Source organism: Rhinatrema bivittatum, chromosome 3, assembly GCF_901001135.1.
Source record: "Rhinatrema bivittatum chromosome 3, aRhiBiv1.1, whole genome shotgun sequence".
NCBI classification, from domain to species: Eukaryota; Metazoa; Chordata; class Amphibia; order Gymnophiona; family Rhinatrematidae; genus Rhinatrema; species Rhinatrema bivittatum.
In genome coordinates, this window is record NC_042617.1 from 199,434,127 (window position 1) to 199,506,215 (window position 72,089).

Sequence of the window (72,089 nt, forward strand, 5' to 3'; positions counted from 1 at the left end):
AGCACTAATCTAACTCATCCGAGCACCTAACAACCACTTGTTCCTCTGACATAGTGGTTTAATGTGTATTGACTGATTCATGCTTAAAGGAGTAAGTACTATGCCCCTGAAGGGAAGCAAAAAAGACAAAGAAAAATCAGGAGAGTGGGAACGAAAATGGCAGACACCCCGGGGCGGCCCTCGCCTCCAGCTACCCCGATGGCGACAACTATGAATCACAAGCTTACCACAAATGTCACTAACGCGGTTTTAGCCACATTAGACAGTAGATTTACCGAACTCTCCTCACAATTTAGGGAGCTGATGGACTCCCTCGCAGAGCTCCATCCACGCATAGAAGCGGTAGAAGGCCGCGTTTCCACCCTAGAAGATGGCCTCCTAACCACGCACCAAAACGTTACGGAGCTTGAGAAAGTAGTTGCGGCACAAACAGAAAATTGATGACCTGGAAAACAGGGCCAGGAGGAACAACATTTGCTTTGCTGGGTTTCCTGAAACAGTCGGTGATAATAATTTGGAGACACTTTTAGAGTCATGGCTTCCCGAGGCCCTTGATCTGCCTGATCTCCAGCAAACCCTGTGAATTGAGCACGTGCATCGATTAGGCCGCAAAAAAGAAGGGGAGCAAAGGCCCTGACTTATAATCGCAAAGATACTGAATTGGTCACAAAAGCAGCGCATTATGCAAGCATAATGGGCAAAGAACAGTTTAAAATATCAGGAAGCTGAGATTCGCCTATTCCAAGACTTCTCGGCACAATTGGCACAGAAACGCAAACAATTCAGCCCACTGTGCACTGACCTCTATAATAAGAACATCAGATTCCAGCTCGCCTACCCAGCCATTTTGCGTTTCCGGCACAGAGGAGAAGAGCATATTTTTATGGAAGTCGCCGCAGCAAAACGCTTCATTGCCAGCATGCAAAGCTAATCTTCTCCTAATATGTTCTTTTTTTTTTTTTTTATACCAGCCAACTCTTATGGTGCCTCTTGATCAACGAAACACTTGCCCATCTCCACGTGCCAGCTCTTGCGTGCTGAAGGATCCCTGGATTTTTACAAGGAACCTCTGACAGCCCACGGGACGCGGCCCAGCCCTCAAAAACTTCAGGAGAGAATCAGGGCTTGCTATTAATCCTATCTCTGTTATTTCTACAACCGAGACCAAGCAACTCTAGTAGTGGAGCTCGAGACCGGATAGTCAAGATACGGGGCAAATACCATTACTTTCAATGACAGGACGCATCTCCTCCGCGCCTGTACCTAGGACTGGGTTGGCATGTATCGGGCTTCGTGGCAGAGATCTTTAAGCACCTCTACCCCGACTCCAAATTTCTAGTGGACCTGATGGAGTGGACACGCCATAGGGTCAGAGGACTCTTAATCAACCCTGGGAATGACCTTTGATTGACTGAGCACGGGAGTTGGCTGGTTGCCTCTGCTGTATTTCTATTCTGGTCGGATTGAGTTTTTCTTTTGAGTTTTACATACATTATTTCTAATGTTGCTGATGGGGGAGGGCGAGGGCACGACCCATCATTGACGTGTTCCTCCGCGTGTTCCCTACTTATAGGGGGACGCACATTGCAATCAATGTCTACTCCAGGGATTATGGGCAAAGGGAAGGGGGAGGGGAGGGAGGGAGAGGGTATGGGGGGGGAATAGCAGTGCATGGGATTCAAAAGTTGATTGGTTATGGCTAGAATTGCTCATCAATACTGCAATAGCGGTAGACCCTAATGTTAGGTTTGACTACATCAAAGCGGTCACACACACCTTGGGCTTAGGCTGGGGAGCCCAGGGTAATCTTATCTCTGATAACTTATTAAATATAACTTCTTTCCTGCAGCGGGTAGTCCTTCTATGAAGATTGCAAGTCTTAATGTTAATGGCTTAGATCACCCAATTAAAACGGACCAAGGTTCTTCTGTCTCTTAAAAGGTCCCAGGTGGAGATAGCATGTCTTCAAGAAACGCATCTTTCCATGGAAGAGAGCAAAAAATTACAAAGAGAATGGGTGGTGAGTCAATGCCACTTCTCCCCGGCAAGGGGGAAAAAAGCAGGCGTGGCAATATTAATCCATAAAAATCTTTCTTTCCAATTGATGAAAGAAATTGCTGACCCAGAGGGCAGATATATAATGATCATTGAGAAACTGAATGGAAAAGACATCACAATTGGCAACTTATATGGTCCCAACTCTCCCTCTACAGATTATTTTGCACATATAATCAATCTTTTTATGATGCATGGAATGGGAGACTTCTTATTGGTGGGTGACTTCAACAGTGTTCACGACCCCTCTATTGATCCTCCTCTCCGAAACTTACGTCCTCCTCACATCCCTCCTGGATGAATATTAGTCATATATGCCACAAATTAAATCTGCTTGATTTTTGGAGGGTGTTACACACAGATGAGAGGGACTATACCCATGTTTCAAAAGCACATGGCACAATGTCATGGATTGATTACATTCTAGGATCCTCCTTCTTGTTCCCCTTTGTTGCTTCAACTGGAATAGAGGAACCAGGGGTTTCAGACCATGCGATAACCTGGGCCAATTTAAATCTGGGAGACAGAGTTGTTCGGTGTAATTGGTGGAAATTCCCCACATTTCTGAAGGATGATGGGAAATTTCAGGCCTTTTTGCAAAGTAAATGGGATCAGTTTCAAGCCTCCAACGTGCAACATATGGATAACCCAGAGTTATTCTGGCAGACAGCAAGGTGGTTTTGGGGGAGGGAAATAATTTCCTATCTGAGGCATAGGAATAAACTTCTCAATTCAATCATTTTAAAACTTAACACCCAGCTGCAGCGCGACAAACAACACATAATTCGGCACCCTTCCCTGCCAGCTGTGGCTACATATCACGCAATGCTTAGTTCCCTACAAGCACACTTGCACCAGAGAGCTCTTAAATCCTTTCAGTTCAAGGAACATTCCTTTTTTCGATTCGGTAACAAATCCGGGAGAACGTTAGCCAACTTAGTTAAACTTAGGATGAGTAAAACCTACATTGAAAAACTCCAGATGGCCAAGGGCAAGTGGGTAACTAAAGGCGTGGAGATTTGTGAAGTGCTTCGACAGTTTTATGCACAGCTTTTTCTCACAGGACAAGCAGGATGGTAGTCCTCACATATGGGTGACATCACAGGATGGAGCCCAATCACGGAACACTTTTGTCAAAGTTTCTAGAACTTTGACTGGCCCCTACTGGGCATGCTCAGCATGGCACCAACCCTGCAGCCAGCAGGGGTCCCCCTTCAGTCTTCTTTGTTCCATGCAGCAGTAGCCATGCGGTTAAGGAGCTCCACGGAGATTCCTGACAGGAATTTTCCTCACGGAATTACTACAACTTTTCTTACCCCACAGGGGTCCCTCCTTCAATTTTTTCAAGCCGAGGTAGTCCGGTAAGTTTTCTACCTGTTTTCAGTCGATTCCCGTCGAGTTTGGCCCTCGCGGCCTACTGGCCGTCGACCGTACCGTGGCGTCGGGGTTTTGTCGGTGCTCAGACTGCAATCGCACCATGTCCATAACAGACCCTCATAAGGTCTGTGTAATGTGTCTTGGATGTGAACACGATGTCCTGACCTGCACCAAATGTGCCCTAATGACACCAAAAGGTCGCAAGGCCAGAATGGAGAAGATAGAACTTCTCTTCTGTGCTCAAACCCTGACGCCGTCGATTGCATCGACGTCGTCAGAACCAGCACCATCAACTTCGCGCCAGTATCGACCACGGACCGGTGACCGTCCAGCATCGATGACTTCTCGGCCTTCAACCACCTCTACTCCCCCTCAGGACTCAGGGGATCATAGAGAGAAACATCGCCACCGACATCGGAAGTCTCGGACCATCGAGGGAGCGAAATCATTGACCTCGCCATCGTCCGAGCCGCCGTAAAAGAAACTGTCCAGAAAAGGCACCGAGGCAACCCTCACCCAAAAGGGGATTGGGAGCCGCGACTGCGCCTATAACGGTGGTCCCTCTGGCTATGCCTCTGCCTCCTTCTTCTGTTCCGGAGCCGGGGCTACTTGCTCCAGGTCTCCAAGAAGAACTGGACTGGCTGGTTCAGGAGGCCATCGACAAGGCGATGCATCGACTCCAAGTTCCTCTGGCACCGACACCGATATCGATCGTGGAACTGACCACTGACTCGATTCCGGCAGCGTTGGCACCGCTGCTCTCGAGGATGGAAGCGCTCATTGCTGCTTTTCCACCAATGGATCCCAGGTCACCGATGGCTCCGGTACCCTCTCTGCTTACCTTGTCATCGGGAGGAGAAACACCATTCCGGATCCCTCTATCGGGAGTCCTACCGATGCCGATACGTCCATCAGCACCACCGATCCATCCATCGATGCCAATGCGTCCGTCGGCACCACCGATCCATTCATCGATGTCCTCGATGCCTGCACAGGTGCCTTCGATGCCTTCATCGGTGCCTCCAATTATTCCTTCGATTCCTTTGGAGCCTAGACCAGGACCTTCAGGGATTCCACTGTCCCGTCCCCCTCGGGCTCCTAGATGGGCAGGTGCTGATCTCTACGATACCTGGACTGATGATTCTTCACCAGACACCGATGACCTGCCTTCACCACCTTCTCCTACTGAAAGCAGAAAGCGTTCTCCTCCAGAGGACCTTTCCTTCATAAATTTTGTGAAGGAGACATCTGAAGTGGTTCCCTTCCAATTACAGACCGAACAAGATGACAGACATCAAATGATGGAGCTGTTGCAATTCCTGGATGCTCCCAAGGAAATAACCTTCATCCCTATTCACCAAGTTCTTCTGGATCTCCTCAAAAAGAACTGGGAACACCCTGGCTCTGTTGCTCCAGTCAACAGGAAGGCTGACACCACTTATTTGGTATAGTCCGCCCCAGGTTTTCAAAAACCTGAATTGGATCACCAATCTGTGGTTGTAGATTCTGCCCAAAAGAGGGCAAAGAGATCAAAACCCCACACTTCCTTTCCCCCAGGCAAGGAGCAAAAATTTCTAGATGCCATTGGTTGCCGGGTCTTCCAGGGCTCAATTCTCATCTCCCGAATCGCCTCTTATCAGCTCTATATGACCCAATATAGCAGGGTCTTATTTAAGCAGATACAAGACTTGACAGACTCCCTGCCTCAGCAATTTCAAGATCAGCTCCAAACCCTAGTAAACAAGGGTTTTGAGGCGGGCAAGCATGAGATAAGATCATCTTACGATATCTTTGACACTGCTACCAGGGTATCTGCAGCTGCTATCTCGGCAAGAAGATGGGCCTGGCTCAAGTCTTCGGACCTTCGCCCTGAAGTGCAAGACAGATTAACCGACCTGCCCTGTGTAGGAAACAATCTGTTCGGTGAACAGATTCAACAAACAGTGGCAGAACTCAAGGACCATCATGAGACCCTGAGACAGCTCTCTCTGATGCCTTCTGAGTACTCCTCAAAACAGCCTTTCCGAAAAGACACTAAGAAGTCCTTCTTCCGTCCGAAGAAATCCTACCCGCCACCAGCTAGAACTCACTCTACGAGACCATTTCAAAAAACCCAGTCTCGTCAGATACGAAAACAAAAGCTGCAAGCAGCTCCTCAGCTGGGCCCTGCTTCCGGTTTTTGACTCCTGCGTAGAGAGCAGCAACCAGCTTCCACTGCCTCACATACCAGTGGGAGGTCGATTGTGCCATTTCAACAACAGGTGGCACTCAATCACCTCAGACCAGTGGGTTCTAGCGATAATCGCTCAAGGTTATCATCTCAACTTTCTCTCCATCCCACCGAAGTGGAGAACATCCGATCACTCCATCCTTCTGGAACAGGAGGTCTACCTCCTTCTCCAGTCCAAGGCAATAGAACCAGTACCCTACTCTCAGCATGGCCTAGGGTTCTATTCACGGTACTTTCTAATCCAATATATATATTCTGGATATACGTGCCCTCAACAAGTACCTCCATCAAGTAAAGTTCAAAATTGTAACCTTGGGTTCTCTTCTTCCTCTTCTACAAAGAGGAGACTGGCTCTGTTCTCTAGACCTCCAGGACGCATTCACTCGTATTGCGATAATTCCATCTCATCGCAAATACCTGAGATTTCTGGTAGGCCCCAAGCATATCAGTACCGAGTGCTTCCATTCAGCCTCGCGTCTGCACCATGAGTCTTCACAAAATGTCTCGTAGTAGTTGCAGCCTTCCTCAGGACTCAAGGTGTTCACGTCTACCCCTATCTAGACGATTGGTTGATCAGGGCTCCCACTCAGCAAACTGCTCTGTTGTCCCTACATCTTACCTTACACACTCTGATTTCTCTAGGATTTCTCGTCAACTACGACAAATCCTACTTAGTCCCATCTCAAACCTTATCATTCATAGGGGCAGACTTGGACACCTTGCAGGCAAAAGCTTTTCTACCTCGACAATGAGCTCTCACTCTCGTCTCTCTCAAACACCAGCTGCAGTCTTAGCGCTACACGACTGCACAATGCTTTCTCATCCTACTGGGACACATGGTGTCCTCAGTTCAGGTCACCCCAATGGCCCGCCTAGCCATAAGAGTCATGCAGTGTACTCTGAGGTCACAATGGACTCATTGTATTCAGCCCCTGTTGACCATTATCCACGTCACCGACTCACTCCGTCAGTCTCTCGCCTGGTGAAAAAATCAGATCAATCTCCTCCAAGACTTGCCCCTCCAGGCTCCAATCCCTCAAATAACTCTCACCACCGATGCTTCCAACCTCGGCTGGGGAGCCCATGTGGCCAATCTGCAGACACAAGGAACTTGGTCTCCAGAGGAAGCCAAACACCAAATCAATTTCCTGGAGCTTCGAGTAATCAGATATGCTCTCAGAGTATTTCAGGATCGCCTCGCCAACCAAGTCATCCTGATTCATTCGGACAACCAGGTGGCCATATGGTACATCAACAAACAGGGAGGCACGGGCTCCTACCTCCTGTGTCAGGAAGCTGCGCAGATATGGGAGGAGGCCCTCTCCCACTCGATGTACCTCAGGGCCACCTACTTGCCGGGAGTGGACAATGTGTTGGCAGACAAGCTAAGTCGCACCTTTCAACCGCATGAGTGGTCTCTAAACCCCTCAATAGCGGACTCGATCTTCCAACAATGGGGTTACCCTCAAATAGACCTCTTTGTGTCACCTCAAAACTGCAAAGTAGAGAACTTCTGCTCTCTCACTCGCAGCCAACACTATCAGCCAAGAGATGCGTTCTCCCTCTCTTGGGCAACTGGTCTCCTATATGCATTCCCTCCACTTCCACTTCTCTCAAAGACTCTCGTGAAGTTACTTCAGGACAAGGGAACCATGATCCTGATAGCACCTCACTAGCCATGCCAAGTGTGGTTTCCAATACTTCAGGATCTCTCCATTCGCAGGCATATTCCCTTGGGAAAGGACCTGCTACTGATTACTCAAAACGACGGGTGCCTGCGCCACCCCAATCTTCAAACCTTGTCCCTGATGGCATGGATGTCGAAAGGTTAATCCTTCAGCCACTTAACCTTTCTGAATCAGTTTCCCGTGTCCTGATTGTTTCACGGAAGCCTTCCACGAGAAAATCCTACCATTACAAATAGAACAGGTTTCAGTTATGGTGCTCTTCTCAATCCCTTGACCCCTTTACCTGTCCAATCATGAAGTTTCTGGACTATCTCTGGCACTTGTCGGAATCAGGTCTAAAAACTTCCTCCATCAGAATGCATGTTAGTGCGGTGGCCGCCTTCCATAAAGGTGTCAGGGATGTTCCCATATCAATACAACCCCTTGTAACATGTTTTCTGAAGGGCTTGCTTCACCTCAAGCCTCCACTGCGTCCTCCGGCCCCTTCTTGGGACTTCAACCTGGTTTTGGGTCGGCTCATGAAACCACCATTCGAGCCTCTTCAATCCAGTGCTATCTCACATGAAAAGTGATTTTCCTTTTGGCAATCACTTCGGCTCACGGAGTTAGTGAGTTACAGGCCCTAGTTACCTATCCACCTTACACTAAACTTCTGCAGGACCGGGCAGTATTCCGCACTCACCCTAAGTTCTTGCCTAAGGTAGTATCAGAGTTTCATCTCAATCAATCCATTATACTACCTATCTTTTTTCCCAGGCCCCATTCCAGTCCAGGAGAACAGGCTCTGCATACTCTTGACTGTAAACGGGCTCTAGTGTTCTACATAGACCGTACAGCTGCCCACAGGAAAAGCACTCAATTGTTTGTCTCTTTCCATTCCATTAAATTGGGGCAGCCTGTGGGTAAGCAGACTCTCTCCTCCTGGTTAGCGGACTGCATATCCTTTTGCTATCAGCAAGCAGGCATTCCACTTCAAGACCGTGTTAAAGCACACTCTGTGAGGGCCATGGCAATTTCAGTAGCACACCTACGCTCGGTGCTGCTTCCTGACATTTGCAGGGCTGCCACCTGGAGTTCTCTCCATACCGTTACAGCCCACTATTGCTTGGACAAGGCCGGAAGACAAGATTCCATCTTCGGTCAATCTGTCCTGAGTAATCTATTCACAACTTGACATACCATCATGCTATCATGGTTCAATACATTCCTCAGCAACAGAGGCTATAAGGTCAAAATCCATAATAAAGAATCCTCCCGCTATACGTCATCTTTAGGAGTTCCACAAGGCTCCTTCCTTTCCCCTACACTCTTTAATATATACCTTCTTCCGCTTTGCCAACTGCTAACCCACTTGAAACTAACACACTTCCTATATGCCGACGATGTGCAAATCTTGATTCCCATTGAAGAAACCATCACTAAAACGCTTGAATTTTGGGAAATCTGCCTTCGAGAGATCAATCTCCTTCTCACTAGTCTAAATCTGATATTAAATACAGCTAAGACGAAACTTCTTATCATCTCTCCAGAAAATAGTAACCCCTCTCCGTGTCTTCCAACCAGCCCACTTACTACCCAAACAAGGGACTTAGGAATCATTATCGACAACCGTCTTAACTTAAAATCCTTCATCAAACAAACAACAAAAGACGGCTTCTATAAACTACAGGTTCTGAAAAGAATCAAACCTCTCCTTCACGTGCGAGACGTCAGAACGGTCCTTCAAGCAGTTATCTTTTCTAAGATAGACTATTGTAATTCTATCTCACTTGGTCTCACTTCCGCATCCATTAAACCCCTTCAGATGCTCCAGAACTCTGCTGCGAGAATTCTAACACCAGGAGAAGAGATCACATCTCTCCCACTCTCAAGAACTTACTCTGGCTGCCAATACACTTTAGAATTATCCACAAATCCATCACCATCATCTATAAAGCTATCCATCACCATGCTATGCTTGATCTTCAAATCCCACCAGACGACACACATCCACTAGACCCATCAGAGAAGCTTACAGAGGATCACTTCTCGTTCCCCAAACCAAAACCACACACCATTTAACTTTCAGTGACCGAGCCTTCTCCACAGCCGGACCATCACTATGGAATTCTATTCCCCTGGATCTGAGACAAGAACCATGCCTACTTACATTTAGAAAAAGACTTAAGACTTGGCTATTTAAGCAAGCCTTCCCAGATCCCAATTGAATGACAGCAACATCTCTTAAGAGACTTTACAATATAATGTAAATTGTTAATCCTTAACTGCTCGGTTATCTTGCTCTTATTCTTTCCCCAGTTATATCAACCTTGTTATAATGTAACTTTATGACCTCTTTGCACTTGTTAAAGTTTCGTTTTTTGCGTTTCACACCCCCTTGTTATATGTAAACCAGTATGATGTGATTTTTAATCTCGAATGCCGGTATAGAAAAACTCTAAATAAATAAATAAATAAATAAATAAATAAATACCAACACCCTTCCACTTGCCCAGTAGGGTTCAGTTTGCCCTCGGCCAAATTTCACCCCAGTCCTAGTGCCTTGCACACCTGGGTACATTTGGTGCATACTCAGACATCTTCAGCTCAGTACTCACCCATATGTGAGGACTACCATCCTACTTGTCCTGTGAGAAAGCAAATGTTGCTTACCTGTAACAGGTGTTCTCACAGGACAGCAGGATGTTAGTCCTTACGAAACTCGCCTGCCGCCCCGCGGTGTTGGATTCGTTACATTTCTTATTTTATTTTTCGGCACTTCCTGGAGCTTTTTAAACAAGACTGAAGGGGGACCCCTGCTGGCTGCAGGGTTGGTGCCATGCTGGGCATGCCCAGTAGGGGCCAGTCAAAGTTCTAGAAACTTTGACAAAAGTGTTCCGTGATTGGGCTCCATCCTGTGATGTCACCCATATGTGAGAACTAACATCCTGCTGTCCTGTGAGAACACCTGTTACAGGTAAGCAACATTTGCTATACAGAGGACAGGAAAGGGGGGTCTACTGAAGAGACCTCTTTCTTCCAGAACATTCCCTTGCCTACACTTACTAATAATCAGGTGAATAAACTGAATGCCCCCATCACAAAAACAGAAATATTATCCACTATTAAAAAGAGTAAATTGGGTAAAATGCCGGGTACGGACAGCTTTGCATATGACTATTACAAGATCCTTGGAGAAAGAGTAGTGGATTCCCTCCACTCCTTCTATCTGACAGCCTTGAAGCAAAGGTCTTTCCCTCATGACTTTAACAAGGCTTACATCACCATTCTTCCTAAGCCCGGAAAAAACCCTAGTCAACCCGCGTCATATCGCCCAATTTCCCTGTTAAATTGTGATCTTAAACTATTAGCTAACATTCTTGCAGCCCGACTGTGTACGATCCTTCCAAATCTTATTTCTTTGAATCAAGTGGGCTTTGTTAAAGGTCGATCATCGAGTTCGCACATTGCTAAATTACTTATGGCAATTGAGTACTGTCAGGCGCACTGGATTCCTTCGATGGCAGTCAGTTTTGACTCCGAAAAAGCCTTTGACAGGGTCTCATGGGCATACTTGTTTTCGGTTCTGGGTCGTTTCAGTTTTCATGGTAATTTACTAACTTATATTTCACTATTATACCATAATCCCACTTCACATATATTGGCTAACGTCAGATATCTCAGGCATTCATTCCCCAGAGGGGGGTAAGACAAGGTTGTCCCCTGTCTCCATTATTATACATATTGGCTATAGATCTCTTGCTATGAATGATCTCTCAGGACGAGACGATCTCTGGATTAGATTGCCATGGACAGGTTTTTAAAACAGCAGCCTTTGCGGATGACATACTGATCTTCTTAACCAAACCACAGCATTCGCTCCCAAAGGTACTACAACTCCAATCTCTATATGGCAGTTTCTTGGAGCTTAAGATCAACACTGACAAGTCGGAGGCTTTTGGAGATTTTTGGTAATCTGAGGCAGACCTGGGGTCCCACAGACCTATAAAATATTTAGGTGTCTTAATATCCAACACTTCTGACACTATATACAGTATCAATGTCCACCCCATGTTGAAAAAGATGAACGATAGACTTCGCCAATGGCAAGCTCTCCCCATATCCTTACTGGGGCGAATACATCTTTTCAAAATTGTGGAACTCCCGAAATGGTTATATCTTTTTCAAATGCTCCTGATATGGCTGAAAGGAAAAGACTTACAGAGTATAACTGTGGAGTTCAGCAACTTTATATGGAGAGGGAGGAGAGCGAGATTAGCCATGGGACATTTGACTAGAGCAGTTGAAGAGGGCGGTTTGGCCTGCCCAGATTTCCAAAACTTCAATCTAGTTTGTATGTTACGTCATATAAGGGATTGGCTCTTGAGCACTGAATATTTCTCGCCCACCTCATATATCAGAGGATGGCTGAACGAGTATTCTCTGATAACCCTCCTTCAAGCTCGTCATCTCCCGCCCCTCTACAAACATTTTCTATTGATTGACACCAGTCGGAAAGCGTGGGCGCATTTATGTAAACACATAGGACTTCAAGGATTTACAACTCCACTAATGCTTTTATATGGTAAACCCCAATTTGTCCCCGGTCAGGGCCCAAATGTATTTCAACTCTGGGCATCACATGGCATCAAACTGATATCACAAGTTTCCAGGAACTCCAAGATAAATTACACCTTCCCAAAATGGTTTTTTATGCTTATCTACAGCTTAGGCATTATATATCTGTCACTGGGCTGCCAAGAAGTTCGGGCAAAACAGAGAGCGCAGCTGGAGGAAATTCTAGGCATGGGGAAAAGTATGCGATTCTCATGCACCATATTCTCTAAGATATTGAAATCTCTTTTGGCAGCTAATGGATTTGGGGTTATAGAGAAGAAATGGGAGGGGATCCCAGGCATGACGCTTTCAGTAGATAAAAAAAAAGCTCTATTTTCACAAAACTTTGAAGCTTACAGAGAACGCCAATCTGCGAGAAATGCAATTTCGATTCATTTGGCAATTATATTACTCTTCCACTGCAAAATTCCGTGCATGGATCTGCGCCTCTCTCAAATGTTTGAAATGTGGAGATTTTTTTCATAGCTTCTGGACCTGCAGAAAGATTGAAGCATTTTGGATCCAGGTGCAATCCTTTTGTGCCAAAGTATGTGAGTGCCTTATTCCCTTGGACTCCCGGGTGTGGCTATTAGGAACTTATATGTTAAACATCAGTGGGCTTACGGGTCCAAGTTCGTTGTTCGTGGACAATCGGGTCTTATAGCTAAATAACTCATTCTCCACAACTGGATCTCTGAGGAGGCCCCGAACTTTAATCATTGGGTAAATAAGATGATCAAATTAGCCACTTTTGAGCAGATGACAGCAAATATGCAGAATGTCCAAAAGAAAAATTTGACGGCAAGTATCTGGTTGCCTTTTTTATATCATACACTCTGTCATTCCCTCCCCCTTTTACTCAATAATGCTCGCCCCGAACAATCAGGAACAACCTATAATTAGGCACGGGCAACCGCATGTCCTCTTCCTCCGGACAGAAACCGCCTATTGCAAGTATTGATTATAGCAAGTACTGATTGTAGCCAGTATTGTCATAACCTGTATTGCTACTGGTCAGTCTTGACCATTGCCAGTATGGACCATGCTTGATAGGTTATAGCCATAAATAGGTGCACTGCTAGGGGGGATGGGAGGGTAGGGAGGGGGGAATTAATGAAGACGGAAGATTCTGCGATCTGGAGAACGTCCGCATGGGCATCACCTTAAACATTGTTGATCTGATCTTCAATTGTGGGGATCTCTGCTTAATTTACCTTTGTAGTTTTAGATGTTAAAGTAAAATGCCATGACCAGTCTTGTTCAAATTCTTTATTACTAGATGTTTTCCTGTTGCAAGGCTACAGTCTAAGTTACAGCTTGTTGCCAAACAAGTTTTTGTAACTGTCTTCTTTCAATGTAAAACGCATGACTGTGTGTCCCTGTATGCCTACGATGGTCTTCAAAAACATTAATAAACATATATACAACCCCCCCCCCCCCCCCCCAAAAAAAAACCAGAGGTCCTGCCTTCCTAGCACTAACAGCCAACCGACTTCAGAGAGGAAATTAATTAGCCTACTGTCAGTCAAAACCAACAAATTTCTTACAATATTTCTTAGAGCTTAAGAAATTCCTTTTAAATCAATATAGGATCCTTAGATTCCTAAATGATTCCTTTTAAATTCAGACAGTAACAACATCTTAACAGTGGTCTGGCTTCCTAGCAGCCAGGATTAAGTTCAACCAGTTCAGAAAGGAAGTTTGTTACAATAACTAGCCACTGTCAGCTTAAAAGTAACAAACTTCAACAAAATTCTTTTCCTTTCCTTTTCTTTTAAGAGTCCCTATCACAATCACACGCTAGAGCCAAACTCCCGCAGGGCTCTCTAAGTTAACTAAGACTCTCATTCATACCCTCACCCCCTTACACTCTCAGACTGTCATAAAAAAACTCACAAAAGTGCCTTTGAGAGAAAGGATCTTCCCATACACAACCTTCCTCTCTCAAGGCTGCCCCCCCACTCACTGTTTAACTATCACACTTGGAATGCTGACAGCAGCCGTCCCAAGCTCAGTGACCCTGTGACTGCCTCATCCATACAGAACCTCCATTCACACACACCTAAACTTGCCCCTTTTATTCCCCCTTACCTCTTTTCAGAACCTTTCTTCTTTAATTTATTTTCCCTCCTTTGCTTTTCCCCCTACACCAATTTGCCAGCCTGAGATCCAGGGAAATTACATTTTTTTTTATTTTAACCCATATGGGTTACATTAGTGACTGCCGAAACTGCCGCATCCACCTTCGGCACCTTGAGAACATCCAAATGGTCCTGCAGAAGCGGATAAAGCTTGCCCTGCCAACTCGCAGACCCGAGTCGGGAGAATCCCACTCTCGGTTGATCAATTTCTGGATTTTCTTCAGAATTGGGAAAGCGCTGGGGGGGTCTCCGAAAGGCCATCCAGAACCGGATTAACCCCTTCAGCATCTGAATCCTCCATGGTGAGCTTAATCCCTAACTCCTCTAACACCTGCGGAATAAGCGGGCACAGCTCCTCTCTCTTGAAAAGACGGATCACCCGCAGATCATTGCCTTCAGCCTCCGGAACCTCCGAGGTCCCCTGTTCCATTTTAGTCTCCTGGGTCCCGAGGGGGACCCCCAATCGGGTCCCCATCCCGATCGGCCTCCGAGGAAACTTCATCCTCCTTCTTAGACTCATCCGAGTCTTCAGAGTCCGATTCCAATCGCGCTAGCCGTCACTTGGGAGGCAGGATTCGCGAGCCCGCAGAGCCTTTAGGGGAAACCTTCCCCCGCTTCGCCGAGCCCGCCGGACCTTCTGTGACATCGCACTTCCCTGCCTGCCTAGCGAGGAAGGCCTCGTGCAGCAAAAGAACAAATTTGGGCGAAACACCCCCCCCCCCCCCGGGCCCCTGAAGGGCGCTTGGGGCTTCTAGGGCCTGAGACATCCGGGCCTTTTTCCCCTCGGTCGAACCATGGAAGACAGGAGTGGTGGGGATCCCCGGGGGGAAATCCCCCCTTATCTGGCTCCGCTTCTGCGACAATAGCCACTCCCTCCGGTGACCTAAGCGCCACCGCTGCAGTCCATGGATGCCTCCGCAGCTTTGATTGCCTATCAGGACCCCCCCCCCCCCCCATCACACTCGGTGCAGAGGAGGAGGTCACTCAGGCAGACCGATGGGCTGCCACAGACCCTGCAGGTCTCCCTGAGTTGCTTGTCCATCATAGCAACTCACCAAGCAAACAATAAAGGTAAAAATAAAAACCAACAGGCAAAACCTATGCCGGCCGCGCTGCCATGCGGCCCGGATCGTGGCAGCTGTCAAGCACTGAAAAGGGCGCACTGCTCCAAGAAATTCACGCCTGCGCGCAGAACAGGCCACTGCCGCGACTGAAAACCTCGCGGCTCGAATGTTATTGCAGCCAGCCTCCTCCAAATAGTCCCCCGATCCGCTCACTTACAAGCCGGCCTGCACCCGATCTCGCTGAGGTGACTGCCTGCTAGGAAGCTGAGACTGCTCGCTAGCGTCTGCTGTTGCAAAGCAGACAGCTGACGCTATTTTTATTTTTTTTTAACCAAATCTTAAAGTCTTAAAGGCCCAGATACACAGGAAAGCAAGCCCCCAAACAAAAAAGGGTACTTCCCTGCTCCTGGGCTGGTGGAAGGGCTTCGGTCTCACCGAGGGAACCAGACCACTGGCTGTCAGTGGTCGTGGGCTGAAGCTGGCCAGGGGCATCACCTGGCTCAACCCGAGGGATGACCCTTCTTCAGGAGCCTGTCATCTCGGGGAGCAATTTTCCTTAAAATATCGTCAGTCAGTACTGCAGGGTTAGCACCTCTACCATATGCTGGAGGGAGAGAAATACTGAGGGACTGCAGGTGGCACTCTCGTATATGTGGCAGTGCCCAGAGTTTTGTTCTCTACTTCCATCTGCTGGTAGGGATGAATTAAACCCGCTTGTCTGGACTGATCTGGGTATGTTCAGGAACTGCTTTTGTTTGGCCTTCCAAATGTTTTTCCATATGCTTTTCTGCGATTGTCTCTGGGCACAGACTAACTCCTGATGACAGGAAGTAGTTTTTCTTGGCTAGCATTTGTTTTGGAAGCATACACTTTGATTTTAGTTCTGGCACATCAGGCCAGTGGAATTTCTCTAGGCTATGAGCAGGGCTTAATTGGTGGGAGAATGGCCGGGATGGCAGTTCCGCCACTTCTTTTCATACCTAAGAGGCAGAGCAGCATGGGGTGTTCTGCTCCAGCCCCCTCCCCTTCAGGCAGCCTTTAGGGAAGAAAACAGGAGGTGAGGCCTGGCGCACAAAAAGCAGAGAACAGCAACCCAGCCCCTTTGCTCCTGTTTTTACTCCTCGGTTCTTCTACAAGGAACAGGAGAAGGAATGAAACTGAAGCAGATGCTGAAGAGCAAAAAACAGATACAGGTTTGAAACTTACGAGCAATAATGCCAGTCATCAAGGCTTCAGCCATGGCCTTGATAAGCACTACAGCTCACCAAGTTTCAAAAAATGCACTAATGCTACACTTTTTTTGTAGTTTGTTACCCAGGGCTTAACTTCTGCTGGCTTAACCAAGAATAGTAATCAGCTACCGCTTTTCTGGTGGTAAATTCATTCTGGCCCTTCTCCAGAAACGGAGCACAGCTGCTGACATAAATCAGTTCCAGCTACCTGCAGAAACAGAGCAGAGACAGAAGTTGCATGGATCAATTGCGGCCCCCCACGCTCCAGGGGAAAGTATAGGAGTGTTGGAGCTGCTTATCCTGAGACAAGAGCAGCCACATTGTCTTTATTTTTGTGCTGTTTCCAGGCACAGTAAAAAGGCCATGAGAGAGGATGAAATGAGGTGAATTCCCATCAGCTCCCCCCCCCCCCCTCTTCTGCTGGTTGCATTTGCATATATATGGGAGAGAGAGAGAGAGTGTGTGAGACAGCTCACATCGGCTCCTCCCCTAAGTCACACCCAGCCCCACACCTTTCCACTCTGCTTCTCCTCTACCACCTCCCTGACACACAAACCTGCTCCACAGTTGTTGTTTACAAATTAAGCCCTGGCTATGAGGACTCTTGGAGCCTGATCTACTTGGGAAAAAAAATCCCTGGGCTGGAAAAGGAGAGGCTGAAAGTAAACTTTTTGGGTGATTAGCTAGAATCAAGGGGTCATTTTCTTGAATACTGACTTGATCACAGCTAGGAAGTGAAGCACCAGGTTCAACTTACCTAGAAAAGAAATAAAAATATAATGAACAGTTGGCATTACAAGTGCCAGCAGAAGCTGTTAATGGTATTACACTCATCAATCAGGATTCTGTAAGTCTTATTTTTCCATTAATAAGCAGGCTGAAATAGCAATTATATGTGGATGACATTATCTGGTGGCACAGAACGGACTTGTTCTTCCAAGCTAGTTAGTGCTTTCAGCTCTACGGAGTATTGGGCCGATACGGTAAAGTGCACTCAGGCAGAGTGCACTGTTAGTCCCTGTTTGGCCGCGCATTTTTGACGCGCTATTTTTACCCCTTATACAAGAGGTAATAGCATGTGGAAAACGCGCGGCCAAACCCCCCCCCCCCCCCCCCCCGAAACTAATAGCGCCCGCAACAAGCAAATGAATGCTGATGAGCCTATTAGTTAGTCCCGCGCGATATAGAAAGTAAAATGTGCAGCCAAGCCGCCCAATTTACTTTCAGAAATTATTTCGGCCGGCACCGGAAAAAACTGCTTTTCTGTACACCCTCTGACTTATCATCATCAATGCGGGGGTGGAAGGAAATTAGAACCAAAAAGTTACTAATGAGGGCCCTGAACTCAGCAGTCAGAGTAACAGATAAGCATGAGAAAAATAAGTGTGAAAGCTTGCTGGGCAGACTGGATGGTCCATTTGGTCTTCTGCCGTCATTTCTATGTTTCTATGTAGCGATATTAAGTCGGAGGCCCCAAAGATTAAAAAAAAAAAAAAAAAAAAATCTAAAAAAAAAACCAAACCTGCCCACGGGTTGGAAGATGGACGCTCAATTTTGCTGGCGTCCGTTTTCCGAACCCGTGGCTGTCAGCGTTTGACAACAGACGCCGGTAAAATTAAGCGACAGCTGTCAAACCCACTGACAGCTGCCACTTCTGTCAAAAAGGAGGCACTAGGGACGCGCTACTGTCCCTAGTGCCTCCTTTTTACCATGGGCCCTAATTTGCATATTGTTGCTTAAGAACATAAGAAATTGCCATGCTGGGTCAGACCAAGGGTCCATCAAGCCCAGCATCCTGTTTCCCAACAGAGGCCAAACCAGGCCACAAGAACCTGGCAATTACCCAAACACTAAGAAGATCCCATGCTACTGATGCAATTAATGGCAGTGGCTATTCCCTAAGTAAACTTGATTAATAGTGTTAATGGACTTCTCATCCAAGAACTTATCCAAACCTTTCTTGAACCCAGCTACACTAACTGCACTAACCACATCCTCTGGCAACAAATTCCAGAGCTTTATTTATTTATTTATTTATTGAGTTTTATATACCGACATTCGGTAAAGCCATCACAACGGTTTACAAAAGCTCAAAAAGCAGGATTTTTAACAATTGAGCAAAAAGGGATAACAGGAAGTATATTAAACAAAGGAGAGATATTCAATTGCAAAGATATTAACTGGCATTTGCACTACAGGTTGCACTAAGGGGTGCACAAAGGGGAGGGCCCCTTTGTCGCGTGACACACAGCGCCTGGTGGCAGGGCGCCTTTCAACGGTCAGAACTGCCCCTGGTGTCGTCGGGGGGGGGGGGGGAGGCTTCTGATCGGGTCTCTCCCTCACATTGCAGTTCTGTTTTTTTTCCTTTTTCAGTTTCAGGTGATATTTCTTTCTTCTCTTCTGTTCCCATGGCATTGAGTGAAAAAGAATTTTCTCAGATTAGTCTTAAATATGCTACTTGCTAACTTCATGGAATTCGAAAGTGTAAATAACCGAGTCACATCTACCCGTTCAAGACATCTCATGATCTTAAAGACCTCTATCATATCCCCCCCTCAGCCGTCTCTTCTCCAAGCTGAACAGCCCTAACCTCTTCAGCCTTTCCTCATAAGGGAACTGTTCCATCCCCTTTATCATTTTGGTTGCCCTTCTCTGTACCTTCTCCATTGCAACTATATCTTTTTTGAGATGTGGCGACCAGAATTGTACACAGTATTCCAGGTGTGGTCTCACCATGGAGCGATACAGAGGCATTATGACATTTTCCGTTCTATTAACCATTCCCTTCTTAATAATTCCTAACATTCTATTTGCTTTTTTGACTGCTGCAGCACACTGAGCTGACGATTTTAAAGTATTATCCACTATGATGCCTACATCTTTTTCCTGGGTGGTAGCTCCTAATGTGGAACTTAACATCGTGTAACTACAGCAAGGGTTATTTTTCCCTATGTGCAACACCTTGCACTTGTCCACATTAAATTTCATCTGCCATTTGGATGCCCAATCTTCCAGTCTTGCAAGGTCCTCCTGTAATGTATCACAGTCTGCTTGTGATTTAACTACTCTGAATAATTTTGTATCATCCGCAAATTTGATAACCTCACTCGTCGTATTTCTTTCCAGATCATTTATATATATATATATATATATATTGAAAAGCACCGGTCCAAGTACAGATCCCTGAGGCACTCCACTGTTTACCCTTTTCCACTGAGAAAATTGACCATTTAATCCTACTCTCTGTTTCCTGTCTTTTAACCAGTTTGCAATCCACGAAAGGACATCTCCTCCTATACCATGACTTTTTAGTTCTTGTAGAAGCCTCTCATGAGGGACTTTGTCAAACGCCTTTTGGAAATCCAAATACACTACATCTACCGGTTCACCTTTATCCACATGTTTATTAACCCCTTCAAAAAAATGAAGCAGATTTGTTAGGCAAGACTTCCCTTGGGTAAATCCATGTTGACTATTTTCCATTAAATCATGTCTTTTTATATGCTCTATGATTTTGATCTTGAGAATAGTTTCCACTATTTTTCCCGGCACTGAAGTCAGGCTCACTGGTCTATAGTTACCCAGATCGCCCCTGGAGCCTTTTTTAAATATTGGGGTTACCTTGGCCACCCTCCAGTCTTCAGGTACAATGGATGATTTTAATGATAGGTAACAAATTTTAACTAATAGATCAGAAATTTCATTTTTGAGTTCCTTCAGTACCCTAGGATGCATACCATCTGGTCCTGGTGATTTGTTACTCTTTAGTTTATCAATCTGGCCTACTACATCTTCCAGGTTCACAGTGATTTCGTTCAGTTCGTCTGACTCATCACCCCTGAAAACCATCTCCGGAACTGGTATCTCCCCAACATCCTCATTAGTAAACAAGGAGGCAAAGAATTCATTTAGTCTTTCTGCAATGGCCTTATCTTCCCTAAGAGCCCCTTTAACCCCTCGGTTATCTAATGGTCCAACCGACTCCCTCACAGGTTTCTTGCTTCAGATAGATTTTAAAAAGTTTTCTCTTCGCCTGTCTTATCAATGTTTTACACTTAACTTGACAATGTTTATGTTTTATCCTATTTTCTTCAGATGGATCCTTCTTCCAATTTTTGAAGGAAGTTTTTTTGGCTAAAATAGCCTCTTTCACCTCACCTTTTAACCATGACGGTAATCGTTTTGCCTTCCTTCCACCTTTCTTAATGCGTGAAATACATATGGACTGCGCCTCTAGGATTGTATTTTTAAACAATGTCCAAGCCTGTTGAACACTTTTAACCTTTGCAGCTGCACCTTTCAGTTTTTTTCTATTTTTCTCATTTTATCAAAGTTTCCCTTTTGAAAATTTAGTGTTAGAGCTGCAGATTTACTTATTGTCCCCCTTCTAGTTATTAGTTTAAATTTGATCATGTTATGATAACTGTTGCCAAGTGGCCCCACCACCGTTACCTCTCTCACCAAATCCTGCATTCCACTAAGAATTAAATCTAAAATAACTACCACTCTTGTTGGTTCCCGAACCATTTTCTCCATGAAGCAATCATTTATTACATCCAGGAACTTTATGTCTCTAGCAAGTCCTGATGTTACATTATTATTGCACTGCCAAATTGGTTTGCTTCCCTGATTTCTCTTAGCATTTCATCATCTGTCTGACCATTTTGTCCAGTAGTATAATCCTATCACTATTCTCTTACCCAACACACATGGGATTTCTACCCATATAGATTCTACTGAGCATTTAGTCTCTTGTATGATCTTTATCCTGTTGGACTCTATACCCTCCTGGACATAAAGTGCCACACCCCCTCCAAGTTGATCCTCCGTATCATTGCGATATAATTTGTACCCTGATATAGCACTGTCCCATTGGTTATCCTCCTTCCAAGTCTCTGTGATGCCAATTATGTCAATCTCATCATTTGCTGCTGTACACTCTAACTCTCCCATCTTACTTCTTAGACTTCTGGCACTGGCATACAGACATTGCTTCCTGAATCACGCGCCCAGCAGAGTGGGCGCTCGCCAGCTCTCCCGCGGGTTTTTCTGTATCAGCCTGATGTGTGGGAGTTCCCACGTAGGTATTGCCTGATGAGTCTCCTCAGTCATTTTTTGTCCGAGCACAAGCACAACCATGTACCTTAATCTCTGTTTCTCTAAATCTTCAAACTTTACATTTTTTCAATACTTTTCTTCAACTTTTGTTTTTGCTAGTTGCTTTGCTGCCTCTGCAATACCCACAAAAGTATTTTTCAGTGTCAAGATAAAAATAAAAATCCAAGAAAACTTTGCCTCCTCAAAATGTCTGTTAAAAAGAAAACTACCGTGAATGGATTAAAGAACCACATTTATAGCAAAGTAATGTCCCTCACAGATAGGCATGAACTGTACTATTGATATCTTGGCCCAGACCATATCAGGCAAATGGATCTCCCTGCGGTCCCAGCATTCCAGGGCATGTAGAATTGAGGAACTGTGTAAATCTCTTTGTAGTTGAAATACTCTTCCTGCAGTGCAGCACTGTCTGCCTCACCAGGAATAGTTTAGCCGCAGCTCCTCAAAAACTCCATCAGCCCGGGCCGTGGGATCGAGTAGTACAAGCTTTCCTACACTGACGAAGCGGTGGCATCATTAACTGGGACCAATGGAGCCTGTGTCAAAGAAACATATGGCCTCAATATGGTGCATCAGCATCGTCGGCATCTATCTGCATACAGAAGCGCAGGTGTGCCCTGCTCTGCCTTTACATCCTGCTCAGCTGTTTATCCGGGTCTCACAGCCAGAAGAGTTTCACATCACCCTCTGATGACATAATCTTCCGGGGACATTAAAAAGCCCATGGTGACACCGAAGGACTAGTATCATCCACCGGCATACAGGAGCACTGTATAGTCCAGTCCTGCCCTGCCTTTATATCCTGCTCAGCTGTTTACCCGGGTCTCACGACTGGAAGAGCTTTGCCCCGCCCTTTGATGACATCTTCCGGGGACTTTAAAAAGCGCGCGGTGACACCGAAGGACTAGTATCATCTGCCTCTATACAGAGATGCCGGTGTGCTCTGCCCCTACATCCTGCTAAGCTCTTTACCCAGGCTTGCCCCTTTGTATAATCCAAGGGTAAGAGGACATCCTGTTTTGTTTTCAACTTATCTTTTTTTAAATTTCTTGCTTTGCTCGTTCACTTTACCATGGATGATATTCAAGAGTGTTTGTCATATGATATTTTGGTAATTATTGGTGAGGGACAGTATGGAAATTTAACTCAAAATAGATGTCTTTTGCATTACTGAATCTTGGCTATTAGACTTGTTAGAAGTGGTACTGCACCTTCTCAGAAAATTATATAGTGAACACAAAAAGTTTAGTGAAACAATATATTTCTTTATTTCACGAACTTGTAAGCAGGGGTATCACACAGACATAGGCATACCCTCACAGCATTGTGCCTTTCAATTTATACATTTTTCAGCCTAAGCCAGCCCCCCCCCCCCCCCCTCTCTCCCCAATAACTCTCTGTATTTTTACAAATTCCCTTTTTCGGTCATTCCCCTATTCCCTAGCTTGTCTGCCAGGTGCTGCTCAGCTCATGCCCACCTCTTTTCTTTACCTCCCCCCTTGTTACCCGATTGGGTATACTCTTAACTTCTAGGGGTCCAGTAGCCAGTTACTTGAACTCCTTTGTCCATGTAGCTGACTTGTGCTGGACTCATGCTGTGCTTATCTCCCTGGCTCCTGCTTGTTCAATCCTGTTCCTGACTTCCCTCCCTCTCTCTTGTGTATGTGCAAATGCCCTTGCCCAGTAAGATAATGTTCATGAAGCCTTTGTCTACCTGCAGTTTCAAAGTTGTTTTCTATGCAAAACTTCTTGCTAAAGCCAGGCTTGGGGAGGGGTACAGTCTTATCTCTGCTTGCCTCCTTCCAGCTGCTAAAGGAGCAACATTCCTTTCCTTTCTTTCTGACAATCCCTTATTCACAATCTCCCTCCCCTGTCTGCACTAGATGTAATGTCTTAAGCAGATTGCGGTGTCTGCTCTGTTCTTATGCCTTATTGTTGCCAAGGAGGAAACTGGGGGGGGGAACTGTGCAGCTAGTGAGCCCTTGCTCACAGACTGTGATACTGTGCTATTATCACAGCTTTGTCCTAGCAATTACCGCATTTTTCACTCCATAAAATGCACTTTTTTCCCCCAAAAGTGGGGGGAAAATGTCTATGCGTTTTATGGAGCGAATATAAAAAAAAACAAAACCTAACTACAACCCCCCCACGACTTGCCAAAAGTCCCTGGAGGTCCGAGAGCGATCTCCTGCACTTGGGCTGTTCATTGCCATTAATCAAAATGGCGCCGATAGCCTATTTGCCCTTACTATGTCACAGGGGCTACCGGTGCCATTGGTCGGCCCCTGTCACATGGTAGGAGCAATGGACGGCCCACTCCAAGCTCCTACCATGTGACAGGGACCGACCAATGTAGCCCCTTGACATAGTAGCCATTTTGATTGCAGGCAGCCGACGGCCCAAGTGCAGGAGATTTCTCCCGGAGCCCCGCTGGACCACCAGGGACTTTAGGTAAGTCTTGGGGAGGGGGGGTTGTAGTTAATTAAATTGAAAGGGTTGGGTTTTCCCCCCCCTCAGAAAGGGAACGATAAAAGTTTTCTGATCCGGGGAGTGGACCTAAATGGCCCTCCCCAGACCCGAAAACGAAACGGGGACAAAAAAAAAATGTATGTATTCCCCTAAATTGCCCCATAAGACGAACAGAGCCAGTTTAGCACATTTTTTTTAATCCCCCCCCCCATCCTAGGTACATCTTATGCTCAGGTGCGTCTTTTGGAGCGAAAAATACAGGCATGTTTATTTTTCCAAATCTAGAAAGTTGTGGAAGGGAGGCAGTTTGTTATTCATCTGTTTAAAAAAAAAAAAAAAAAAAAGCTGTTTATGTCTGAGTATCCTTTGGATATTGACTCCCCACACGAAGTCTTTTATATTAGCAACAGACTGGGGATTATGTCCATTTGATTGTCCTGCTGGCACTCTAGAATCTAGCTTTGCTCCTGTTATTGAAACAGTTATAGAGATTGGACAAGAATTAAATAATACCATTGTGTTAGGGGATTTTTAACATTTTATGTAGATGCTTCTCCACACCCACTAAATCCGCGCGCCGAGTCACTCACTGCGGGCGGGGGGGTGTCCAGAACAAGCGCCGCTGTGAGACTCTGCTGTCGCTGCCGAGTGACGACCGCTGCTACCCTCACAAGTCTCCTCCAAAGGCATCGCAGCCGCCTCAGAATCCATGGGAAAGCCGCAAAGGAAGAGACTCGGGTACACAGATGCTGTGCCCAACCCCAAAATTCACCCACTACCCCAGCCAGCAGGAACCAGTCCGTTCCTAGCTTCCCAGTGGTGTGAATTCAAACCATTACCTCTATTCTAACTGATTGGAAATCCCATTCCTGCCAAGCCCGGCCTGCTTCACGCGAGCCTGGCACTATATTACTATGGGCAGACAGGTCTGATGTGCAAAAATCAAATATTTTCTGATGGAAAGGAAGCTACAAAACTAGAGGTCATAATATGAAACTCCAAGGGGGAAGACTCAAGAACAATATGAGGAAATATTTCTTCATGGAGAGGGTGGTGGATGCATGGAATGTCGTCCCGAAATAGGTGGTGAAGATGATAATGGTAATGGAATTCAAAAGGGCGTGGGACAAAAATGAAAGATCCCTGCTGGCAAGAAAATGGAAATAAATAATTGGTAACTTTACTATTATACCCAAAATTCACATTTCTGCTTGGGGTTAGCCTGCATGGAGTGGCAGATGCTACTAACTTTAAACGATATATATATATAATTATTTTTTTTTAAAGAAAACTTGCTGGGCACTCTGGATGACCCATTTTTTGTTTATAACTGCCATCATTCACTGTTACCCCCTCTGGTTCTTCAGTCTATTCAGACCCTTGCCAGTGGTTTTAGGCCTAAAACAACATTTTTCAGACTTACACCTCCATCAAGAGCAGAAGTAAATATGTGTAGCTAACAGCTTGCTATGGCCACTGTATTTAAAATATGGATATACATTCATAAATGTTGGCCTGGCCCCAGAATGCCCCTTTTCCCCCATGCTTTTGGTTGTCCACACACGTGTAGTCACTCATGCTCAGACCAGATACCCACGTATATGGGCTTTTTAACATAAGAAACTCTTAAAATTTACCCCTGTTTGTACCTGAGGCAATGGAGAGTGAAGTGACTTGCCCAAGGTCACAAGGCACAGCAGTGAGATTTGAACTCTGGTTTTCTTGGTTCACAGCCTGCTCTATTAACCACTAGACTACTCTTTCACACCTACAGGTCTATCCAGTACCGAGCGGTAGGAAGAGCTGCGTTAGTGCCTACGGCACCCGCGGTTACCGCCCGCACAGTGCAGCTCACCTACCGCTCGATCCTGAACACTAATTATATGTAAATGTAAACCGTGTCCGTGAAGCCTTAGGTCCGCGCAACCCATTTTACTGGATAGAGCGCCTATACGGTATCCTGGGTGCGCGGGCCTAAGGCTTCACGCCACGCTGGTATCTGTCATTTCAAATGTCATTTGAAATGACAGATACCAGGAAGCGAAAAAACCAAAAGCAAGAAGTAAGTCGCTTCGCCGCTTCACTCTTCCCTCCTCCCGGAGCAAGGCTGCTTTTTGCGCCCTGCTCCGGGAGGAGGGAAGAGTGAAGCGGCGAAGCGACTTACTTCTAGCTTTTGGTTTTTTTGCTTCGCCGCTGTCAGTGTCCCCCCTCCTCTCGGAGCAGGGCGCGAAAAGCAGCCTTGCTCCGGGAGGAGGGGGGGCACTGACAGCGGGGAAGCAACGGCGAAGACAGCGGCGAAGCAACGGCGAGCGACTTTTCGGTTTTTTTTTTTCCTTCGCCGCTGTCAGTGTCCCCCCTCCTCTCGGAGCAGGGCGCGAAAAGCAGCCTTGCTCCGGGAGGAGGGGGGGGCGAAGACAGCGGCGAAGCAAAAAAAAGCAATTTTGGTTTGTTTTTTTTTCAAAAGCGACAATTTTTTTTTTTTCCAAAAGCGACTTACCTTTGGGATCTGTCAAGATCCCAAAAGTAAGTCGCTTTTGGACGCCTGCCAACTTACTTACTGCCAACTTACTTTTCTGAAGCCATCATCAGGAACCCATGCGATCGTAGCTCCTCCCGACGAAGACAAAGATGGCCGCCTGCACGGGGGAAGCGTACAATTGGCCGCTGAAGACGTGACGTCGTGACGTCACGTCTTCAGCGGAGAAGGAAAAAAAAACCCGAAAAGTCGCTCGCCGCTGTCTTCGCCGTTGCTTCCCCGCTGTCAGTGCCCCCCCTCCTCCCGGAGCAAGGCTGCTTTTCGCGCCCTGCTCCGAGAGGAGGGGGGACACTGACAGCGGCGAAGCAAAAAAAAAAAAAACGAAAAGTCGCTTTGCCGTTGCAGTCTCCGTGGCAGCCCCAGTCCGGACGTCGGAGGGGGGCTGCAACGTTTTTTTCGGCTTCGGGAGCAGGGGAGAGGACTGGGACTGCCACGGAGACCGGCACCCATGATCGCGGCCGGGGCAGGTGAGCGGGGGCTGGGGGAAAGCTTGCCATCTACCCTTACCCCTGCCTCTACCGCAGGGGTCAGGGTAGGCGGTAAGTTTGCAGGTTAAACGCACGACAAAACGGCAGGGAAAACTAGCGATAGTTGGGGCGCGGGTTACGGGATGCTAGGGAATAGCTAATTCGCTCGTTTGCATGCAATATATATGCCGTGGTCGGAAGGGGTTGCCCGGGGAATTTAGGACGCGGTAGGAGTAGGTTAAAGGGGATTCGGGATCGCAGGAAGGGCTAACGCGGCCGGAACGTGAGTAAAAAGCAGCTTAGGAGCAGGGTAAACGCGGCCGCACTTTACAGGATAGGCCTGCTACTGAGGTATTGGGCTGAGATGAGACTTGGGGTAGTTGACAATGAATCCTAGTAACTTCAATACCCGGATGGTCATGCACATAGATTCCTTATCTTCTGCCTGAGATTTGGTCTTGACTAGCCAATCGTCCAGAAAAGGATACAAGCAAGTGTGCCGCCACCACCACAGCCAGGTATTTTGTGAAGACATGGAGCAGACACTAGTCCAAAAGGCAGAATGTGAGTTTGGAGATGACTATCTCCCACTACGAAACTGAGATTTCCTGAGGCTGGGGAAAATCTCTGTGTGAGTACAATTTATTTACAGAACTTTTATACCACATAGAAAAAACTTAGCGGTTTACATCATAAATACAATCCAGAATCATAAAACAATATAAAAACACAATACAATCCAGAAAGACATAAAAGAAACAAAGCAACCAAACATATTCAGTGCAAGGGTGTCCAGCCTCCCTAGGTGGTAATGTCATCACCCTATCACGTGATTTCTCTCTTTCTCTCCTCTCTCCCGATTCACCTGCATCGCCAGAGCTCCATTCCAAGACCTCGCTGACACTCACGTCTTAGCACGTGACTCACTTTCAAAAATGCCGCCTGACTGCTTCACTTTAAAAAAAAAAATTTCCTGTACGTACCCGGATCAGTCCAGACAGTGGGTTGAGCCTCCTTTCCAGCAGGTGGAGACAGACTAAAACTTGAAGGATGCCCTATATCAGGACAGAGCCTATCATCTAACCCTTCAGTATTCGTCTGTCTCCAGCAGGTGCAGCATCTCCCCTTCGGTTCTCTGCTGTAGGCTAGTCAGCCTTTTCTTTCTGTCTTTTGCTAGGCTCAAGCAAGTATTTCTTTTGGTTCTCGCTTGTTTTAAAAAAAACAAAACAGAGAAGGGAAGTTGCCCTTTTATTTTTAGTGCTTTTTCCTTTTCTGTGTGGGAGACGGTCCGTCTCCCAGCTCTTGCCCGGCTCAGGGGGGCTTTTCCCCTTTTGCAGGAGGGGATTCCCTGCATAGCCTGAGTCCGTGGACGCTTCCAGGTATGGGGACCGAGTCTCTCTGGGTCTCGTTCCCCCCTCTGGCTGCCGAGAGGGTTTTTGAACCCGCTGCTGCGCTCAGTAAAAAAAAAAAAAAAAAAAAAGTTTTAAACTTTAAATAAGTTGCAGGTACTCACCTACCTCTAACTTATTTGCAGCAGTTGACCAGCATTTTTTATTTTTTCTGGTCAGAGCAGGCCTTGAACCGGCAGCCAGACTAGCAGGAGGCAGCAGGTTTCCCTCCTGCTCTCTCCTGCTGTGCAGGCTGTCAATCAAACCTTTTTTTCTGCTTTTTTTCTTCAGCTGCGGCTCTATGTCCCGGCAGGCAGCCTGCCTTTCTTGTGGGCTGCCCTCTTCGCGTTTTTCGCGGCAGGGTCTCTGCACTGCTTGCCTGCCGGGTGGGGAAGGTCCCTCCTCGGCAGGACAAGCAAATATAGCCCGGGGCTCCACTCCTCCCGGCATGGCCAGGCCTTTCCCGGGTCGGCAGAGCCCGGGAACGGCGTCCATATTGGATTTTTCGTCGTGGCCAATTTCAGTGCTCCCTGGGGCTGGGGGGCCGGATTTTTTTTATTTAACCCCCGATTTGGCCCCCGTGGGTCCCTAGGAGGGGGGTCCTGACCCCCCCCCCCCTGCAAATCCAGGGTCCCTTTTTCAGCAGATTTCGTCCTCATGCACAAATTTTATTTATTTATTTTATTTAAAGCTTTTCTATACCGGCATTCATGATACAATCATATCATGCCGGTTTACAAATAACAAGGGGTGCAATAACTTTGTTCTTTTAACCAGTGCTGAGGAAGTAAAAAAGTTACAATATAACAAGGTTGTTGAAACTGGGGGAGGAAGGAGACAGGAATAGACAAGAATTATATAATCTTTACAGAGGTAGATTATTTACATTATGCCGTAATGTCTCTTAATGGATATTATTTACATTGTGCAGTAGGGTCTCTCAATTGTGCAGTAAGGTCTCTCAATGGGTATTGCCGTAGGATCTCTCCCTGGCTATTAGACTCGGGAAAGGCTTGTTTAAATAGCCAAGTCTTAAGCCTTTTTCTGAAAGTTAATAGGCAGGGTTCAAGTCTAAGATCCGGTGGTAAGGTATTCCAAAGAGCGGGGCCCGCTGTAGAAAAGGCCCGGTCTCTCAGTGCAATATGGTGTGTAGATTTAGTTGGGGGAACAGTCAGCAAACCTTTGTAGGCTTCTCTGATGGGTCTGGATGGTGTGTGTAGTCTGAGGGGGATATGGAGGTTGAGAGGGGCTTGGGAGTGGATTGATTTATGGATGATGGTGAAGGACTTGTGTAGGATTCTATAGTGTATTGGTAGCCAGTGTAGATTTATTATAATGGGAGAGATGTGGTCTCTTCTTCTGGAATTAGTTAGAATTCTGGAGTATCTGAAGTGGTTTGATGGATGAGGACGGGAGACCTAGCAAGATACATTACGGATTGTAGGACTGTTCTGGTCATGAAAGTGTAGGAGTGGTTTCATTCTTTTGATTACCTGCAGCTTGTAGAAGCAGTTCTTGGTTGTATTGTTAATACATGTTTTTAGATTCAAGTGTTTGTCTATTACTACCCCTAGGTCTCTTGCTTGTGTAACCATGGTGTTAATTGGAGCAATTTGTGGGGGGTTGCTGTTGTCTGGGGTGATGAGGAGGAGTTCCGTTTTAGCCGAGTTTAGAATCAGGTTTAGGTTTGCGAGGAGTCCGTTTATCTCTTGGAGGCAGTTTTCCCAGAATTTGAGCGTTTTTGTGATAGATTCTTTGATGGGTATCAGAATTTGAACGTCGTCTGCGTATAAGAAATGTTTTAGTTGCAGGTTAGTTAACAGTTGGCATAGAGGAAGAAGATATATGTTGAATAGTGTTGGGGATAGTGAGGAGCCTTGAGGAACTCCTAGTGAGGAATTGTAGTGGGGGGATTCTTTATTATTAATTTTAACTTTGTAACCTCTGTTACAAAAGAATGTTTTGAACCATGTGTGAGCAGAGCCTGTTATTCCTATGTCCGAGAGGCGGTTGAGGAGGGTGGCATGGTTGACAGTGTCGAACGCTGCCGACAGGTCCAGTAGAATTAGTAGGAAAGATTGTCCTTTGTCCAAGCCCATGATGAGGTGGTCTGTTAGCGATAGGAGTAGGGTTTCAGTGCTTAAATCCTTGCGAAATCCGTATTGTGTGGGGTGTAGTATTTGGTGATCTTCGAGGTAGGTGGAGAGTTGTGAATTGACCAGTTTTTCCAGAATTTTTGCTACAAAAGGCAGGTTGGAGATTGGGCGGAAGTTGTTTGGGTTCTTGGGATCCAAGTCTGGCTTCTTTAGTAGTGGTTTAAGAGAGGCAGTTTTTAGGGCTTCAGGGAAGATTCCCTGTGTTAAGGAACAATTTATAATGTCCAAATTATCTTTATAATGATCTTTATAATGTCCAAATCTTATTTAGTTAGCTTGCATGAGCAGGACGAAAGCGCCCCCCGTTCCCCCTCCGCCAAAAATCCCTCGCTCAGTGCCGTTGACCGGCTGCAGAGCCCCAGGGACCAGTGCGGGTGGTCCCGGGGGTGCCCCCCCCCCCCCCGGTGTCTCCTGGGTCCTCAGACCCCGCCGCTTCCTCGGATTCGGCAGATGCCCCCCCCCCCCCCTAGAGGGGGATGACCCCAGAGCCCTTCGTCTATTTCATAAGGAGGAATTGGAGCCCCTCCTGCCCTTTGTTCTGCAGGAGCTGGGTCTGGAGAGTCCTTCCGTGGATAATCTCATGGCCTCGCTTCCTAAGGATATGAACCCGGTCCTGGGGGGGCTCCGGCCTCGGCCTTTCCCTTCCACCCCATGCTCAAGCTCCTTATCCTGCGGGAATGGGAGGCCACCGAGGGTGCGCTCCGGGTGGGGCATGCGATGGATAAGCTCTATCCCCTTCCGGAGGAGGGCTTGGAGCTGCTGTGATATCCCTCGGTGGATTCTTATGTCTCTGCGGTGGCCAAACACACCACGATTCCGGTGGAAGGTTTCACGGCTCTGAAGGATCCACAGGATCGTAAGTTGGAGGCTCACTTGAAGCGCATCTTCGACGTTCTGGCCCTTGGGGTCCGGGCGTCTTGCTGTAGCAGCCTCATGATGCGGGCAGGCCTTCAGTGGGTTCAACAGTTACTCTGCGCCCGGGATCTTCCGCCAGCAGAGGCAGAGCAAGCTGAATGCCTGGAGGCCGTAACCGCCTACGTATCGGACGCCCTCTACGACCTGGTCCGTGTGCAGGCGAAGGCAATGGTTTCGGCGGTGGCTGCCCGGAGGCTCCTTTGGCTACGCCATTGGTCGGCTGATCAGTCGTCGAAGACTCGGCTGGGCACGCTGCCCTTCAAAGGTAAGATGCTCTTTGGAGAGGATCTCAAGAAGCTTATGGAGTCCTTGGCTGACGACAAGGTCCATAAGCTTCCAGAGGACCGCCCTAAGTCTTCCCGGTCCTTCGAGCCCTCCCGCTCTCGCTTCAGGGGCCAGTGTCGCTTCGCTTCTTGGGGGCGGGGCGGCTCCGCGAGGGGTTCTTCTCGTGCTCAGTCCTGGTCGCAGTCCTTTCGTGGCAGGCGGCCCTTTCGTGAGGGCCAGCCCGTGCGTGCCACCTCTAAACCTGCCACGCAATGAAGTTCAGCTGACCCATTCCTCGGTTCCTCACCTCGGCGGACGCCTCTCCCTGTTCTTCGAGGAATGGGTCAAGATCACATCGGATCAGTGGGTCCTCGACATTATCAAAGACGGGTACGCTTTTGAGCTCGTCAGGGACCTGCCGGATCTCTTTCTTTTCTCGCCTTGAGGACAGGCCAAGAGGGACGCTGTGTTCCAGACTCTCTCCAAACTCCTGGATCTGGGAGCGGTGGTCCCAGTTCCGGAAAAGGAGATTGGCGCAGGCCAGTATTCTATTTACTTCACCGTGCCCAAAAAGGACGGGTCCTTCCGCCCCATTCTGGACCTCAAGAGGGTCAATCGGGCCCTCAAGATCCTCCACTTCTGCATGGAAACCCTGCTTGCGGTCATTGTGGCGGTCCGCCCCCGAGAGTTTCTTGCTTCTCTCGATCTCGCAGAAGCGTACTTCCACATTCCCATCCACCGCGACTACTAGAAGTATCTCTGATTCCACATCCTCAACCAGGACTTCCAGTTTCGAGCTCTCCCCTTCGGCCTCGCGACCGCTCCTCGCACCTTTACGAAGGTCATGGTAGTGGTAGCGGCGGCCCTGCGCCGGGAGGGGATTCTCGTCCACCCCTATCTGGACGATTGGCTCATCAGGGCCAAGTCGGAGACCTCTTGCCAACGGGTGGTGGATCGCGTCTTGGAGCTCCTTGCCTCCTTTGGGTGGATAGTGAACTTTTCCAACAGCAAGCTTCAGCCCTCCCAGGAGTTGGAATTCCTGGGAGCCCACTTCGACACCCGAGTAGGCAAGGTCTTCTTACCACGGGCGCGCGCCCTCAAGCTGATTGATCAGGTCCGGAATTTGATCGCGTTACCCTCTCCGACAGCCTGGGATTATCTTCAAGTCCTGGGATCCATGGCTTCCACCATCGACCTTGTCCCCTGGGCTTTTGCTCATATGCGTCCGTTGCAGAAAGCTTTGCTATCCCGTTGGCAGCCAGTGTCGGAGCAGTTTCATGTAGTCCTTCCGTTCTTGGATTCTACTGCCGACGAATTACTGTGGTGGCTGTCTCTTCCTCATCTTCTGCAAGGGATGCCTCTTCAAGCTCCACAGTGGACGATAGTGACCATGGACGCCAGTCTCCTGGGCTGCGGTGCGGTCTGCCTTTCTCAATCCACCCAGGGAACATGGTCTGCGACCATGTTCCCTGGGTGGATTGAGAAAGGCAGTCAATTGCTGGCACATCAATTGACTGGAAACCTTGGCGGTCCGCCTGGCTCTTCAGGAGTTCCTTCCCCAATCCGCGGTAAGAGTCCTGTCCGACAACTCCACCACAGTGGCCTACATCAATCGCCAGTCCCCTGGTAGCCTTGGAAGCCAGCCGTCTCCTCTCTTGGGTGGAGCGTCACCTACAGTGCCTTGCGGCCTCTCACATAGCAGGCAAAGAATATGTTCGTCGACTTCCTCAGCCGGCAGTCTCTCGATCCGGGAGAGTGGGAGCTCTCGGACGCGGCCATGGCTCTGATAGTAGACAGGTGGGGTCCTCCTCACCTCGACCTCATGGCGACTCTGCGCAATGCCAAGGCAAATCGGTTCTTCAGCCGCTGGAGGGAACATGGCGTAGAGGCTCTGGCTCTCCCTTGGTACTAAATGGTACTTATAGATTTATAGTATGTAGATATGAACTTTACTGTCTTTAATGTAACAGAGTTTAAAATAGTAATAGTAAGAAAACTGTGACCACCAGGTTGCACGTTTGTGTGTTAAAACTTATTTCCCCTAAAGTACTTCATTTTATTTTATGCTATTTTAGTGAAAAAAAAGATTAACACAGAAACTGGCAATCTGGTCAGTTTTCTCAACATTTTAAATTCCACTTTCCTCCCTCATTCAACTACAGGTACAGACATTGCAACAATTACAAATTTCTAGTCCGAAATTAAGAAAACTGGGAAAATGCCTGGCCTGCCACCCCTCCCCTCCCCCCCCCCCCCCCCCATATACCAGCCGGTGAATGGTGGGGGGCGGGGAACATCGTGACAGGTGAGACCAGCCCCCTGCATTAAAAGAAAATTGGTTCTTACCTACTAATTTTTTTTTGTTCCTATAGTACCATGGATCAGTCAGGAGTCCTGGGTTTTTCCTCCCCTCCAGTAGATGGAGACAGAAGTTTTTGACTGACCCTACCCTATATCTCAAGGTGCCACCTACAGTCCATTAGTATTACACTGTACCCAAGCATAGTGAATAAAAAGCGCACAAACTATTAACAATTTTACTCCTTCATGAGCAGAACCCCAAGTGGGAGCAGAACTGGTTATAACTTGAGAACCAATCTGCAGAGAAAAAATTAAGAAGTACTGGACAAGCTGACTGTTACCCCAACTTTGAAATGGGTGGGACTCTGGACTGATCTGTGGTACTACAGGAACGAAAATTAGCAGAATCAATTTTCCTTTCCCTGTACGTACCTGGATCAGTCCAGATTCCTGAGATATATACCAAAGCTTCCCTAACCGTGGTGTGGGACATTGAGAGTCCCGCTGGAAGCACATTTTGTCCAAAACCCCCCCCCCCCCCCCCCCCCAAATCCGGGCCCTGGACAGCCAACTGATAATGCCTGGCAAAGATGTGCAAAGACTTCCAAGTAGCCACCCGACAAATCTCCTGTAGCAAAACTTGCTGACACTCGGCCCCACGAAGCCGCCTGCGACCGGGTAGAATGCGCCCAAAGACCGACCGGAACCAGACGTCCTTGAACCAAGTTCGCTGAACCAATAGCCTCTTTCAACCAGCAGGCGATAGTAGCCCTAGACACCTTATGCCCCCTTCTGGGGCCACTCCACGGCACAAAACGATGGTCCGATAGGTGGAAGCTATTTGTAACTTCCAAGTAACGTAACAGAACCCGCCGTACATCTAACTTCCTCAGGTCCCTTGACTGGGGATCAGAGTGGTCCAAGACTGAAAAGGGAGTTCAATCGACTGATTCAAGTGAAAGGAGAATACCACCTTTTGGAGAAAGGAGGGAACTGTCCTCAAAGACTTCCGTATCTGTAATCCTTAAGGGCTCTCTGCAGGACAAAGTCTGAAACTCCAACACTTGCCATGCTGAAGAAATAGCCACGAGGAAAAACCACTTTTAAAATAAGATCTTTTAACGTCTCACTCTTCAGAGGCTCAAAAGGCACCCCACACAGAGCTTTGAGAACCAAAGTCAGGCTCCACAAAGAACAAGGATTCTGGACCGGAGGACGCAAATGTTTTGCTCCCCAGAAAAAACGCACCATGTCCAGATGTGCAGCCAAGGCTACACCTCGTATCTTACCACAGAAACAACAGAGCGCCACTGTCTGGACCCTTAGAGCTACAAGATAAACCTTTAGCCAAGCCAGCTTATAAGAAGGCCAAGATACCTGCCATCAAGGCCCATGTAGACTCCACTTTGTGCTCCATGCACCAAGACTCAAAGATTCCCCACACCCTGACATAGGCCAGGGAGGTAGATATTTTCCTAGACTGCAAAAGAGTAGCAACCACTGCATCCGAATAACCTTTACTCTTTAGTCGTTGTCTCTCAAATGCCATGCTGCTAGACAAAAGCGATCTGCCTCTTCCAAACAAACGGCCCCTGACGTAGAAGATTTGGGAGCACACAACCTCAGGGGGCTGTCCACTGCTAGATTGACTAGATCCGCAAACTAAGGACGCCTTGGCCATTCTGGCGCTACCAGGATCATCTCTCCCGGATGAGCTTCTACACGCCGCAGCACCTTGCCGACTAAAGGCCAAGGCAAGAACGCGTACAGCAGGACGTTCCTTGGCCAGGAGAGAACTAGGGCATCCACCGCCTCCGCTCCTGGCTCCCTGCACTGACTGAAGAACCGCAGGGCTTTTGCCTTTCGAAACGTCACCATAAAGTCCATACTCTGTCTGGTCCACCTGTCGCATATGAGGTGGAAGGCTTTGTTGGAGAGCTCCCGCTCCCCAGGATTGAGCCGGTGACGACTGAGTAAATCGGCTTGCATGTTGTCGACCCCTGACGAATGTGAGAGGCTGCAATTCTGACTAGGTGCAGTTCCACCCAGCTGATAAACTCCCGGGCCTTGATCGCCACCGGCCAACTCTTGGTGCCCCCTTGGTGATTGATATAGGCCCCTGCTGTCGCATTGTTGGACAGGACCCTGACCGATTTTCCCCTGTAGCGCCAATTGAGCTGCTCTGGCCTACAAAAGATTGATTGACCACAAGGATTCCTTCATTGTCCATTGGCCCTGCATCACTCTTCCCTGACAAACCGCTCCCCAGCCGGAGAGACCTGCATTGGTGGTGACCACTGTCCAAAAGGGAATCTCAAAGTCTACACCCCGGTGTAAATTGTCAGAGAGGAGCCACCAATAGAGGCTGGAATGTGCAGATTCTGTAAAAGAAGCTGAAATTGCTTGGACACTGGGTTCCAATGGGAAAGAAACGCTGACTGAAGAGGTCTCGTATTAGCAAAGGCCTATGGGACTAGCTCCAAGGTGGAAGCCATCAAGCCTGCAAGTAATCCCAAACCCTGGGAAGATGTTTGGCCAACAAGGCACGAACTTGCCCCTGCAGCTTGATGATGCACTACTCTGTGAGTAAAACCTTGCCTAAATGTGTGTCGAACAGGGCCCTCAAGAACTCAAAGGACTGGGAGGGAACCAGGTGGTTCTTGGCCAGATTGACTATCCAACCTAACGACCTCAAGAGTTGAAGAACCCACTGCACCGTAGAGCGACAGAGGGACTTTGACTTCGCTCGAATCAGCCAGTCATCCAGATAAGGATGAACCAAGAGTCCCTCCTTCCGGAGCCCCACTGCCATGACAACCTTTACTTTGGTGAAGATCCTAGGGCGAGCCCAAAGGGCAGAGCGCAAAACTGAAAATGATGGTCGGCCCGGATTCCGATGTGCAAGTACACCTCTGTCAGATCCAGCAAAGCAATGAATTCCCCTTTGTGCGTCACAGCAATTAGACTGTAAGGTCTCCATTTGGAACCGAGGGACACAGAGACCTGTTGACCCTCTTCAAATAGAGCATGGGCCGGAACGTGCCTTCTTTCTTGGTCACCACGAAGTAAATGGAATAGCGGCCTTTCCATTGTTCCGCCGGAGGAAATGGCACAATAGCTCCGAGCTTGTGAAGGCACTGCAATGTCTCGCACCGCTAGACACTTCACCTTATATGAGCACGGGGAAACGAGAAAGCGCTCCTGAAGGAGCCGAGCAAAATCTAAAGCATAGCCGCGTCTTATATTATATTATTGAGGATCCACTAGTCCAAAGTTAATTTGGTCCACTCCTTGAAAAACAGAGCCAACCTGTCTCCTACTACCAGAACAGAGGAGTGAACTGGCCTCTCCTCATTGGGAGGACTTAACCGTTTCCTTATTTTGGGAGGTACCATTTCTGCCAAGGTGCCAGCCCTGAAAGGACTGGGTCCAGGACTGTTGCCTGCCAGAGTTCTGCCTAGATGAGGAGCCGGAAGATCTAGAACACGGAAACCTCAGATTCCCATGGAAAAGTGAGTATGGGGGGAAGGAGCCCCTCGCCTTGGGCCTATCCTCCAGCAGCCAATAGACCTTGTTCTCCCCAAGGGATTAAATCTTGTCTTCTAAGTCCTTCCCAAAGAGTAGTTTGCCCTTGAATGGCAAAGAACCCAGTTGAGCCTTAGAGGAAACATCCGTTGACCAGTTCCTCAGCCAGAGGAGTCTGTGGGCAGAGACAGCCAAAACCATAGACCTGGCCGAAGTTCATAGCAGATCGTAGAGTGCGTCCGCACTGTAAGCCATAGAAGCCTCCAGCCGCCCAGACTTGAATGGCTTCCTCCTCAGAGACGTGCCCCTCTGCAATTGCTGCACCCAGCGAAGACCTGCCCTCGGGGTGAAACTGCTACACATGGCAGCGTGCACCCCAAGCGCTGACACCTAAAATATCTTAAGCTGTACCTCCAGCTTCTGATCTTGGAGATCCTTCAGTGCTATAGCTTCCATCACTGGGATGGTGGTCTTCTTGGTGACGGCTGGGAATCCTGAGGAGGTCCAGCACTTCTGGCAGAGAGGGTACAGCTTCTCCTTCGCTCTACTGACCTTCAAACCTAAATCTGGCATGTCCCACTCATGAAACAGGTCAGTGAAGGAGAGATGAAAAGGGAAGAACCGGGTTGGACCACGGAGACCCACCATGACTGGGTCAACAGCTCCCATCGAGAGTCCTCCTGAGGGGTCTCAATGCCCAATTCCTCCACAACTGTGGGAATAAGCAGACCCAGCTCGTCCTTACGGAACAGGAGGACCAGCAGAGACCCTGCCACCTGTAGACTGTGGTCCTGGTCACCCAGATCAGGGTCTGCTCCCTGCGGTGGTTTGCCCCTCGGGTCATCCGGCTTTAAAATGTCAGAGGAGGAGTCCCCCCACAGGTCAAGATGGCGCAGTCCTCAGGAGCCGCATAGCCTTCAGGACCCCCCTCGCCCTCAGGAAGCCTAGTCCTCTTGGCAGTTAGGACCCATGCTTTGGCCAGTTTCTGAACCAACCGGGAGAGAACTTCCATCAGAACGCTTCCTGGCTTTGAAAGCCTTGTGAAGCAGCAAAACAAATTTGGTTGAAAATGAAGAGGAGTCTAATCCCCTCTGGGGCCCTCCTCCATCAACCTGCCCCCCCCCCCCTCCCTCCAGAGGCGGCCTGCTGCTGAGTGGGAACTGATCTGGAGAAGGCTGCTGTGCCTGACTGAGGCTCCCGGCATGTCCTCAGACTACCTGACTACCAACCCCGGCAAATCCTGAGGTGCCCCCCACCCCCCGGGAGGCAAGAGCATAGAACATTGCACGAAAGTCATATGAACGTCTCCACAAGCGCGGCAGGCCATACCACCCAGCATCAAAAAGCTGATGAGCTACCAGGGGACCGGCAAGGCTATGGGGAGAGAAAAAAGGAAGTGACGACGGCAACACAGCATTGGAGGGAACAGAGAATCAGGCCTGGAAAGCTGAGCAAAAAACGGCTTTTACTTGTGTTTTTCCCCCCCCCCCCCCAAATGTGGCTCCAATGGAACACACCGGGTCCTGTTCCCTTCGGGGTGAATGAGCCAGGCTCCCTGGTATCACCCCGAATGCTGTCAGCAGAGTAGGCCAGCAGGGTCCCTAACCCCCAGTTACAGACAGCCACAAATACCTGGGGGGAGGCTCAGAATTCTGTTCTGTCTTGTATCTGTATAATTAAAAGTTTTCTTTGTTGTTTTTTTTCCTGAAATGGACTATCTGTCACAGACTATAGGATTTTGTACCTCCACCATCTGCTGGAGACAGAGAAATACTGATGGACTGTAGGTGGCAGTTCGAGGTATAGGGCAGGGTCAGTCAAAAACTTCTGTCTCCATATGCTGGAGGGGAAGCAAAACCTAGGAGTCTGGACTAATCCGGGTATGTACAGGGAAAGTGTGACTTTCTGATAGACAGTTGTCCTTCACAGATGGGGAAGTGCCATTGCCCGTCACCCTCTCCCCCCATATAACAGCCAATGAATGGTGTGGGGGGGAGGGTCGTGGGTGAGATGCCCCCTACATTAAGGTGTAACCTTCTTAACAATCAGCTATCCTAAACCACATTCTTTTTTACATCTTTTTGTTTTTTTTAAATTTTATCATGGTAGAATGGATCGTGAGCGAGAGTCCCCACCACCCTCGAAGGTGGCAGCTCAGGAGAGGATTCCTTTGTCCAGGAAGCCCCGCTTTACAGAGGCAGATGTGGACATCCTGGCCCGGCTGATCCTCCTGGATGAGAGGAATCTCTACACCCCCCTAGGTTGCAAGCTAAACCTGGAAAGGGAGTCTGCAGCCTGGGCCTCTCTTCAGGAGGAGTTTTGCCGGCGGGCCTCTTACCCTCGTGAGATCGAAGATCTCAAAAAGAAAGGTGAGAGATGATGATGTTGTACATATTAATTATTTATATTTTTGTATTTGAAAATTCAAAAAAGATATAATTGCGATGGAGAAGGTACAGAGAAGGGCTACCAAATGATAAGGGGAATGGAACAACTCCCCTATGAGGAAAGACTAAAGAGGTTAGGACTTTTCGGCTTGGAGAAGAGACAACTGAGGGGGGATATGATAGAGGTGTTTAAAATCATGAGAGGTCTAGAACGGGTAGATGTGAATCAGTTATTTACTCTTTCGGATAGTAGAAAGACTAGGGGGCACTCCATGAAGTTAGCATGGGGCACATTTAAAACTAATCGGAGAAAGTTCTTTTTTACTCAACGCACAATTAAACTCTGGAATTTGTTGCCAAAGAATGTGGTTAGTGCAGTTAGTATAGCTGTGTTTAAAAAAGGATTGGATAAGTTCTTGGAGGAGAAGTCCATTACCTGCTATTAAGTTCACTTAGAGAATAGCCACTGCCATTAGCAATGGTTACATGGAATAGACTTAGTTTTTGGGTACTTGCCAGGTTCTTATGGCCTGGATTGGCCACTGTTGGAAATGGGATGCTGGGCTTGATGGACCCTTGGTCTGACCCAGTATGGCATTTTCTTATGTTCTTATGTAATATGGTGAGATATAAAGTTATAAGTACAATAATATTTTAGAAGAACAGAAGTAGTACTATATTATACTATAAAAAAACAGTTATCTGAGGTATTATTTCCTATAGTTATATTTGTGAAATGGTGGTATGTGGGAATTTGAATGCCACATTGAAAGATTAAAAAAAATACTATTTTATATCTACTTATTACTAACTTGTCTTTGCATGCATAATAACCTAGCAGGTCAAGGCAGATCTTGAGCATGTTGTTGTTTGTTTATTTGTGGTTTTTATATACCGATCATCGTTTGGAACATCTGATCGGTTTACAGTAGAACATCAACAGGCTTTATATATAACTTAGCGTTTAACAAAATAAACATACAGGGAGGAGGTAGGGAGGCAACGATAGCAGGGAATACAGTTGTGTAACTCTTAAGTGAACAGCAATTAATCAATGTTATTCCTTTTCCTTTATCCCTCTAATTCTAAGGTGCGCATTTAAGACTTCATGAGGGTAATTGGCTCGAGGAGATCCGCAGAACCTTGTCCTGTCCCTTGCCTGGTAGGTTGTTGAATGAATAATTTGTGTAGTATTCTAAAATGTGCGTTGCTGCTGTACTAAGTTTTAATTGTAATGGAATTTTGATATGTTTATTATAACAGTCAGTCATTGAATGAATGCTTGTGGCTTTAGTGTTACTCTTACATGAGCTCATATTAAAATTTTTAACTGTTATTCTCTCAATTTTGAACTGTCTTGTACAGAACCTCACACCAGTGGTAGGAAGGACGCGGCAGGGCTTCCTGGACCTAGCTGCCACCCGAGGAGGACTGAAGCAACAGCCTCAGCCAGTGGTTTAGGTAATATAGTAGTATATCTGTCTGAGACTGAAAGACAAAATCATTTTGTCAGTGTCTGAGCTCAGCCAGTTATAGTGGCTGTGATGGATGTGTGAGTAGTGACTACGAGAAGTAGTACAGTAAACTTAAGTCCTAGATTTTTCATTTCCTAGCGTGTAGCAGATAGACTCGGGGAAACACACACAATAGATGCCTAAGAATGTCCGTTGAAGAGCTTTATTAAGGAGACTTACAGGTCCAATGCACAACATGCCCGCCTCAGGGGCTACAATAAATAAATGTCAATTATTGCTGAAACAATACAAAAAATTACATGACTCACACAAATAATAAAAACAAATAAATACTTAAAAGGTATCAATGGATATGTGACACGTATAAAACATTTAAAATGGAACATGGTCCTTAATCAGTGTAGAGCAGATATAACAATGGGACAGATGTAACAGTACCGATATAGCAATGTAAAAAATGCATGACTCACACAAATAATAAAACAAATATTTAAAAGAAAACAAATTAATAAACGACATATATAAACATTGAAATGGGATGTGTTCCTTAATCTGATATTTCAATATTGTAACCGATAACATGTAATAAAGGTATAGATGATTTTACCTTTATAAAATAGTCTTTACTGCGTATATGGATGATCTTATTACCATTGGATTTTCTTCTGAAAAAATATAACTGTATGAAAAATATTAACAGACTGTGAACTGTGTGTCAACGAACGACAAAATATGACTAGAAAAAATTGATACAACTGTCCTAATACCTACGTAGATATTTTCTTACACGCCATCTCTTGCTTGCAACATCAAACAAAGTTGGTTTTTGACGGAGGTAATTCTCTATTCATTTGAATCATTTAGCACTTCCCATATGGTCATCCATAGGCATTTTTTATTCATTTTTTTTTTGTTTGATTTCACTAATTTTCATTTTTTTTATTTGGTTACATAAATCTTTTGTTGATTTTTATCACTTTTTCTAGTCATATTTTGTCGTTCGTTGACACACAGTTCACAGTCTGTTAATATTTTTCATACAGTTATATTTTTTCAGAAGAAAATCCAATGGTAATAAGATCATCCATATACGCAGTAAAGACTATTTTATAAAGGTAAAATCATCTATACCTTTATTACATGTTATCGGTTACAATATTGAAATATCAGATTAAGGAACCCATTCCATTTCAATGTTTATATATGTATATATATGTCGTTTATTAATTTGTTTTCTTTTAAATATTTATTTGTTTTATTATTTGTGTGAGTCATGCATTTTTTACATTGCTATATCGGTATTGTTATATCTGCTCTACACTGATTAAGGACCATGTTCCATTTTAAATGTTTTATAGATGTCACATATCCATTGATACCTTTTAAGTATTTATTTGTTTTTATTATTTGTGTGAGTCATGTAATTTTTTGTATTCAATCGTCAATAATTGACATTTATTTATTGTAGCCCCTGAGGCAGCCCCCATGTGGGGGGCGAAACTCGGCCTGAGTCTGGCATATTGTGCATTGGACCTGTAAGTCTCCTTAATAAAGCTCTTCAACGGACATTCTTAGGCATCTATTGTGTGTGTTTCCCTCATGGCTTTTTTAGATCGCCTACCTCCTTGTTTTATCAGCAGATAGACTCAGGACCAATGGGTATAGTGTACGCCTGATAGCAGTTGGAGACGGATCAGATTTCAATCTGACGTCAGCCCCTAGTACATATACCCCTGCAGGAAGTGCAGCTCTTAAGTATTTTCCGTCTCCATAGCAGTTAAGGACTATCTGCACGCTCTCATAGCGTTAGAACAAAATTCAATGGAGAAAACCCAAATTCGGAAGAAAACTTACCTGAAGACTAGCCCCGCTCTCCTGCGGTGATACCCTCGGGTCCCTTCCCGAGGTGATTTCCGTGGTCCCTCGGAGGTGATCCTCGGTCCGGCGGCCAAATCACGGCGAGGACCTAGCCCCCAATCTCAGGCGCGGCTGAGAGGCAGCGGGTGCACCCTTGAGCGCGGCGGTGAAGGTATTTGCCCTCTCCCCCCGCAGCCGGAGACCGCCCGGGACGAAACCGGGAAGCGCCGAAGGCAAGGTAAGGTAGAAATCTTCAGCATAGACTCCGGTCTCCGAGGTTCGAGGAGTCGCACAGGTCGCCAGCTGGGACCTGTGCCGCTGGGTTGATCTGCCCTAGCAGGGCCAGGCCCCGGTTAGTTTCAAGGGTCCTCCCACATGGAGACCCTCCGAGGTGGTTGCCATATTTGCCCTATTCGCCGCTCTGTCCGCCGTCCTGATCCGGGCGCACAAGGCCAACTAGGTGCACAAAATTACATGTGCGCATAAAGTACACGCACAAGGGCCGCGCGCATAAGTTATACGCGCCTCGCGCTTCTATCAGGCTGAGCACATATCTGCAACTTAGACGCACATTTACACGCACAACCCGCACGCACATCTTAGATGCGCCGGAGCGCATAAAAATAAGGGTTTACGCGCCTATAGCCATGGCACCACTGGGAACGGAGCTCAAGGCCTCTGCCCAGCATGCCATCTCAGAGCCGCACAAAGCGAAGAGGCCATCGCCCTGTGCGCCCCGTGCGAGGAGGTCCTGGGAGATCCAGGCCAGGGCCAGTCCCACCGAGGACAGAGTACTAGCTCCTCAGTGAGTACCCTGGACCTAGCAAATTCCAGCAGGACACCCCCTCAGATGGGGACCTCTAGGGACTCAATGCCCCTTTAGCTTGGACCCAGCATTTATCTCATGGGTGAAATTCTTTAAAGGGCTACACACCTTCGTCCACATGCAGACTGAGTCTCCGGCTAAACAGCCACAGTCTCCACCAGAAGACCTTTACCCCTCAGGCCACGATAGGCCTAGACAAATGTTTCCACCGCCCAGAAGCCCCACCTATGGGGACAAGGACAACTCTGAAGAGGAAGCAGAGCCCCTAGAAGAAGGGGAACTCTTCCCCCCCCCCCCCCCCCCCGGGGACAGAGCCTCACCGAACCATGAGACGCTTCTTCACCAAGGACGAGCTTCCAGACCTGGTCACCCACAGCCTGAAGGAACTCACTATCCCGAGCGCAAGTGCTTCGAGGGAGCCTAAGACGAATCCCCTACTAGAGGGACTCCATCAGACCTCTCGCCATTTCCCTCTCTTACAAGCCATCCAGCAGCTAATTGATCTGGAATGGAGTACTCCAGAGTCCACATTCAAAGGGGGACGAGCTATGGCAGCCATGTACCACCTGGACCCGGCGGCCAAAGACCTGTCATGCCCAAAAGTGGATGCCATGGTCTGTGTGGTCTCGAAGCACACTACTATCCCAGTGGAGGGAGGAGCAGCGCTCAAAGATGCTCAGGACCGACGTCTGGAATCCATCCTTAAACAGTCCTTTGACATCGCCGCTGTGTCTCTACAAATAGCGGCCTGCTCACCGTAGTGACACATGCCTGCCTATCTCAGACCAGGAGCAACACCCCTGGATAGGCCATGGAACCAGCAGTATCATTTCTTGTGGATGCCGCCTCCGATCTGGCGCATACAGCGGCCAGATAAGTGTCATCAGCTGTGGCTGCCAGGAGACAACTCTGACTCCGAAGCTGGTCGGCCGATGCATCTTCCAAAACGCATCTCACAAGGATGCCCTTCAAAGGATCCCTTCTGTTTGGCAGTGAGCTAGAGAAACTGGCCAACAAATGGGGCGAGTCCCCATTGCCGTGCCTACCGGAGGACAGGAATAAGAGAAACTAGTGGCCCTTTTCCCAGGCCTCCAGGGGTAGAGGTTCACAATTCTTCAACCCATACAGAAGCAACTATCAAGCGCCCCGCCCTACGGGCAGGAACCAGTCCTTTCGGAACAAGCACAACAAGAGGGGAACCAGCTCGGTTCCAGGCCCCAGCCACACCCCACAATGAGATTCAGCCGTCCTGTCCAAGGGAAGAAGCCATAGGGGGCAGACTAGCCCTATTCTACCACAGATGGGTCAAGAACTGCGGACAAGTGGGTCTTAGCCATCATTCGAGAGGGGTACTACCTGGATTTCCTACGCACCCCTCCAGACAAGTTCGTGGAATCCCCCTGCCACGACCTCTCCAAGAGGGTGGCAGTGGAAGTTACACTGACCAGACTACTGGCCCTCGAGGCCATAACCCCAGTGCCTCCACAAGAAATAAATACTGGGCATTATTCCATTTATTTTATCGTCCCCAAGAAAGAGGGGACGCTAAGGCCCATCCTGGACCTCAAGTCTGTCGACCGCCACCTGAGGATTCCCCGCTTCCGCATGGAAACCCTACGCTCTGTAATAAGGGCGAGTTCCTCACATCCCTGGATCTTTCGGAGGCCTACCTTCACATCCCAATTCATCAGGAGCATAAGCGCTTCTTATGCTTCAAAATCCTGGACCGTCACTACCAGTTCCGGGCACTACCCTTCGGGTTAGCCAGAGCGCCCTGGACATTCACCAAGATCATAGTGGTGGTGGCGGCGGCAACACTGAGGAAGAAAGGAATCCTTGTACACCCTTACCTAGACGATTGGCTGATCAGGGCGAAATCCCCAGAGGAAAGCCAACAAGCAACCAACAGTCCAAACTCTACTGGAGAGTCTCAAATGGGTGGTCAACACAAACAAAAGTTGTTTGCAGCCCACACAGTCACTAGAATATCTAGGAGTCCGATTCGACACCAAAAAAGACAAGGTCAGCCTGACTCCCACAAGGAAATCAAAACTGAGAAACCGGTTACAAATCCTGCTGAGCGAACCTCGCCCTGCAGCAAGGGATTACCTACAAGTCCTCGGTCTGATGGCATCCACACTGGAAGTGGTGCCATGGGCGCAAGCTCACATGAGACCCCTACAGCGCTCACTCCTATCGCGATGGAACCCACTGTCTCAGAACTACGCTGTTCGTCTCTCGCTCCCGGGCAGGGTCCGGACCCAGTTACGATGGTGGCTGCAGGGCAGCCACCTGAACCAGGGGGCAAGGCTATCCTCACCAACCTGGACCCTGCTCACCACAGATGGCAGCCTACGAGGATGGGGAGCACACTGCGAGGAGCTAACCGCCCAAGGGCAGTGGAACACAGAGTCGGAATGGAACATTAACCGCCTAGAAGCGTGGGCGGTCAGACTAGCCTGCCTGCGATTCGCTCACAGACTTCAAGACAAAGCGGTCAGAGTAATGTTGGACAACGCCACGACAGTGGCCTACATCAACCATCAGGGGGGAACCAGAAGCCAACAAGTGTCTCTGGAAATCGACCCTCTAATGTCGTGGGCGGAAGTAAGCCTCCAGGAAATCTCAGCCATCCACATTGCCGGGAAAGACAACATCACGGCAGAGTACCTCAGCAGAGAAAGTCTAGACCCAGGAGAATGGAAGCTCTTGACCGCAGCGTTCCAAATGATAGTGAACCGGTGGGGGACACTAGACATGGACTTTCTGGCAAACCGGTCCAACGACCAAGTACCCAGGTACTTCAGTCGCAGGCGGGAACCTCAGTCCCAGGGGATCGATGCCCTGGTACAGACCTGGCCACAGGGGACCCTATTATATGCCTTCCTGCCGTGGCCCCTATTGAGCACAATCATCCACAAGATACAGTTACACAGGGGACTAGTACTTCTAGTGGCCCCGGACTGGCCAAAAAGACCGTGGTATGCAGACATGAGAAGACTAATAGCAGGGACCCCCCCCCCCCCCCCGCCTCTACCTCCACACAGAGACCTGCTGCAACAAGGCCCGATCCTCCATGCGGATCCAACTCAATTATCTCTTACGGCCTGGCCATTGAGAGGGCTCGCCTGAGAGAGCGGATACTCAGGGGCTGTAATCGACACACTACTCAGAGCACGCAAGTTCTCCACATCTTTAACGTACATAAGGATTTGGCGAGTATTCGAAGCCTGGTACGAAGACCACAACATCATACCACGCTCAATTAAAGTTCCCGTGATCCTGGAATTCCTGCAGAACGGGCTACAGAAGGGCCTATCCTTCAACTCCATCAAGGTACAGGTAGCCGCATTGTCATGCTACGGCTCCAAGAGCGAGGGCAACAGCGTAGCGTCTCACCCAGACGTTTCACGCTTCCTGAAAGGAGTCTAACACATCCACCCACCACTAAAGTGGCCGGTACCTCTTTGGAATCTCAACATGGTCTTGGATTTCCTAGCAGGAACCTCCTTCAGGCCCCTCCGAGGTCTGTCCCTCCGCCTGTTAACCTTAAAGACAGCATTCCTGCTGGCAGTTTGTTCAGCCCATCTTAACCAAACCATCTCGCTACCATTGCCGGATGAGTTGAAGAATTCAGAAGAGGCTTGTAGCCTATGCCACCTCAACATCGGCAGACTCCTATCCAGATATCTGGAAATATCGGAGCCCGTACGAAAAACGGACCACCTATTCGTCCTTCACAGCGGGAAGAGACAAGGGGAAGCGGCCTCGTGGGCAACCATAGCTGCTGGATCAAGGAAGTAATCAAGGCAGCCTACATAGAAGCAGGCAAGCCACCGCCTTTACAGGTCAAGACCCATTCTACTAGAGCCCAGGCAGTGTCCTGGGCAGAAACCAGAATGCTGTCACCCGCCAAGATTTGCAGGGCGGTGACATTGTCCTCCATCCATACCTTCTCCAGATTTTACTGCCTGGATGTCCAGGCTCGGGAGGACACGGCATTTGCAAGGGCAGTACTAAGTGGGTCACGGGCAGCCTCCCATCCGGTTTGGGAGTAGCTTTTATACATCCCATTGGTCCTGAGTCCATCTGCTACACGCTAGGAAATGGAGAAATTACTTACCTGATAATTTCCTTTTCCTTAGTGTAGACAGATGGACTCAGCATCCCACCCTTGGCTGCCGTTACACATGGAATTTCGAATGATTCAAAGGGTAAGCCATATTTTCATTCATCTAGGACACCCACCCTACCGGGTGTCGACGCTTTCCAGTTGAGTATACTGGCGGTCTCCAGCTATAACCAATTCAACCAGATCAAGTTATAAAAGTTTAACCAAGTTATAAAGTTATTCAAGTGAATCAAATTAGTCACACATATATCCACAATGCTTTTCGAGGAGAATACTGAAGAGCTGCACTTCCTGCAGGGGTATATGTACTAGGGGCTGACGTCAGATTGAAATCTGATCCGTCTCCAACTGCTATCATGAGTACACTATACCCATTGGTCCTGAGTTCATCTGTCTACACTAAGGAAAAGGAAATTATCAGGTAAGTAATTTCTCCATTTTGTTATATTTTGCACGAATAACGCTTGCTATAGGAGGAGCATGGTTAGGGTAATTTCCAAGATAGCACAATGTGTGATACTTTAACACCCGCATAGGTATTTTACCGCAATGTGCGTTACACAGAGAGAAAGAGAGAGCCTCTGTAGAAGTTCTTAGAAACAGAACTATATTTTTTGGATACCACTTAGAGTAATTTTGGGGTGAGGTTTGTGGTGATTTTGGGTTTAGGGGCTAGGTTAAGCTGCACAGTGAGATTTACGAACAGCACAGCTACCTTTAGTGAGGTTTTATTCTGCTTTTGAGGAATGGAAGGAGAGGAAATTTGTAGTGTACCATCATATTCTGTCTAACTTGATGCCAGCTAGGTAGAGAGACTCCTTTTTATTTCTCATTTATTTATTTTATTTATAGTTTTTTTTTTTTATATTCTCCTTCCAATCCTTCAAATTATGTACTATCTAGATATCCCTCCGTTCTCCCTCTCTCTTCCCTGTTATGGACTCCTCATTTTCCTAAAACCCTCTAAGTTTACTAATCTAACTGTATTGTATGATTGTGTGTTTAATTACATATACACACTGTTAATGGAATATTAACACTAATTCCAATATTTGCTTATTTGCCATATATGTATTGTTCTATGTCTTAAGTTAAAAAAAAAATAAATTTTTTTCCTTGCAGGGCAAGAAGAGGCAGCAGCGCCAGCCAGTGTCACCACCAGTGCCATATCCAGCACCAGCACTGCCTTACTTCCTCCAGAATCTCCTACCTGTGGAGGACAATTATACTTTGATAAGATGCAGCAGATCCTCGAGGAAGTACAGCAGCTCAGGGCCAAATATGACGTAGACATCATAGTGTTGCAGAATTTCGAGAGGAGGTTATCAGCCCTTGAGGATGCCTTTCAGGAGCAGAGGGCACTGGCATCTCATAAGGAGATGCCAGTGCCCTCTGCTTCAGAGCAGGATCCTCCTGGGTCGCAACACTCTTCATCTTCTGCAACACCATGAAGTCTGCAGGATCCAGGCCACAGTTTTGTGTGTGTGTGTTTTTGTGTTTTTTTTGTTAAAATTAAATTTTTTTTTTTAATTGAATAGCAGTATTGTAAATAAAGTTTAAAAAAAAAAGTTTCTTCTTGCAATTTTTGAAATACTAGTGGACTGAGTTCGTCTAATATGACAAACAGCTAGGTGTGTTTGATTACATTCATAGATGTCTTTCAGTATTTATTTACTATATTAGTAAAAAAAAAAAAAGTTAGTTTCCTAGCATGTAGCAGATGGACTCAGGACCAATGGATATAGTGTGCTCCTGATAGCGGTTGGAGACCGAGTCAGATTTCAATCTGACGTCAGCCCTAGTACATATACCCTGCAGGAAGCTCTGCTCTTCAGTATTCCTCAGTCTCCATAGCAGTGCAGGACTCTATATACACTTGCACAGCGTTAGAGTATTCTAACCAAAGAAATCTTACCTCTACAGACGAGCCCTGCTCTCCTGTGGTGATACCTATGGGTCCCTCCCCCAGTTGAGAATTCCTGAGGTGATTTCCGCGATCTCTCAGAGGTAGGCCTTGGTCCGGCGGCCGGTTCCTGGCTTGGACTTAGCCCCCGGCAATGGGTGTGCCTGAGAGGCAGTAGGTGCAACTTCGAGCGCGGCGGTGAAGGTAATTTTCCCTCTTTCCCCCCCCCGCGGCCGAAGACCACCCGGAAAGAGACCGGGAAGCGCCGAGACAAGGTAAGGTAAAAAACTTCCTAAAAGTCTCCGAGGCTTGAATAGCCACACCGATCACCAGCCGGCGTCAGGGCTACCAGGTTGTTCAGCCCTGTCTGGGCTAGACTCCAGTCAGATACAAGGGTCCTCCCACGTGGAGACCCTCTGCAGTGGTCGCCTTGATCCCCAACCTGTCCGCCAATCCGATCCATGCACACAGAGGCGAGCCGGGCGCACAAATCACTTTTGCGCACAAGGGCCATGCACACAGCGACACGCGTGAGTGTGCTAGGCGCACAGCCACATGCTCAACTGAGCCGGGCGCATAAGTTAAATCTGTGCACACAGCAGCGTGCGCGCATCTGACCTACACGCACAACTTCGGCTTATGATCACAAGCCATGGCGCCACCGGACAAGAAGCTCAAGGCTCAGGTCCTCCTCCCAGCATGCCATATAAGAGCTGCACAGCATGAAGAGGCCCCGGCTCTGTGTCTACAGTGTGAGGAGGCCCTGGGTGAACCACTTCAAGGTCCTCCCCAGTCAGTACTGGGATCCGGATCCACCGCCAGGACACCGGACCTCGCTACCCCCAGTGGGAGCCTCCTTCAAAGGGGGCTCCCCGGGGATGCAGCGCCTCTCAATTTAGATTCAGCATCTTTCTCCTGGGTAGAATTCTTCAAAGGCCTACATACCTTTCTCCACATGCAACCGGCACCTCCGATGACACAGACACATCCACCCCCAGAGGACCCTAACACCCCGGGACCCTCTAAACCCAGAGAAGTGCCTCCTGCCCAAAAGCCCCAACTTTGGGGACACAGAACGAGGATCAAGACTCCCTGGAGGAAGGGGCAATTCCCCCAGGAACGGAACCTTACCGAACCATGAGGCAGATCTTCGCCAAAGACGAACTATCAGACCTTGTGGCTCACCAGCTTGAAAGAGCTTGCTATCCCAGGCGCGAGTGCCATAGGGGAACCGAAGACGAACCCCATCCTCGAGGGACTCCGTCAGGTCTCTCGCCATTTCCCTTTGCTGCAAGCCGTTCAACAGCTGATTGACCTGGAATAGGAGGCCACGTTTAAGGGGGAACCGATCCTGGCAGCCCTGTACCCCCTGGACACCGCTGCCAAAGATCTCCTGGCATTCCCCAAAGTGGATGCCATGGTCTGTGCAGTCTCTAAGCGCACTACCATCCCAGTCGAGGGAGGAGTGGCACTCAAGGATGTCCAGGACAGACGTCTGGAATCCATCCTCAAACAGTCATTCGGATCAGCTATGTCACTACAGATCGCGGCCTGTTATGTCGTGGTGACACGTGCCTGTTTATCAAAGACCAGGAATGCCACCACACCCGTCGAAGCACTAGAACCAGCAGTATCATTCCTCACGGATGTGACCTCCGACCTGGTGCGCACCACAGCCATAGGCGTTTCATCCGATGTGGCAGCCAGAAGGCATCTCTGGCTCCGAAGCTGGTCAGCAGACGCGACGTCCAAGAGGAGACTCACGAGAATGCCTTTTAAGGAACCCTCCTGTTCGGAAGTTAGCCAAGAAATGGGGGGAATCCCCAGTACCGTGGCTACCGGAGGACAAGAGAAGCCAATGCCCCTCTCCCGAATAACTAAAGGCAGGGATTCACAGCACTTCAAACCATACAAAAGTACATATCAAGCATCTTGCCCCATGGGTCCAGGCCCCAGCCGCACCCCGCAATGAAGATCAGCTGACCTCATCCACAGGAAGAAGCCATAGGGGGCAGACTTGCCCTATTCTACCAAAAATGGGTTGAGATAACTTTGGACAAGTGGGTCCTAACCATCATTCGCCAAATGATGTGAAATCTCCCTGCCACGACCCTTCCACGAGGACGGCAGTGGAAACCACACTGACCAAATTGCTCAACTTAAAGGCCATAACGGCTGTGCCCACAAATCAACAAAACACTGGGCACTATTCCATCTATTTTATCGTTCCCAAGAAAGAGGGTACGTTCCGGCCCATCCTGGACCTCAAGTCCGTCAACCGCCACCTGAGGGTACCTCACTTCCGCATGGAAACCCTACGCTCGGTCATAAGGGCGATACAGCCGGGAGAATTTCTCACATCCCTGGATCTGTCAGAAGCCTACCTGCACATCCCGGTCCATCGCGAGTATCAGCGGTTTTTTATGCTTTGCGATCCTGGACCACTACTACCAGTTCCGGGCACTACTCTTCGGGCTAGCCACAGCACCCAGAACGTTCACCAAAATCATGGTTGTAGTGACGGCGACACTGAGGAAAGAAGGAATCCGAGGATCAGTCTGAGGAGTAATCAACGAAGCAGGGGTCAGGTTCCAGAGGTCAGACGAGGTCACAAGGCAGGTAGAGGTCAGGATCCAGGCAGCAAGCAGAATGGTCAAGGAACAGTCTGAGGGTACTACCTGGGGAGAAAGGACAGACAGACGCTGGAGCAAGACTGTGAACGCGGAAGCACACTAGTACACTTACAGTGCCGACCTGATTGCCAAGGCAAGGAAGTGCAGGCAGGGACTTCCTTATATCGTATGTTCAATCAGGGCGCGCGGTGGAGCTAGGACCCACCCCTGTAGTGGACTGCCCGGCCTACAAGAGGCCGGGCAGTCCACTACTGTGGGTAGTGGCGTGGCCAATGCCACTGTGGACATGGAACTCTGGCGTGAGGCCTGATGTGCAGTGGAAGGCCCAGCGACCGCCGCTGCGGGACAGTGAGGCCTGGAGGTTCTCATGGCTGCCGCGGGGGAGGCCAACCCGTGACCTGCAGAGGAGCTAGCGAGGTGAGCAGGCGAGGCACGGACGGGGCGCAACACTTGAAGGAGGCAGCCCAGGAGTTGTGCCTCTGGAAGAGAAGGCTGCACCAGCTACATTCTTGGTGGGATGGGGCTGCCAGTAAGAAAAACCTTTTGCCAACTGCACACTGTCACCCTCAAATGGAAATCTCTCTATATGTGTGTCTAATTTGGACATCATACTTACATAGAGTTGGTGATGGAGAGATGTGAGGATCTAGTCTTGCATGGGAGAGGAGGGGAAATGGGAAGGAAGGAGTGGAGGGAGAAGGGTGGATGGAAGTGAGTATCTAATGAGAAGAGGAAAGGGGTGGAGTTGGGGGGTGGAGAAGATGTGTGAGGATCCAGCCTTGCATGGGAGTTGGGGGGGGGGGGGGAAGGAGGGTTGAGAGAGGGAGTAACTTATGAGAATGAAATAACTAGAAAATGGAGAGCCCCTTAAAAAAACAGACATATCAAATCAGTGCAATTAGTTTATTTAACCTTAATTGTGGCCATGGATGAGGAAGGAGAGCCATCGGTGAAAAGACAAGGCTTGCAGGCATGGGAAGCATCGGAGTCAGAAGGAAGTGCAGGAGTCCAGTCGCCATCTACGTGTACAACAGCGACGAGTAACAATGACATCCACCTGAAAAGAGGATGTAAAAAAACATTTAGAAATTGTGAGGAGCAAGTCTTGTATAGGGGAGGGGGGAGAAATCTGCAAGATAGTAAGGGTAACCAATGCATGGGAGTGAGATGATGGATCATAAGGGAGCCAGACCTGTATAGCTAGTGTCTTGGACCTGCTACACCAGCAAAAAATATGGAAAATGTCCATAGGCTGGAGGCTTTCACCTTACAGAGGAAGTCTCTTGACCAAGGACACTAGCGGTATCTGCATGGAAAAGATTATGATGAGGAAGGGTTTTGTTGGTGAATTCAAATCTTTTTTTTATTTCAACCTCCCACATCTTCCTCACAGCATGGCACTCTCTAACCTTTCTCTACTGGTGTAAAACACCCTCCCTTCTAGACCCACCTAGCTGGGCACACAGCTTGATGGGTCCATCTATCTCCTCTTTCTGAGGATCAGACCCCAGCCCAACCTCTTCACGTCCTCAGTCTAGAGTTGCACAAATAGTGAACTATTACAGCATTTGTGTATTATGAATAGCTGCAGCTCATTTCAATCAACAGCCATGTTCTAGTCCTTCTAGGAGACTTATTTCCTCCTCCTGCATGGGGAAAATGTAAGGATCATTGTTTGAGTGGGAGTAGAGATGTAGAAAATGGGGTGGAGTGGGGGGGAGGGAATATGTAAGAATCATTGATTTATGTGGCAGGGGAGGGGGGAAAGCCCAAAGAAGGGGGGTTGTCAGAGGGAGTCCTTAGAAGAGATTTAGGAAGGGGGTGGGGAATATGTAAGGATCATTGATCACTTCGTACAGGAGGGAGGAAAGGGGATGGGGGAAGTCCAAGGAAAGGGGTTGTTTGAGGGCGTCCTTAGTGAGAGAAGGCGGGGAGAAGGGGAATATGTATGGATCATTATTTGCTTTCTTAAGAAGGGGAGGAGGATTATCAAAGGGTATCCTTAGTGAGAGGAGACGTAGAAAGGGAGGGAGAGTGGGGGGTGAGGAATATGTAAGGATTATTGCTTTTTTTTCCCTACTTCCATGCTCTGTTTCACCTGTCATTTTACTGGTCACCATTTTTCGCAGCTTTATCTCTACTACTTCCTTTCAAATCCCCTCTCCCCCCCCCCCCCCCCCCCCCAATCCCTCATGCTTTTGGAAAAGGGAGGGGGAAGTGGGAGGGGAAAAAGATGAGTTACATACAGCCTACGCCTCCCTACATCACTCAAGATCCATAACGCCTTCCATGTATCCTTGTTAATACCGCTCATCCTCTCTGAGTTCTCCAAAAAAACATCTGAACCCCAACATCTGGCATCAGAAGAAGACGTCACTTACCAAGTTCAGGATGTCCTGGATGTGTGAAAGTGTGGGAGATTATAGGAGTATCTGATCTCCTGGGAGGGTTTTGGGCCCGAGGAGAATAGCTGGGAGCCTGCAGTTAACATCCTTGATAAGGAACTAATCAAGCAATTCCACAAGTCCCACCCTAGGAAACCCAAACCTCCGAGGGGGGGGCCAAAGAAGGGGGGAACTGTTTCGCCCTGTGGTCGCCGGTGCCTGCGACCCCCTATTGCTCACCTCTTTCCAGCTTTGGCTCCGTTGGGGGAACTCAAGGCCTCTGCCAGCCCGCGTCGGCCCTCCTCCCTCCATTCCTGGGCATTCCAAGGCAGCATGGACGCTGCCACCCACCATCTTGGCCTTGGGGTTCCGTAAGTGCTCCTGGGCCAGCTTTAACCACGTCATGGTGTGAACCTCGGGGGCGTCCCCCTCAGATGACGTCATTCAACTCAGTTATTTAAACCCGCAGCTCCAGAGCACCTACAACTTGGCAATGAGTTCACTTGCTGATTCCTACTCTTATTGGATGTCGTTCCGATTCCTGTTTCCATGGCGTGAGACTTCCTAGGTACCCGCGCCTTGGGGGCCTCTTCCGTCTCTGCTATCCGCTCCTCGGAGGGCCTTCGCCAGGATTCTCCTGCCTCTGTTCCTGAGGTCTTCCCCGGAACCTCTCTTCATTCTACAGTCTGTGAGTACGTCTACCGTGACAACGCTGAGGACCTCTTCTCTGGTGTACCTCGCCTTGCGGGCCACTACCGTGACTACACTGAGGACTATCTCCAGTGTACCCGCCTTGTGGACCACTATGGTGACAGCTTTGAGGACTTCCTATGGTGTACCCCGCTCCGTGGACGAGTACCGAGACTCCACCTTTACCTCACTGACATTCTTTGTCCCACGGACTTCGGACATCACAGTGACTGTACCAATCTTGGCGTTCCCCGCTCCTCGGCTATTGCCATCTCTCCTACCACTGGCCACTAGGCTGGCGTTCCCTGGTCCACCTCTAGGGGCGCTCTCTCCACACTCACTTCTGCTGTCTTTTATCCTGCAGCTGAGACCTTGCCTACTTGACGGTGAGGCTTAGTGGGGCTCCACCCCGTGGGCCATTCCATCTCACCTCGGCCAAAGGGTCCACATACCCACACAAATGCTAACACCGGCCTAACCCTTCCCTCCTGGGCAGTAGCCCTAGGAGACTTGTCCTCTGTGCGAGAGGACAATACATCACCTGGAGAGCAAGTCCTTGCTACAGGATCACTTCCTGCTACAACAGGGTTATATTCTCCTACTAGGAGACCTTTCTGATCCAAGGCAGCACTGGGACTGCCAGACTGGATTTGGGTCTTGGCTACTATGTCTCGCATGACCATAATCTGTATGCCAGACTCGATTATATCTTGATGTCTGAAACATTATTTTCCAGGCTGAATGACAGTAGCATAGTGTCGGTGGTCTTCTCTGATCATGATAGGGTTGTAACATTGCTTGATGGTGCCCCAGTATTGCAGGAAGGCCACAGTGGAAAATGACTCCTTGGTTGTACAATGATCAATGCTTCTGACATTTCCTTCAGCAGAAATGGGATGAATACTTAGAACTCAATACCAACTTAGGTGTAAGTGACATCACTCTATGGGATGCAGCCAAAGCAGTCATGAGGGCCACATTATTGCATATTCAACTAGGGTACGGGCACAACGCAATACAGTCACATTAGAGCTGATGAAAAGATTACAGTCTTTAAAATGCCAACATGTAAATGACTTTTCTCCCTCAGCCAGAGAAGAATTATTGGCAGTTTGGAGAGAACTAAATGAGCTTCTCACTCAAAAAGCCCAGCAGAACTTATTTTATTACAAATATCGGCTTTACCAATGGGGGAATTAACCGGGTAAACTCTTAGCAAGATTGGTCAGGTTTGCCAGAGGTCCTCGTACATTGATAACAATACTAGTGCATAGGGCCTGCCAATTTACCAACACAGAGGGAATCTTAGGGGCTTTGACACAATATTTTCAAGACCTTTATAAAGCCAGAGACCCCTCCCCACAATGCCGACAGGGTTTTTTTGATGCCCTGCCTCTTCCATAGTTATCTAATGAACTCAGGGAGATGTTGGATTCTCCATTGTCTGATGCTGAGCTTCTCAGTGTTATCAAACAGAAACGATTGGCCAAAGCACCTGGCCCTGATGGGCTGGGGCCAGAATTCTATAAAATATTGGGAGACAAAGTGGTGCCCCCTATGCATTCCATGTTTCAGGCTGCACAGACTAGTGGCTTTTTTGTGGAGGGCCAAAACTTGGCCACAATAATCTTAATACCTAAGCCCGACAAAGATGCAACTTCACCAGATGCTTATTGCCCAATCTGGCTCATGAATCAGAATGCAAAATCCTTGCTGCGGCACTGGCCGCATAGTTGAACAAAGTGATTCAATCTCTTGTCACTCCAGATGAAACTGGATTTATTAGCGGCAGACTGGCCAACAATAACTTGCTCAAGGTTATGGCTTTACAAACTTTGAGTATGCAGGGGCGAGACCGGATGATGATCAGTTTAAAAGCAGCGAAAGCTTTTGACCACGTGGAATGGCCATATTTATTTTGGGTCTTACGGCAGTATGGGTTTGGTCAGGAGTTTTTACAGTGGGTCCAACTTCTTTACCACTAGCCTCACGCACAACTGTTGGTAAATGGATCACTATCCTCCCTTTCCCTTTGGAATGTGGGACCAGATAAGGATGCTCGCTGTCTCCATTACTCTTCATTTTGTCTCTGGAACCCCTGGCCATCTGATTACAGCAGCTAGACATTTTTAAGGTCTAACCATCTGAACCAAAAAAGTGAAACTTGCACTTTTTGCGGATGATATGATGCTTTTTATGCACAACCCTACAGATTGCCTAACAACTATCTTAGCTACTTTTGAGGAATTTGGGTCCGTTGCCGGTCTTCAACTTATCTATGACAAATCCCTGGCTTTTCCTCTAGACCCTGTGCTGCTGAACTTATGGCAGGGCTTGTTTCCCTTTACTTGGGCCCCTGTGTTGTGCTGGAGGTGGACCCTTGGTCTGGTGCAGGATTGGTACGGCCCTCTGGTCGGACCCAGAGAGCACCTGCCACCAGGAGGCGGAGCACAAGAGGAGACAGAGGTTAGCTGGAGTTTCACCAATAACAGTCTGGGGTTGCTGCGGGTTGAGCCCTTGGGTACCTGGACTGCCTGGACTTAGGTGGGCCTCAGAGGGTCTCCGGGAGAGGTAGCGGAGAGGTGTGCCTACCACGAGCAAGGGTGCGTGATTGTAGTGGAGAAGGTGGTCCAGACCAGAACTGGAGACTCCAGAGACTTCAGGGAGGAAACAGTTCAGGAAGGTCTTCCGGGTAAAACAGGCAGCGCCTGTGGGTCTGGATGAACGAAGGCTGCGGGCAAAGTCCAAGTAGGTTGGTATAGTGGTCACGGCAGAAAAGAAGTGTCCGAATGTAGTGCAAGGATCAAAGCCAGGGTATCAATCCAGAAGTAGTCAGCCAAAGCGAAGGTCAGTCCGAGTGTAGTCAAGGCAAGCGAAGGTCAGTTCCAGGTGGTGGTCAGACATGGTCAGAAGACAAGCAGAGGTCGGGTCCAAGCAGCGGTCAGATGTGGTCAGAAGACAGGCAGAGGTTGATTCCAGGCAGCGGTCAGGCATGGTCAGGTGAGCAGAGGTCAGTACCGAGAATCAGTCCGGAGGGTTCTACCTGGAGACGAGACAGGTGCTAGAGACACGGAGGAACACAGAGACACTGGAACAAGCAGGATCAGAGCAGGCAAACTCAGAACACTGAGGTGTCGAGCCGATTGCCAAGGCGAGGTTCTGAGGGAAGAGCCTCGCCTTTTATACCCGGGCTATGTGATGTCATCTCCCGGTGCCGCAGACTGAGTTCCCACGCTGGGCCCTTTAAAAGGAACCACGGTCCGCGCGTGCATGCCTAGGGGCGGGACCAATGCCACGGAGGATGCTGAGCCCCGGCGTGAGGAACTTTGGGAGTCGGAAGGCCCCAATGGGCCTGGAGATGCCTGGGAGCACCGCTGGCGATGGGAGCTGGCCGAGCCGGCAAGGCTGGCACTCGTGGAGGGCAGCGGGAGGTGAGCAGGCCCGGTCATGGCACCCAAGTGGCCGGGACACGCAACACCCTGCTGGACTGACATAACTGGGCATTAAATTGGTGGGGCAACATGAGGATATATATACAAGTAATTTTCTGGGGCTATTAACAAAATTAAGGTACTTTTGTAAAGGTGGAAGGGTCTCCCACTTTCATTGATGGGATGTTGTGCCTTAATAAAAATGGTCATACTCCTTAAAGTGCTATATTGTATTCAAATGCTACCCATTTGGATCAAAGAAAACGACCTGCAATCTTTTCGCTCTACTTTGGTTTCTTTTCTCTGGGAAGGGAAAAGGACCTGCATTAAATTAGATACACTTCGCCTAGATAAATTAGAAGGAGGGCTGGGAATACCAGACCTGCGTGTGTGTAATGTTGCTTGTTTGATGAGACACATTCAGGATTGGGTGGCGGGTAACCATACGTTTGACACTGAGGACCTAATGAAGGATATGTTGGTGTCATATTAAGGTTTATTATTGCTTATATACCATTGTCTCAGCATAGCCTTCACAGCGGTTAACATAAAAATAAAAGAAATTACAAACAATTAAAATAACAAAAGATAAAATTTAAAAGATGTAAAGACATACTAAAAATAATATCAGAAGCCATAAATATTAAACCAATAAATACTAAAAGCATAAAACATACTTCCAGTATTATTTAAGGTTAAAAACACAAAGCTACCTGTGATTGTACAGTTACATGCATATATACCCCATTAACTTAATATATATGCTGAGCCGTAGACTAGTGTCTATGATATCACCTTTTCCTTGGTTTAAAGCATTATGCAGGGCCTGGGCCTGGGTCTGGTGGAGGAAAAGTCTAAACCGTTTCCCTACAATATCACCATTTCTAACTCTGGTGGTGAACCCTGATTTTCTCCCTGGGCAGGACTCAAGAGCCTTTTGTGATTGGGAAGCCAGAGGCCTAAGGGCCATCCACCAGTTGATGGAGGAGGAATCTAAAACTTTATTCTCTTTTTTTCCAACTGCCGGAGGAGTGGGACCTCTCCCATGGCCAGTTTTATACTTACTGCAGGCCCAGCACTATTGCCACCAGCTGGCCAGGGGGGGATCTTGCAGTACTTACATTAACTGATGAAGAAGACATGTTCTTTGACACCACTGCCAAATTTAACAAAATAGCGATATGGGCCATGCACTTGCGAACAAATCTGGCTAAAGGTCATTTGATAGGCCTGGCATCTAAATAGTCCAATGATTTGGGCATGGAGGTCACAGAGCCTGACATAATAGCTTTTGTAAATCTTTACAGGCATCTGCGTCCGGCCAATCTATGTGAAATACAGTTCAAAATGATACATAGAACATATTTAACTCGCAGCTTGGGGAAGCAGAGGATTATTTGGGAGTCTGACCTCTGTATAAAATCCAATGTACACTCTGGTATGTTATCCCACATGATCATTGGTTGTGTAAAAATGCAAAATTACTGGCAACAAGTGTGTGGGTTTTTAGATAATATTGTAGATTGTAAGACCCCCTTGGTCAGGAGTTCTTTTGCTTTTGCATATTTTTGACAAGAGTGTTCGCCTACCAGTAGGAGGAAAACCATTCCTCATAGTGACCTTAACGCTGGCAAAATACCAAACTTTGTCTTACTGTAATACAGACACTATATCCCACGAGAAGGAATGGGTGGCCTTACTGAGACAAACAGCGCAACTGGAACTTCTTCGGAAAAAAGAACCACTATCCCCCAAGCAATTAAAGTGGATGAAAGGATATTTCAGTCTGTGGGACAGAGTGGTTTGTAAGCTTACACAATCACAAATGAGGGGGCAGTTGAGGACCATACATGTGGGATCGGTCAGGGCTGAATGTGTCTGAGTGAATGTGCGTGAATGGGTGTGGTGGTGTGTGTTGGATTCTGGAACTCATTTGTGAGTTTTTGTAAAGGATAAAAGGCGGATCCGGAGGGTTATCTTGGACAGTGATTATGGATCATTGCTTTACATTAGAGTCTGTATTGCGTTACTGCCTGTTGATGTTCCTCTGTTGATCTCATAAAAAGATTTAAGAAAAAGAACACCCCCTACAAATTGTTCTGCAGGTCTTCTTTTGTTAACCCTGTTTACAGTGAATGTGCTGTGACAGCCAGTCTGTACTTTTAGCCTTTTAGAGGCAGACAGGATTTGTCACCTGCAGAAGTCCCTCTGAAAATTGTCCTCAGTGTGGACCACTAGATGGTGCCAATTCTGATTTCACCAGTTTTCAGACCAAGGGATAGGGGAGAGGTTTAAATCTCTTGTTGCAAATGCCCCTTCCTTTTCTCCCCTTAAATTATATGGTCTTTCTGGATCAGTATTATTAACAGGCCCTATTCTGCATTAGATTACAGAGCATATGCTAAGCTTACTGCAAAACCTAATGACATATCACAATTTCATTTTGTCTCTAATGTTAATGTTTAATCTTTGAACCTTGCAGTCAGTCTTTCTAAAGTCCTTTTGCCTAGTACAGTAATATTTGCTAAATAAACTAAATCATGGTATACTTTGAACTGGAGAAGAGATTTATATTTTTTTCCATCTCTATCCAGTTGAACATCACTCCCACTTTTGAAGAGGAGAAATGTTTACCAGCTTCTTGCTATGGACATTTTTATATTTCACTTTTATAGCACCACATTAAATAAAGTAGACTACAACCAATAAAAATAAAAAAGCTATGTTTCTTTATTTAGATTTTTACAGTCTACTTTTTGGCGTTTCAAAGCAGATCATGTTCATGTCCTAGAGGTATTTCATTATCCCCACAGGCTTATAAACTAATTTATGTACCAGAGGCAACAGAGAGTAAAGGGACTTGTCCAAGATCACAAGGAACAACAGCAGGATTTGAACTCAGGTTTCCCTACATCATAGCCCACTGCTGTAACCACTAGACTACTCCTCCACACTTATTAACCTGACTCCTAAAATCAACAGAAAATAATTAACAATTAATGCCACGCAAATCCAAAACTAACACACAACCTGACGCATTCTCCTGTTTGACTAACAAAAATCGTGTAATGTGTAATTAGCTAAAGTATTGCAACCTCATAAATATTAAAGGCAAAAACAAGAGAACCAACGTCAACTCACCCCAATCTTCAACCAATTCCCCCCACTCCCTCCCAGGTTGCCCAATCTCCAGACAGTTAACTCATTTTAACACCCCAAGAATCCTACTTAAAATAAACAAGAACATCTCCTGGGAACAGAACCATTATAGGCACCATTTAAGAAATTAAAATCTCAAAACGAGAGTTCACTCTTAGGAGCTGATGTAAAAAGACCATGAACTTTATTCAAATGCAATGAGGGTCATCTTAATTGCTCATGACACCATATCCAGAGTCTCTCAATTACCCTTACACAACATGAATGAGGCCTCTCTGTTCAGTTGAAAATGGTTCACCCATCCATTTACCTTTATTTCCCTTGTGGGGCCTTGAATAATCAGCTTTTCAGAAGTTTCCTAAACCTCACGCACTCATGAGTTCCACAGTGGTGATGCAGCTATGGAAAAAGCTTGGACTCTAAAGCTGAGCAAGCACATGTCACATACTGTAGGAAAACAACAGCTGACTGGCTCTTGGCATCCTTTTGAGCTCATACCAGCTCAGTTAGGACCAAAGATATTGCGACCCAGTGCCTCGTAGGGCTTCCAAACTCAGGATCAATATTTTGAATCTGACTCTGTTTAACTGGGAGACAGTGGAGCTCCACCAAGCAAGGGGATGCCCTTTCCAACCAGGGAACTCCAAAAACAGGCCCTGCCTGCATCTTATGTTTGTCAGTTATTCCACATATAAGTCGTTATCAACACAACTAAAGAATGTTATTTCAAACTTCAAGTGCTCAAAAACCTGAAACCACTCCTCCACTTCAGTGACTTCCGTCTAGTAGTTCAGTCTATAATTCTGTCTAAGTTAGACTACTGCAACTCTCTACTGTTAGGTCTTCCGATCATATCTACAAAACCCTTACAGATGGTGCAGAACGCTGCGGCGAGGTTACTCACCAACACAAATAAAAGAGCCCACATCACTCCAATTCTCCACAGCCTTCACTGGCTACCTATAAAAGCCAGAATCACATTCAAGACATTATCGATGATCCACAAGGATATTATGGGCATCGCTCACCTAAATCTAAACTCGCAATTCAGCCCTCACACATCACAAAGACCTATCAGATACAACTACAAAGGTTCCTTATATGCACCCCCGATAAAAACTTCACTAACTAAACGAGCACTCTCCACAGCCGGGCCCACCCTCTGGAACTCATTACCACCAGACCTACGCCAAGAAACTTGTCATTCAACTTTTAAGAAAAACCTAAAAACGTGGCTTTTCCGGCAAGCCTTTCCAGAATCGCAGGAACACTCGGACACGGGTCAAAGAGCAAAATAGTTCACTACAAGTTCCATGACCGCCCTTATCTCATCAAGGCCCGATTACACCTTATCTGGACTGACCACTTGTTTTGAAAGCCTCCTTTATTGATGCACTAATTCTTTAGCTCATGCATTACTCATATCTATTTATTTATTTATTTTTAGATTTTTATATACCGGTGTTCCTATATGAAATAAAGATCACATCGGTTTACATTGAAACAGAACATGAAAATTGCCAAAAGGCATTACATAGAACAAGGTTATGAAACTTGGAACAGTGTACATAAGTTCAAAATTTAACAATAACGTAACATTGATGACCAAAAGATAAAGGAGAAAAAAAAAAAAAAAGACTTAAACAATTAAGTTGACAGGTCTTATTGAGCATAAAAATTATAACGTATAAGTGAGAAAGTCTCAAGTGTCCTGCAGCAAGAGATTAGATACCGAAGTAGGTGGTGGTATGGAAAATGGGGGTTTGTGAAGAAGATATGTTCTTGCTGGTTGGAGGGGAAAAAATGATGATCATGGTCCTGGAAAAGCTTGGCTAAAGAGCCAGGTTTTAAGTTTTTTTTTGAATGAAGAGTGGCAGAACTCAAGCCGAATGTCTGGTGGGAGCGCATTCCATTGAATGGGGCCTGCTGTAGATATGGCACGTTTATGATGCGAGGATTTTGTTGAAGGTACATAGAGTGTGCCTTTATATGCTCCTCTGATGGGTCTAGAGGAGGAGTGAGGGCGTAGTTGGTTACATAATTGAAGAGGAGAGATATTGTGAATGGATTTATGAATTACGGTGAGTACTTTATATAGGATCCTTTGCTTTATAGGCAGCCAGTGGAGGAGCTTGAGAATGGGGGGTGATGTGATCTCTTTTATTCGTATTGGTAAGGATTCTGGCTGCAGAGTTCTGTAGCATTTGGAGGGGTTTGATGGATGAATATGGAAGGCCAAAGAGAAGCGAATTGCAATAGTCGACTTTTGATAGAATAATGGCTTGTAGGACCATCCGAAAATCGTTGAAATAAAGAAGAGGCTTCAATTTTTTAAGACTTGTAACTTATAAAAACAGTCTTTGGTGGTTGTGCTTATGAATTTTTTAAAATTGAGCTGATTGTCTAGCATGATACCTAGATCTCGAACATGTGGTGAGTGATTTAATATGGGAGTGGATGAGTTGAGTAGGTCAGCTGGGTTTAGAAGTTTGATGTTGATGTCTTGATTGATGATTAGGATCTCAGTTTTGTTGTTGTTAAGAATGAGGCAAAGGCTGGAGAGAAGATGATTGATCTGTTGCAAACAATTGTTCCAGTGAGCCAAGGTTTTTTGTAAGGATTCTGAGATTGGGATGAGTATCTGGATGTCATCCGCGTAGAGATAGTGAGTTAAGTTTAGTTTAGTAAGTAGATGACATAGAGGTAAGAGGTAAATGTTGAAGAGGGTAGGGGAAAGGGAGGAACCCTGAGGGACCCCCCGGTTGGAAGGGATCGGTTGTGATTCTTTGTTGTTAATCTTTACTTTGAATTGTCTATTTGCTAGGAAGGATTTGAACCAGCTGTAGACTGTTCCTTTAATGCCTATATCTGCCAGACATTTTAATAGAGATAAATGGTAGGGGTGTGCATTCGGATTGACCGCATTAGTAAAACGCAACTCATATTTTTTTTTTACTTAAAAAATTGATTCGACATAAACGATCGGATTTCCCACATATCGAACATAGATATGTTCGATATGTGGGAAATCGCGATTGTTGAGCCAAATAAAAATATAAACCCCCTCACCCTCCTTAATCCCCCCCCCCGACTTACCACAACTCCCTGGTGATGGAGCGAGGAGTGAGGACGCCATTTCTGCAATCCTTGGCGAGAAGCATGTGACGTCGGCGGCACGTCGAGTGACGCCGGCGTCACGTGATTCCCGGCTCGTTCGCGCCGGACGGCTCGTTCGGCCCAAAAAGAACTTTTGGCCAGCTTGAGGGGGTCAGGAGGCCCCCCCAAGCTGGCCAAAAGTTCTTTTTGGGCCGAACGAGCCGTCCGGCGCGAACGAGCCGGGAATCACGTGACGCCGCGTCACTCGACGTGCCACCGACGTCACATGCTTCTCGCCAAGGATTGCAGAAATGACGTCATCAGTCCTCGCTCGATCACCAGGGAGTTGTGGTAAGTCTGGGGGGGGGGATTAAGGAGGGTGAGGGGGTTTAAAATTTTTTTTTGCACATATGTACATATACCCAACTCATTGGATTTTTTTTATGTCCATATTGGCCGCAAGTGGGACCCCCTTTCAGACATAAAAAATATGAACATAAAATTTTGCTCTGCACATCCCTAATAAATGGTTGACAGTGTCAAAGGCTGCAGAGAGATCTAGTAGTATCAAAAGATGTGGTTGTTTTTTGTCCATATTAGATAGAATAGAATCGGTAAGAGAGATAAGGAGAGATTCAGTGCTTAACGATTTCCGAAAGCCATACTGGGAAGATACAAGAATGTTGTTTTCTTCCAAATATTCAGATAGTTGTTTATTGACTATCTTTTCCATAATTTTGGCGATCAATGGCAGATTAGCTATTGGGCGGAAGTTAGCTGGATCTGTGGTTGGAAGGTTAGGTTTTTTAAGTAGAGGTTTGAGAATGGCTAATTTAAGTTGGTCAGGAACTAGACCCTGGGAGAGAGAGCAGTTAATGATGTCTGCAATTGGTTTTGATATGGAGTTTCTTATTGCGATGAGAAGGTTAGTAGGAATTGTGTCTAAGGGATGAGATGACGGTTTCATTTTTTAAGTATGTTTTCTATCTCAAGTGCTGAAGTGGTCTCGAAAGTTTCCAGCGTTGTATTTAGTTGAGGTGAGGTAATGTGAGGGAAAGGGGGATATGAAAAAGATGATGAGAAAGAGATAGTCAGTTTGTCAATTTTATCCTTAAAGTATTCTGCTAGTTCTGATGCTTTGTTGAGTGCTTGATCATCAGGAATGGTAGGAGGTGATGGTTTAGTGAGAGCTGAAACGTAGGAGAAAAGTGCTTTTGAATCAAATATGAAATGATGTATTTTTTTTGAGAAAAAATCTCTCTTTGTTCTCAGTATGGTGATCCTATAAGCATTGAGGGAGGTTTTATAAATAGCTAATGTTGTGGGGGATGGGTTTCTCCTCCAAGTGTGTTCTTTATTTCTTAGCTCTTGTTTAAGCAGCTTCAGTTCTGGGGTGAACCAGGGTTTCCTGTTGTCTGGCGAAGGTTGTACTACTTTTGTGATGGAAGGGCAGGTAATGTCTGCGATCTTTTTGGTGATGTTGCACCATGAGGTGGTGGCTGTAGATGCGTTGGAGAGATCGAGATGTGATAATTCATTAGTGAACTGATTGATGAGAAGGTCTGTAGAACAAGGTTTCCTGAATTGAATAGTGTTTTTTGGGAACGAAAGTGGAGGATGTTGTGAAAGCTTGAAGGTCGTGTTGATGATTTGATGGTCCGACCAAGGGACAGGTGAACATGTGATTGTATTTGTGTTTGAGATGCACTGATTAATGAAAATAAGGTCTAAAGTGTGACCTGCTTTGTGGGTAGGGGCTTTTATAATTTGTGTGAAGCCCATGTAGTTGAGAGCCGAGAGTAGGGTAACACAATTTGGGGATTGTGGTGAAGCATCGACATGTAAGTTGAAATCACCCAGTAAGATGGCAGGTTTGTCTGGGTTGAAGTATTTGGCAGAGAGTTCAATGACTGGTGAAGGGTCAGAATCTAAAGATCCTGGTGGAGCGTAGATTAGGCCAATTTGTAAATGATCAGATTTAAAGAAAGAGAGCTCTAATTTTGATGTGGTATATGAATGTTGTAAAGATATTCTTAGACCTTTCTTGGCTGCGAGAAGCAGACCTCCTCCCTTTCTTTTGGTTCTAGGTATGGAGAAAAAATCATAAAGCTGAGTTGGTAGATGATTTAACAGAGCTAAATCTGAAGGTTTAAACCACGTTTCTGTGATTGCACAGATATCTGGGTTTACTTCAGTAAGGTAGTCGTTTAAGATATGAGTTTTTTTTGAAAGTGATTGAGCATTGAATAGAGTAAGAGATAACAGAGAAAGGCCGAGGAATTGTGTGATTGGTGAAATCATTATTGGAATTAGCCTTTGATGACGGTTGTAGTGTTGTGGGAGAGGCTTAGTTTGATGTTTACGTTGATTCTTGATGATTGGTATGGAGTATTCGCCATGGCAAACATGGTGATGTATAGGGATAGGGAAACCAAGAAGCATGTTGATCTGTTTGTGTGGTATAGAGAGAATATTAGAGGCTTACTCGAGTGCTCCAAAGAAGATGAAGATTCAAGGGCCAGTAAACTGGCTTATTATTGACCCGAAGCTGGCTTTAGGATCAGGGAACACTATCTGTTGAGGTTCCAGGGTTTGTGGAGATTTTGGATTACAATTTCAATTTGTTTTCCTGTTGATGAATAAAGCTTGGGATCTATTCTCGTCTCCCTTACACGAATCAGCTGACTTGAATCTTGTTGCCAATGTAATTTATAGATTTAAAGATGATATGCTGAATTCTAATCAAGGTATGAAAGGAGAATTAAGCAGATAATGAAAAAGAGTATGATCTCAGGGGCTGCACGAAGGGGCGCACAACGCCAGAGAGATGTGAAATTTAAAATCCCTCTCGTCTCCCCGATTGGATGGTAAGTCTGGAGGGAGGGACTTAGCTGTTGTGCTGTGATGCTGTCTGTGCGATCGCAGATCAGGCTCGCCGGGGAGAAGGGAACAAAAAGGCCTTACCCCGACGGGTCTGGGCGCCGATCGCGCAGGCCTTCCTCTTGCAGCGGCAGCAGAAGCGGTAGCGGTAGCGTCAGCAGCAGCGGCGGCCTCAGGTTGTTATTGTCAGCGGCGCCGGAGAGAGGTGAAATTTAAAAATCCCTCTCGTCTCCCCGATTGGATGGTAAGTCTGGAGGGAGGGACTTAGCTGTTGTGCTGTGATGCTGTCTGTGCGATCGCAGATCAGGCTCGCCGGGGAGAAGGGAACAAAAAGGCCTTACCCCGACGGGTCTGGGCGCCGATCGCGCAGGCCTTCCTCTTGCAGCGGCAGCAGAAGCGGTAGCGGTAGCGTCAGCAGCAGCGGCGGCCCTCAGGTTGTTATTGTCAGCGGCGCCGGAGAGAGGTGAAATTTAAAATCCCTCTCGTCTCCCCGATTGGATGGTAAGTCTGGAGGGAGGGACTTAGCTGTTGTGCTGTGATGCTGTCTGTGCGATCGCAGATCAGGCTCGCCGGGGAGAAGGGAACAAAAAGGCCTTACCCCGACGGGTCTGGGCGCCGATCGCGCAGGCATTCCTCTTGCAGCGGCAGCAGAAGCGGTAGCGGTAGCGTCAGCAGCAGCGGCGGCCTCAGGTTGTTATTGTCAGCGGCGCCGGAGAGAGGTGAAATTTAAAATCCCTCTCGTCTCCCCGATTGGATGGTAAGTCTGGAGGGAGGGACTTAGCTGTTGGTGCTGTGATGCTGTCTGTGCGATCGCAGATCAGGCTCGCCGGGGAGAAGGGAACAAAAAGGCCTTACCTCGACGGGTCTGGGCGCCGATCGCGCAGGCCTTCCTCTTGCAGCGGCAGCAGAAGCGGTAGCGGTAGCGTCAGCAGCAGCGGCGGCCTCAGGTTGTTATTGTCAGCGGCGCCGGAGAGAGGTGAAATTTAAAATCCCTCTCGTCTCCCCGATTGGATGGTAAGTCTGGAGGGAGGGACTTAGCTGTTGTGCTGTGATGCTGTCTGTGCGATCGCAGATCAGGCTCGCCGGGGAGAAGGGGAACAAAAAGGCCTTACCCCGACGGGTCTGGGCGCCGATCGCGCAGGCCTTCCCCTTGCAGCGGCAGCAGAAGCGGTAGCGGTTTTGGTAGCGTCAGCAGCAGCGGCGGCCTCAGGTTGTTATTGTCAGCGGCGCCGGAGAGAGGTGAAATTTAAAATCCCTCTCGTCTCCCCGATTGGACGGTAAGTCTGGAGGGAGGGACTTAGCTGTTGTGCTGTGATGCTGTCTGTGCGATCGCAGATCAGGCTCGCCGGGGAGAAGGGAACAAAAAGGCCTTACCCCGACGGGTCTGGGCGCCGATCGCGCAGGCCTTCCTCTTGCAGCGGCAGCAGAAGCGGTAGCGGTAGCGTCAGCAGCAGCGGCGGCCTCAGGTTGTTATTGTCAGCGGCGCCGGAGAGAGGTGAAATTTAAAATCCCTCTCGTCTCCCCGATTGGACGGTAAGTCTGGAGGGAGGGACTTAGCTGTTGTGCTGTGATACAGTCTGTGCGATCGCAGATCAGGCTCGCCGGGGGGAAGGGAACAAAAAAGGCCTTACCCCGACGGGTCTGGGCGCCGATCGCGCAGGCCTTCCTCTTGCAGCGGCAGCAGAAGCGGTAGCCGGTAGCGTCAGCAAGCAGCGGCGGCCTCAGGTTGTTATTGTCAGCGGCGCCGGAGAGAGGTGAAATTTAAAATCCCTCTCGTCTCCCCGATTGGACGGTAAGTCTGGAGGGAGGGACTTAGCTGTTGTGCTGTGATGCTGTCTGTGCGATCGCAGATCAGGCTCGCCGGGGGGAAGGGAACAAAAAGGCCTTACCCCGACGGGTCTGGGCGCCGATCGCGCAGGCCTTCCTCTTGCAGCGGCAGCAGAAGCGGTAGCGGTAGCGTCAGCAGCAGCGGCGGCCTCAGGTTGTTATTGTCAGCGGCGCCGGAGAGAGGTGAAATTTAAAATCCCTCTCGTCTCCCCGATTGGATGGTAAGTCTGGAGGGAGGGACTTGGCTGTTGTGCTGTGATGCTGTCTGTGCGATCGCAGATCGCGTGCGATCGCAGATCTAGGCCCATAAACATTGTTCACTGTTACCTGTATATACCAATTTAGCACATCATTTATTTTTAGCTATTTTCTACATGTATTCACGTTATTTGACGAGTTCTACATGTATTCACGTTATTTGACGAGTTACTGTTGTCTATTTAATATTTATATTCTTATGTTCAGAAACTCCGTTTATTGTAACGCCTTACCGCAACAGTTTTGTTTTATGGAAACCGACCTGATTTGATATTTGTATTGAGAATGTCAGTATATAAAAATCATAAATAAATAAATAAATAAATAAATAAAAGTGCATCCATCATGTAATTTAAAACATTCAAATATCAGAGTATCCAGTATTTATAGTAAGTTAAAAATATTTTTTCTTCCATTGAGCATTTTGTTTCTGTCATTCTAACATTTTCATTGTCTCCTCTGTTCTCACTCTTTCTGTTTTGTCTTTCACCCTCTTCCCAGCTCTCATCTCTTTGTCTCACTCCACCCTCTCCATCTCTTCCCCCCCCCCCCAACTTTAGATTTCATCTCTCAGGCCTGGCACACATACATTGGCCCCCATATCTACCCTCCCTGGTAAAATGCACCTTTTCCTGATATCCCTACCCTTCCCAATTGCTTTATGATATACAATACTTTGCTCTCCTTCACCCAGAAAGAAACCTTGATCTAATATAAACCAATGAACCTTAAACTCAGAATGAAACTCTGTTACTCAAATGTGTCAAAGGCAGTAAAGCTATTCAAAGGAAGTACATTAGCCTCCAGGAGTGGCTGAAGGAGGGGTCACTCTTAGAAGGAGGAGACCAGAGCTGGTGTGTGTTTGTTTCTGTGTTTCTGTCTCTATGCCAGGTATAAGTGCATGAGTATAAGTGACTGTCGGGCTGATTCAGTATGGTGCGCTCGGCGGAGCGCACCATTAGCCCCTGTATGGAGGTGCGTTTTCGATGCGCTATTTTTACCCCTTATGCAGTAAAGGGTAATAGCGCGTCGAAAACGCGTGTCCAACCCCCCAAAAACTAATAGCGCCCGCAACATGCAAAATGTATCTTGATGACCCTATTAGTTAGTCCCGCGCAATACAGAAAGTAAAATGTGCAGCCAAGCCGCACATTTTAATTTCAGCTGGTACCGGGAAAGTGTACAGAAAAGCAGAAAAAACTGCTTTTCTGTACACCCTCCGACTCAATATCATAGTGATATTAAGTCGGAGGCCTCCCAAAAAAAAATAAAAAATCTTAAAAAAAAAAAATCTGCCCGCGGGTTGGAAAATGGAAGCTCAATTTTGCCGGTGTCCATTTTCCGAACCCGTGGCTGTCAGCGGGTTCGATAACAGACGCCGGTAAAATTAAGCGTTGGCTGTCAAACCCGATGACAGCTGCCGCTTCTCTCAAAAAGGAGGCGCTAGGGGATGTTCATTGTAACTTTTGCATCTTTGCATCTTCGTTATTGTTGTTATTCCTCCTGTTCCATGTAAACCAATATGATATGATTGTATCATGAATGTCGGTCTAAAAAAAGTATAAATAAATAAATAAATAAATAGTGCCTCCTTTTAACCGCAGGCCCTAATTTGCATACCTTTCCTTA

At 47.4% G+C, this 72,089-nt stretch overlaps 1 protein-coding gene across 2 annotated transcripts; it reads left to right on the plus strand.

The window, feature by feature from the left end:
• The first annotated feature begins 23,846 nt into the window (after positions 1 to 23,846).
• On the plus strand, positions 23,847 to 49,767 carry LOC115087213. 2 transcript variants are annotated; one of them, XM_029594110.1, is made up of 6 exons: positions 23,847 to 23,952; positions 39,632 to 39,891; positions 41,000 to 41,071; positions 41,275 to 41,370; positions 49,322 to 49,540; positions 49,589 to 49,767. In XM_029594110.1, the coding sequence occupies exons 2-6, from the start codon at positions 39,633 to 39,635 to the stop codon at positions 49,648 to 49,650; spliced, it is 708 nt and encodes a 235-aa protein (XP_029449970.1). In that variant the 5' UTR covers positions 23,847 to 23,952; position 39,632; the 3' UTR covers positions 49,651 to 49,767. The 2 variants fall into 2 exon arrangements, with proteins under 2 accessions (XP_029449970.1, XP_029449969.1); XM_029594109.1 differs by having other exon boundaries at positions 49,322 to 49,767.
• Positions 49,768 to 72,089: the final 22,322 nt, after the last annotated feature.

Excerpts from the sequence above, each read along its gene's own strand:
- LOC115087213 (XM_029594109.1), top strand. The coding sequence starts at position 39,633 with ATGGATCGTGAGCGAGAGTCCCCACCACCCTCGAAGGTGGCAGCTCAG. Across the intron at positions 39,892-40,999 it reads CGAAGATCTCAAAAAGAAAG|GTGCGCATTTAAGACTTCAT; the intron begins GTGAGAGATGAT and ends TCTAATTCTAAG. Across the intron at positions 41,072-41,274 it reads CTTGTCCTGTCCCTTGCCTG|AACCTCACACCAGTGGTAGG; the intron begins GTAGGTTGTTGA and ends TGTCTTGTACAG.